The following is a 60,948-nucleotide window of genomic DNA, read 5'->3' as shown; positions in this document are numbered from 1 at the left end:
GGCTGGCCAGGGCGGCCCCGGCGCGAGAGCGCGCCGCGTCCTGAGTGCGCATGCCCGCCCCCGCTGCGGGCTGGCCTGCTGTGCTTTTTTTTTTTTTTTTTTTTCCCTCCTCTTTTTTTTTTTTTCCGGGCGGCCCCGGCGGCTGCGTACTGGCTGTGGGATGGGAAGTGAAGCCCCAGCGAGCGGCGGCGGCGGCGGCGGCGGCGGTGGCGGCGGCGGCGGCGGGGCGGTGAGTGGCAGCCCGGGGGAGGCGGCGGCCGCGGCGGCGAGTCGGTGAGCAGCTGGAGAGCGCGGAGCCCGGCGCAGCACCTGCAGGCACGGGCGGTGAGCCCCCCACCATGGCGATTCGCAAGAAGAGCAGCAAGAGCCCCCCGATCCTGAGCCATGAGTTCGTCCTGCAGAATCACGCGGACATCGTCTCCTGTGTGGCGATGGTCTTCCTGCTGGGGCTCATGTTCGAGGTGAGCCCGCCCCGCGCCCCAACCGCCCACTCGGCTCCAGCCCCACCGACCCCGGCCGGGCCCGGGTCTCTGGCTCGGTGGTCCCTCCCTGAGGCCGGGATCGCAGTTAGGGTGGAACACGGGGCGGGGTGGGGGGGGAGAGTGGATGCCGTGGGACCCCCCCACACACCCCGGGAGACGCGGCCCCAGCCCCGAGGTGCGGGCCTGCACCCCCTCGTCCCGTTCGCCCCGAGGCCATCCCGGAGATGCGGGGCTCCCGCGGGCCTCGCCGGCGCCCCGCGGACTTGGGGGGTGGGGGAGGCGCCGCGTCGGCCCCCCGGCCCCGGGCCCCGCCGCCCCCTCGGGCCGGCCGGCGGCGCCGCGCAGTTCCTGGTTCCCGCGAAGGGTTACGTGGCAGCCGGCGAGGGGCCGGCGGGCGGGGGCGGCCCAGCGCCGGGGAGCCGGGCGGGCGGGCGCGGTGGGCGGATTGGGGGGCGGCCCGCCTGGGCCGCGGCGTGGGGGGGGGAGTGGAGTGGAAGGGGAGGGACGGTTCAGGAGATCGGGGTGACGAAGGGGGGGTCCCCCCGCCTCCGGGGAGGATCAAGACTGGGGCGGAGGAGAAAGTGACGGAGCCCCGCGGCGGGGTGCTTGCTGCCTGCTGGGAGGGCGGTGGTCGCTGGACCCCGGGAGGGGGGGGACGCACCCCGATGCTGTTCGTTCTTGACTTACGGCCACTTCCCGAACTTTCTGGCCTGGCGCTGGCTTTTTGCCGTCCTAAAAATAAATTTTAAAAATTTAACCCCCCAAAAAAGGCGGGGGGAGGGACCTAAATGGAGGTTTCCAGCAGCCCGCGCCGGCACCGGGCCGGGGGAGGAGAACGTCGGGAGCGCGTAGATTCTCTTCCCACGCCCCTCGTGTTTGACGACTTACTTAACAGCTGTTGAATGTGGTTAATAAACTTTGTAAGGTGAACGTGTGGCCTCCCACGGGTTTTTAACTCGCTCCCCGAGACGCAAGCCCGTGGCTTTCCCCTTTTTACACGTTTGGCCCCGTGTCCCCGCAGATAGACTCAATGTTTTCTTTATGTACTGATGTGTCTCATTTTCTCATTTCTCTCCGTATGGAAGACAAAGATTATTGTTATTTTTTTTTTACTAGTCTATTACCAGTTCCAAGAATAGTGCTTTAAAAATACGAGTGAAATTAAGAATCTTGAGAAAAACTAATGGAATAAAAGGCTGCTGGGGAACCAAAAGATGAATGTTTGTTTGCATTTCTTTTTCTTTTTACATTGTTGTTAGGTAACTTTTTTTCTGAATCTAGCTAGAGATTTTATTCCTGATAGTTTCATGTATGGTAGAAACCACTATTTAAAGGGTAGCAGGTTTAGTTGACAGGAAACAGACTAGAACTAACATACGCCACAAGCTTACTATCCTGACCCAAAGCTGAGATTCCGTTTTCCGCCCTTTATAAGGATATAAAAATCACTTATCTTCATATAGCTATTGACACAGGATGGAGTAATGGGATGTTTAGGCGTGACAGTTTACAAACTATTATATGAATGTATAATACATTGATGAAAGAAGTTAAAAAAATGCGGGGTAGTGGGGACAGGGAAGTGAGAGGAAGTCGGGGTCAAGCTCATCATGCTGCTGGAAATACTTCAGCAAAACCTCTTTGAACAATGAACATACACGATGAATGAATGACAGGACCAAAAGCACAGGTCCTGTTCAGGTGTGGGTCCTAGTGGGAAGAGAAAGAACCTGGAGTGGTGAAAGAGGGTGACTGGGTCCTATGCTTTATGTATACATATGGAAATGGAACCGTGAGGCTTGTTGAGATTGGTTTGGTGAGGGAAGAAGAGGGAGAGATGGAGGTGAGTCTGATCAAGGTAGACTGCATTCATATATGAACAACTCAAAAGGAAACCCCTTTGTACAACTAATTAATGCTAATAAAAATGTGGAGATTAAAATGATAAGATCGAGTGTATAGTGCTTGCTTTATTTTTTTTTTTTTTGAGGGGGAGAGTGGAACTCTGACTCTAGCATGTTAAGCAAATGCTCTACTGCCTGCATTCCTTTCAGCTCCCAGTGCTTGCGTTGGCATGTGCCAGGAAGGCCCTGGGTTCAAATGACAGCACCACAAAATAAGGAGGATGAGGGAGGAAGGCATGAAAAGACCCAGGGAGGAGAAGAAAGGGGAAAGGGAAGGCATTTGTACTCCTTGAATTTGGTACTTATATATACTTTTTTCTCTGATACTAAAGTAATACTTGTGTATATGCAACATGTGGTAGAAGACTGCAGACATTCAGGAATATCATGACTTGTAAGGCAAATGATTTGAATGAATTAGAATGTAAATCAGAAATTCTGACACTTGGTATTGCTATAATTTTGCTTTTATCTAAACTAGTTCTCATTCTTTTACCACATTTTCAAGGAAGTTCACCACCCAAATTTTTCTGTGTTAGCAAATGAATAGATTTTCACTTTCATGTCAGCAGTAAAGTAGTTTTGTTTGTCTTTTGCTAGTCCTGGGGCTTGAACTCTGGGCCTGGGCACCATCCCTGATCTCTTTGCTCAAGGCTAGCACTCTGCCACTTGTAACCCAGCTCCACTGCTGGCTTTTTTGAGTAATGTATTGGAGGTAAGAGTCTCATGGACTTTCCTGCCTGGGCTGGCTTCAAACTGCAGTCCTCAGATCTCTGCCTCCTGAGTTGCTAGGATTACAGGCGTGAGCCACCAATGTGGGGCTAAGTAGGAGTTTTAAAAGTTATTTCCAAAGGAATGTTCAAATAAATGGTGCACCGAAGAGGGAAGTTTGTACAGACTGTTTGCTTTCCTTACCATATGTTAAGAATTTTAGGATAGTGAAAATATGTTATCTATTGATGAGATGAGTTTTGCATCTTAGTTAACAAAATTATAGAACTATAGTTTTGAAGTAGAGGTTTTTGCAGAACGGTTAATGCATTTGTGTAAGTATATTGAGGAAATGGCAGAGGATTTATGAGATAGGAAATAACGTACTATATTACAACCAAAATGAAGCTAAGTGAGTATACTATAAAACTAAAGGTTGTGAAGCTAAAGAGATCCATATTCAAGGAAGGGCCTATGTGGGCTTAAGCTTCAGCAGGCCTCATTGGCTTATTGAAAGAATCAGGTTTACTAACTTGTATTATGCCTCCATCAGTGTTCAGCTGAGAAGAACATAACTTACTCCTTGGAAATTCATCTAAGTTGTAAAATAGTTGACAACATTTTTATATGTGAAAGTGTCCAACAGTTAATACAGAAAAGATTAAATAGACTGAAGGAATAAGGAAGTAATCTGATTAGGAGAAATGTAAGAGGGGTTTCCAGTAACTTTATATTGTTGAAAAAAAGTTCTTGTAAGTGTTGCAATTGTAGTTTTGTAGGTTTTTTTTTTTTTTGTTTCTATTTGTTTTTGATTTTTCGTAGTCAGTAGCTGTCCACAGAACATAAGTGTAATTATGATTTCATCTTTGAATTAGGACAGTTTGAACAGTCAAAAAAATAACAGCACTTAAAGCTTTCTAAAAAGTAAGGATGCACAAGAGGAGTGCAGAGTTAGGGATTCACAGAGAAATACTTCCTTCTAGAAGAGAGTGACTGTCCACACAGAAGGTCAGAAATCTGGGGGTTGCTTGTGCCTTTCAGGTTTGGGGAATCTTTGCAGCTAAAACAATCTTGGAACTGTTTTGGAGGCTTGTTTCATTTTTAAGCATGGCTTGTTTTAATGATAATTTTAATGATAAAATTTGTTTTCTCTTGTTTTTAAAGTAATTTATGTATGGTGGTGAAGTGAAATTTGATATTAAGAAACTGGCTTCACTTTTTAGGAACCCAGTGTGTATAGCAACTTAATAGAGGTCTGAATAATTCATATTTTTTAATAGATGGAGACCAATAGTATTAATGTGAAGTATAAGAGGCCCTCTAATATCTAGGAGAATGACTTCTGATTTGATTCTTCTATTAGCCCTTTTGGGGTTTGTAATTTTTTTTCTTCTTATTCTGCTTAATGTCACATGTTAAACCAACTGGATGTCAGATTTTAATTTTATTTGGAAGCCTAACATAAAAGGATAATTGAATTTTTGTTGCTTTTAGAATTTCATGCTAAATTTTGAGGAATTTCATTTGTTTGTAAAAGACTCTGACACAAAGTTTTCTTAGCTGTGGTAATGGTAACCTCCTATCACAAACTAGAGACAGGATGTAGCGGCAGGAGAGAGGAGTCAGTGCGTGTGTATAAAGTCTAAAGAAAGAAAAGCTATGTGAAATTCAGTAATCAACGTGGTTAAAATGGTTACATGAAATTATGTTAACTTTGTTAACATAAACAAGCTTCTGTTCTTATTCTGTAATGAATCCTTGCCCAAATTTCGATATACGAGCTTTACTAGACTTTTCTATTCTTGTCATCTTCATCTCTGTCTCACTTTGGAACTCTCTTGAAGAGCCATATTGTAGACTTTTCTTTATTTTCTTTTTTTAAATCATGTAGATCTGATTTTTCTCCAGGTCTTGAATTCCAATGTAACAGAGGTCAGCCAAAAACTTACCTGCTATTCTGCTACTTGTATGCTGTGCTGATTCTCTCTCTCTCTCTCTTTTAGTCTAATTTACTTGCCCATTTATTCATTGGATTACTTGTTCTCTTTATGATTTTTTTTAGCTGATTGTATATTCTAGATATTAATCTTGCATCTGTTGAAAAGCTGGTGAAGATTTTTCTCCTGTTCCAGGGGTTGTCTCTTGGTTGTGGTAATTATTTCTTTTTTTTCCATATATAGATTTTTATTGTGAAAATACCGTACAGAGGGGTTACAGTTACATGAGTAGGGTAATGAATACATTTCCTGTCAAGCATTGTTACCTCCTCCTTTGTTTTTCCCCTACCATCCCTTCCCTCCCAACCTCCCCAACTCCTTCCTCCCCCTCCCCAAGTTGTAATGTTCGTTTTCAACATAGTGTCTTCTATATCTCACTATTACAATATGTCAACCTGTATCCTTATTTAAAAGCATTTTGCTATGTCCCTTCCCCTTCTCAAATTATAAATATATATATACAAGATGCAGATGCTCTATCTTTTTTCAGCCTTTTTTTTTTTTTTTTGGCCAGCCCTGAGGCTTGAACTCAGAGCCTGGGCACTGTCCCTGAGTTCTTCTTTTGCTCAAGTCTAGTACTCTACCACAGCACTACTTCTGGCTCTTTCTTTTAATGTGGTACTGAAGAATTGGACCTAGGGCTTCATGCATGTTAGGCAAGCACTCTACCGCCAAGCCATCTTCCCAGCCCTCTTTTCAGCCCTTTTCCTGCCCTCCAGTTAATCAGCCCCTCCCTGCTTTGCTTTTTTTTTGCCCCCTTGCATATGCTTCACTCTCCTTTATCTATAGGGATGCTCCTAAATCCTGAGTGGATGCCCCAAACCACATAAACTACCAAGCCCTATATGTTCTAATGTTTTTCCTATTCATACACACCTATAATAAAGTTTAATGAATTAGGTACATCAGGAGATTAATAATAAAGTAGAACAATTATAACAAAATACTATAGAGTATGTGAATGTGGTCTCCCTCAAAATAGGGTTATGCTTACTTGTCCTCCTTGTGATGAGAGGAGATGGTATACAATGAGATGAAGTAAGGCAAATGCAAGTGTTAATTAGTCTGCAAATAAAGGCTCCTGAACCAAGCCCTGCCTTGATGGTTAATCTGATAACCAATACTAACTACCAGGCTAGTAGCACATACAGCACAGATACATTGAACAAACATGACTTCTATCCTGGACTAGATGAAGTGAGACAGCACAAGATTGCATCATACTGCTTAAAAACAGCCCACAGCTTAAAACTTAATGTTTACTTTTGGAATTTTCCATTTAATATTTTCAGATTGCTGTTGACTATGAATAACTGAAATTGCAGGAAGTGAAACTGAGTAAAGGAGATGAATGTTTATGCCTTTTTTTTTTCCTTTTCATTTTCTTTGAGACAGGTTCTTAATACATAGCCCAGGCTGTCCTCAAAATTCTACATTCTCCTTGCCTCAGCCTTCTGAGTTCTGGGATTATAGGTGTGTGTCACCACATCTAGCTGTTTCTGACTTTGTGCCTCTCAATTCACAGATTGTTGAGGGATACTAGAAAAAGTTACATACTTGTCCAGCTAGATAATATTACAATCAAGATTTTTAGCTTCGGGCATTAGCAATATCCATGTTTTACTTTTCCTAGCTAACTTCTTTCCATGTAAGAATTATGTCCATACTTTTTAGTCAGGTCTTCATTATTGCTTAACGTGTGACATTGTACAACAAAAGAAAAAGCTTACCAGATACAGATTTCTTCAGTTTCCTGCCTTTTGAATTTCTGTATCTTATCTGACTTGTACATTACAGGTTGAGCAGCTTTCATACCAAAATCCAGATTGCTGTAAAAGATAAAACTTTTGAAGCACCAGTATAAAACCACAAGTAGACCTCACATGACAGATTGTGCTCAAAACACAGAGCCATTAAGTATGCTTTTAAATCACCTTCAGGGTAGGTATAGAAGTTGTATCTGAAGCATGAATGAATTCTATGATTAGAGTTGAGTCCCATTCCTAAGATTTCTCATGCATCTGCAGGTATTCCATAGTTGTAAGAAATTTGAAATGCAAAATTCTTCCGATTCCAAACATTTTGGAAAGGGGAGAGTCCACATATCTACCTTTGCTACCTCCTCCCCAGCCTAAGAGGGAACATTCAAGGAGACTTCGCCCCTTTTCACAGCCTGTGTGCTTAACTTCCCTCTTCTCCCTAGCACCTTTGCTGCTGCCCACACATGCAAGCTTTGTCTCCCAACTGAAAACACCAGTCTTCACTTGGCTTCTACTGAATTTCACGTTCTTCTCCTGTTATGTTCTTCAGTTCATTGCAGTTGGCTGCTTCTCAATGCTTGTTGAATCCACTCAAGCCTTGGCCAGTGCTGCTTACATTATCTGGTCTGTTGCACTCTCTCTGACAGCCACACCCCTCTTGGACATTTAACTTTGTTAACCTGCCCCCCCTTTGAAACATTTTCCTCAACTTTGGGGATGCCAGGCTCTCTTCAATTCTCTCCCTGCCCTCTGGGTATTTCTTCTTCATTGTGGGGACTATGGTTGCTTTCTGTTAACTAATTTTGGCTCACAGCTTTGGAGGTTTCAGTGTGTAGTTACTTGGTCCTATTGCTTTTGGGCTTGTGGCAAGACTATGTACGTAATGGTGGGTTACATCATTCACCTCAAAATGGGAAAGTCAAAGTAGAGAAAAGTAGAGAGGTGGTACGGGCGGGGGGGAGGGAGAGAGAGAGAGAGACCTCCAATCAATTTTGGAGGTCATACTTCCACTCACTGGAAGACCTCTTATGGGGCCTGAACTCTGGGTCTGGGCACTCCCTCAGCTCGTCAGCTCAAGGCTAGTGCTCTACCACTTGACCATAGCACTACTTCTGGCTTTTTCTGCTTATGTGGTGCTGAGGAATCGAACCCAGGGCCTCATGCATGCAAGGCAAGCACTCTACCACTAAGCCACCTTCCCAGCCCCCTCTTAAAGACTCTTAACATCTTATGCAGGAGAACAAGCCTTTGGAGACATTTATCCAAATTACAACAGGACTTCAGTGTTGGCTTTTTCTATGCCCTCTCCACAGATCTGATGTCTTTCCTATAAATACGACACACCTTCTATATAGGATTCCAGTACTCCACAGCTCAATCTCTGTGTAAATAGAAATCTGTAAGCTAGGCCCTCCCTGCTAAGATCTAGATTTAAGTTTTAGCTACCTGCTACTTTCTCTACTTGTTTATATCACAGAAATCTCAGGATGTCCAAACTCACTTTCTTCTTTTTCATCCCACATCTCTTCTTTTTGTCTTTCACTTTTATTAGTAGTAGTTATTTAAGCTGTAAATAAACATCAATAATCTTTGACTTTGTCTTTTATTTATTAAGCCCTATTCTATTTCCGGAGAATCTTCTCTGTCCACTCCCACTGCCTTCTTTCAGGCCTTACTTACCTTTCTGTAGGCTCTTGCAAAGCCTTCTACTTGACATGCTTACTTACTCTAAGTGGTATTTTATCTCTATCAGGTAAAAATATATGACTATTACTATTGACCAGTTGCCTAATATTTGCTAGGTCCCATAGTAGGCTCTGAGCATACTGTAACAGAGAAACAGGCATTGCCCTAGCACTTAGAGAGTCTTTATAAAGAATGAGACAGAAATTAGTATGATCATAGCAAAGTATGTGTTCTGAAGGAAGGTAAAACAGTTCTCATTAACCTGACAAAGAAAATGCCCTACTCTAGGAAGACAGCAAAGGCTTCCTTGAAAAATTGTGATTGAATTGAGATCTAAACAAGATTCTTAGAAATGCCAGGATCCTGTGGTGGAGGGACAGTGGAGACCAGGGAGCAAGAGGAAATGAAGATGAAGTTGAGGAGGCATTAAAGAGTCACATATGGAGTTGGTAATGGAGTATAGGCCACATAATCCTAGAAAGCCGGGAATCCAAAGAAAGATTTTTAGTGTAGGTGGAGAAAGGAACATAATGACACTACTAGATTATTGTAGTTTTGGGGTACAGAAGATCTGAGGGGGCTTGAGAGACCACTTAGTAGGCTATAGTCAGCAGCCTTCCTAAAAAGTATAAATAGACATCCATCACCTTAAAATCCTCCAGTTGTGTGAACTACTCAAGTCAACAAAATGCTTTCAAAGCACTCAGTAATTTCTGGACTTTTCTGCTGTCTTCCCTGAAGACGTTTATGCTATAGTTGACACTGTGTGTACTGCTGCTTTACCTTACCCTGTACTGCCCTCTTCAACCTCTGTCCCCTGTCCCCTCTCGCTGATGGGAAGACTTCTGTTTCCCAATGTCATGTTGGGAACAGCCCCCCCATCTTCTCTGAGAAGCATTTCCAGAACAGGCTTTGTTTCTTACCCCAGGAAACGAAATTCACTGTTTGTCTGTCTACTCATTGTGTGTATGTTGACACTGACTTGATGGTATTACAACAGTTTTATTTACCTGTCCTTTTGACACCGCTGAGCTTGTCATGGAGGCTGATTTGTTTTCTTCACTGGGTCTGTGTTTTTGTTTTTTGTGCTTATCCCCATGCTTGAATTCAGGCCCTAGGTGCTGTCCCTGAGCTTCTTTTTGCTCAAGGCTACCACTTGAGCCACAGCACCACTTCCGGCTTTTTTCTGAGTTGTTTGTTGGGGATAAGTGTCTCACATACTTTACTGCCTTAGCCGGCTTCCAACTTCAGTCCTCAGATCTCAGGCTTTAGAGTGGCAAGAATCATGGGCGTGAACCATCAGCGCCTGGCCTGATTTGATTTTGGGGTGCGTGCATGCATGTGAGTGTGTGAGTGTGTGTGTGAGTGTGTGTGTGTGTGTGTATGTGTGTGTGTGTGTGTGTGTGTGTACTGTGTACGTACCACTGTGCCTGCTATTTATCCAAGCTGAGTTATCATTCCACTTTCTGTTTGTTTGTTTGTTTGTTTTTAGGTCCGGTCATGGGGCCTGAACTCTGGGCCTGGGCACTGCCCCTCAGCTCTTCAGCTCAAGGCTAGCACTCTACCACTTGAGCCACAGCGCCACTTCTGGCTTTTTTCTTTTTTTGCTTATGTGGTTCTGAGGAATTGATCCCAGGGCTTCATGCATGCAAGGCAAGCGCTCTACCACTGAGCCACCTTCGCAGCCCCTTTACTTTACTAATAGTCAAGTCACTTAAACATTAGTTGTTTGGGAGATTAATACTTAGACACTACATTTGATATGGTTTTTTCAAATGCTATCTGTGCTTTTATTAAATTACATTCAAAAACTTTGTCGATGGGAGCTTTGTGTTCATTACATAGTTCTGTGGTAGAGAACCATTTGTGAAGTCGTTTACTGTAACTGCAAGAGGGTGTCACTTAAAGTTGGGGACAAATTACATAGTCTCATTTAAATTGCAGAATTTAAATTACAGAATTATCATAACTCCCACATTCAACCCAGGACATGAGGCACTCCCATTGAGCTGATAGGGGTGTGTCTAGGATACCTCAGTTCTTAGATTTGGGAGCCAAATCTATAATGTTTTTATACCTGGTTTATTTGAGGGTTATAAACTCTTTTTTTTTTTTCTTTCTAGATAACAGCAAAAGCATCTATCATTTTTGTTACTCTTCAGTATAATGTAACTCTCCCTGCAACAGGTAGGTAGTGTTCATTAAGAATTTCCTATTGTAGTAGTTCAGTTAAATAAACTGGGACATATTTACAAATACTTGATTCTGCATTCATCCTCATAGCCCATAATGAGACAGATATTGTTTTGATGGTTTTGTTATATAAGATCTGATTATTGATTTGGGTTGATTTTGTCCTACATATTGTATGAGAATCCATATTATATGTTTAATGTTTATCTTCTTTTTTGTGTGTGAGTAGCTATGAAATTCCATTGAAGAACTTTATGAGTTGCTTTTTCCAATCTATTAATAAGAAAAAAATTTTAAATCAATATATTAAATTTGTTCCGTGTCCTTTACTTAAGGCTTCTATGGGCACAATGTACTGTTTCAGTTTTTCTGACATATATGTTATATTTTGTATCTAAAATGGCCTTTATTATTACACATAATTATTTTGTTTGCTGTTTTTAAATTGTGTTCTACCTCTTAGCAATTATTTTGATTACAATGTCATTAAACTTTAGGAATTACCAGGTATTTGCCTCCAAACTATACTTTAGGTTTCTATTTCAAAATTTTTTATTTCTTTGCAGTGTGAGAATCAAGTTGTTATAGGAAGCTGGCTGTAGTTGAATATAGTAGTATAACTAGTGTGAGTGAGAGATTGATATATCTGGTTAATTAAGTGTGAATATATTCAAGCAGTTAATCTGAACTAATGTTTTTAATTTGAATGTGAAATCCAGGTACATGACATTGAGTGGGGTTTTGGTTCAGTTATATGTAATTGTATAAATACTTTATTTGATCACTTAGATATCAGATTATATAAACCTACCATGTTCTTTTAACATTTAATTATTCCAGAGAAGTTCATTTTACCTAAATAGACTCATACACATAAAACTTGAGAACAAGTATCAGCAAATCACAAGATTTGATTATTTGTTTTGAAAAAGTAAAGCAATTGTAAGCATTAAAAATTTTGAGTAGTCTTGGCCTCTGGTTTGGCTGCTAAATCAAAACTAAGTCAGCTAAAGATCAAGTCAGTGTTTCCACCAAAATGATAATGTAGTATTTCATTTGAAAGTAGGACTTTTCAAAAGTTCCTGAAAAGAGGCAAAGAGACCAAGTGTAACTCTTCTCAATTTGATCTATACCCTTGAGATAATCCCAGGTTAGGGAGTGGGGTCCCCGTCCCCCGTTTTTTGGTCTGTGATGGTGTTACTAACATTTGTCAAGTCTTTGTAAGTAATTTCTGAAGCTTTGGGTCTTTAGATAGCATTCTCCTCAGTTTTTATTGCCCCCTAAGACTTGAGAAGTCTAGGAACAAATTAGGATGTTTTTAGAGACCTTTTTTTAAAAAAACTGGGTTAGTCTTCTTTCGTTTGTTTCTATAACTGTGTTGTATTTAGTGCTGTTTTTATAATCTTATGTATATTTTTGTGTATGTGTGTCCTTTTTGGCCTTCAGAGGAACAAGCTACTGAATCAGCGTCCCTTTATTACTATGGTATCAAAGATTTGGCTACAGTTTTCTTCTACATGCTAGTGGCGATAATTATTCATGCCATAATTCAAGAGTATGTGTTGGATGTAAGTATTCATTCTTAGAAATCTACATTTTGTAAAGCACTAGCTGTCCATGCTATGATAGTCATATATTAAATACATTTTATAATTTACTCTTAATTACTAATAGCTGTTTTTATTTTTAGAAAATTAATAGACGAATGCACTTCTCCAAAACGAAGCACAGCAAATTCAACGAATCTGGTCAGCTTAGTGCATTCTACCTTTTTGCTTGTGTTTGGGGCACATTCATTTTAATCTCTGTAAGTATGTCATTCTTATTATTGTTCTCCATTCTCTTCTTGATTAGAAACTCTATTAAAGTGACAGTGTGAATTAAGCATGCTAGTGATCAATGTCTCTGTTAGTTTTTTGTGTTTTTTTTTTGGTTGGTCATGGGGCTTGAACTCTGGGCCTGAGCATTGTCCCTAAGCTCTTCAGCTCAAGTTGAACGCTCTACCACTTGAGCCACAGTGCCACTTCTAGTTTTCTGGTGGATTATTGAAGATAAGAGTCTCACAGTTTCCTGCCTGGGCTGGCTTTGAACTAAGATCCTCAGATCTCAGCATCCTGAGTAGCTAGGATTACAGGCATGAGCCACCGGCTTCCAGTTCTATTGGTTTTTTATACAGAAAAAATTCCCTTCACTGTTTCAGAAAGCCATCTGCATTTGTAATCATTCTAGGGATTTTTTTTATATCTTATGATCATTTTCAGATACCTGTATATTAGCAAAAATAAAATTAGAATCTTTACTAGGTCACATGAGCTACAATGTTTCTAGTCACTCCCTCCTTCGAAAACATTCCAGTCGTTTTCCAGACAACTTAAAATGTATAATTTTTCAGGGAAAACAATCAAAAGCTTGGGTTGTCTCACTCTAGTGAAGAGGGGGAAGGCAGTATCAACTTTAATCTCTGAAATAAGAATCCCCTACATTTTTATAATATTTCATGGTTTCCTCATTTTTTTAGTTTTGTTAGGCACATAATTTCTTTTTTTTGCGGGGCGGGGGGGGGGGAGGGAGGTCTGGTCATGGGGCCTGAACTCTGGGCCTGGGCGCTGTCCCTCAGCTTTTCAGCTCAAGGCTAGCGCTCTACCACCACTTAAGCCACAGCACCACTTCCAGCTTTTTTCTTTTTTGCTTATGTGGTGCTGAGGAATCAAACCCAGGGCCTCATGCATGCAAGGCAAGCACTCTACCACTGAGCCACCTTCTCAGCCCTGCACATAATTTTTTAAATCATCCTGTTAAAGATGAATAACAGGTAAACTGAATTTTCCACTTAATGTTGGAGATGAGATTAAAACTCAACTTTTCAGTCTCAATGTATACTTCATTTTGCTTTGCTGTTTTTATAATCCTCTTAGATGTATGTCAATTTCAATTTACAATCTGTTGTATACATTTTTTTTAAGTCATATAGTTCTTTAGGAAAATATCCTTGTTACAGATATGTCATTTAGTTGTGGGGGAAGTTTGTTTTTTTAAATACATAACCAATTCAAATAAGCAATTAAAATGGTAATAAAAATAATGAAAAAGTGGACTGTCAAGTGATGTTTGGTTCAATGTAATCTGAGGATCTAAATGTTTGCTTGATACTTACAGGTAAACTATGTCTTCTTTCTTAGGAAAATTACATCTCAGATCCAACTATATTGTGGAGGGCTTACCCACATAACCTGATGACGTAAGTCATTTTTAAGAGGCCTTTTCTTTATTAAAAACTAATCATATCACAAGCAGATTCATAATTACTATTCCCATTAGAAATTCAGGCAAATACATAAAATAAGTGAAACTGTCTTGGCAATTTCATTGCCTTTTGAAAAAGTCATTTTGGGCTTTTTAAAAATGATTATCTTTTCAGCATATTTATTAGCATAAGGCAAATGATTTTAACAATTACCTTAATTTGATACGCCTTGTTTTTTCTTTATTCACATTTATCTTTTCTCTTAATAGCTCCATCTTCTTCATGCTTTTCATTCTCCCCCACATCTCTCCTCAGTCCTTGTTTTTTAAGTGGTTCAACTGTTTCACTTCTTGCACTTAGGTATTATAAGGTTTCAGGTGCTTTCAGGAGCTCAGTGGTTATGAAGATATTTAGATAAGTTCGTCATTCTTCAGACCTTAATTTTCGTTGCTGATTTGTTTATACTGGTTTATGTTTTATGTGGATTCTGCTTAAGGTCCTGATTGTTTTATTCATCTAAGTCTTATATTGCCCATTTCTACCAAGACTTAATAGCAGTGAGAACTCTCCTTTTCATTTTATATCCTTTACTTTGTTAGGTAGATTGTAGGTGCTTGTCATCTACCATCTCACTAAATACCATCTTCAATCCACAGTAAATACATTGTGATATGAGAACTAGAGAAAAAGACTTGAAGAAGACAAGAATAATATGACTGTACATCTCTTTAAGTCCAGCAATAGTATCCACTCTAATGAATCATTTTCTGACTTTAAAAAATTACATTAATTCAGTGAGCTTTTACAAAATGGGGTTGTAAAAATTAGACTTTATGTAGAACTATTTTTCCCTCAGAAATGAGTTTATTCGATGGGCTTTATGTATTTTACTTTAGACTTCTGGGGAAGAGGGGAAGGAAGGGAGAAAAAGTGGGATCAGAAAGATCACTGGGAAATCATGTAAAGAGGAGACGATTGTTCTAGACTGATCTCATGGGAGATTCTCCTGTGCCTTATTCTTGTCTTATTTGAGTGTTTTTTCCATGTTCCAACCACATAGAATTGCAACAGAAGAAAACAGGATATTTGACTTTGGGATTGTCTCAGATTCCAGTGATAATTAATGTATGAGCCTTTGCTTTGTGCCAATCCTTTTCTTTCTGGCCTATATTAATTGTAAATAATGATTTTTATTGTGATATTTGTCCAGGTTTTTTATTCCCCCTTCTTGTTTGCTTTTTGATGAAACCTTACAAATCTGTGGGTTGATCAGTTCCTTGTATTTTTAGTCACTACCATGACTTATTAATCAGTATTAATTCACTTGTAAATAAAAGGCTCTGGCTCCTCTCAGACAGTGTGGGTATTAGCCACTGCCTTCAGATACTATCTGCCTGGTGTTTTGCTGAAGTGACTGATGGGCAGAGCTCTGCTAGGGCCCTAGAGGATCATGGCTGCTGAGGAGTTGTCTGAAATGATAACACAAAGATAATTGCTTGTGTCCTGATTTCCAGTGTATTTACTTTATTCTTTAAAAAAATATGTTTTAAGATACTTTTTGCTTTCTTGTGTTGTATAGATTTCAAATGAAGTTTTTCTACATCTCCCAGTTGGCTTACTGGCTACATGCGTTCCCTGAACTCTACTTCCAGAAAACCAAAAAAGTAAGTTGGGATTTTATATTTGTAAAAAATTTTTTTCTTAATTTTGTGAAGTCTTCTTAAAAGTTTCTTACCTTGGAAGTGGAGCTGTGACATAAGTGGTAGAGAGCTAGCCTTGAGCTGAAGAGCAAAGGGGCAGTGCCCAGGCCCAGAGTTCAAGCCTAAAAAGAAAAAAGTTTCTTACCTTTTTACTGTCAACTATTTTCTGTCATTCTCTCGCCTTCCCTATTTCTGAAAAGGGACTAAAATCCTTCAGTGGTGTGTGTGTGTGTGTGTGTGTGTGTGTGTGTGTGTGTGTGTGTGTGTGTGTGTGTGTGTGTGTGTGTGTGTGTGTGTGTGTGTGTGTGTGTGTGTGTGTGTGTGTGTGTGTGTGTGTGTGTTCCTTCAGTGGTGTGTGTGTGTTCCTTCAGTGGTGTGTGTGTGTTGTCAATTGTGGGGCTTGAACTTGGGGCCTAAGCACTGTCCGTGTGTGTGTGTGTGTGTGTGTGTGTGTGTGTGTGTGTGTGTGTGTGTGTGTGTGTGTGTTCCTTCAGTGGTGTGTGTGTGTTCCTTCAGTGGTGTGTGTGTGTGTGTGTGTGTGTGTGTGTGTGTGTGTGTTGTCAATTGTGGGGCTTGAACTTGGGGCCTAAGCACTGTCCGTGTGTGTGTGTGTGTGTGTGTGTGTGTGTGTGTGTGTGTGTGTATGTGTATGTTGTCAATTGTGGGGCTTGAACTTGGGGCCTAAGCACTGTCCCTGAGCTCTTTTGCTCAAGGCTAGCACTCTACTACTTTGAGCCATTTACCCTTACTTAGATCCATTTACCCTTCAGTATTTCTTGAGAAAAAAACCTTACCCATTATTAAACTAAGGGGAGGAACTTCCCATTGGACCTACTAATTGCTCATTTTTAATTTTTATTAGTGGTAATTTAAAGGAACTTATAATTTAATCAAAAATATTAAGTGTGAGTCATCATATTGATATTTCTAGCTATTTATTTCGCAAATGAGACCAAAAAATGATTTGTCAGATCACAGGTAGCAGTTGTGTAAGTCCCAAGGAAAAATTCAATGTTGACAACAAAAAGTAAACCATGGTTAAATATTCACCAGGGAAGCTTTTCCTGAAGTGGGTGGAGCATTCCCTTTTTAGCACTTGGGAAAGATGTTTGTTTAAACCAATATGTTAACTCCTGGAGTGCTGCAATATCCTCTTTCCTAGTTTTGCCCTCTTTCTGCAGTGGGCTTCTGTGGTATCACAAGTCAACTTCATTTTCTTTCACTTTTTTCCTCTGAAATCTGTAAGTCCTCCTTCCTACTTTTAATAATGTAAAGCTGCTTACCTTGTCTCCAAGGTTCTCTCTCTGTGTTGCCTCTTCTGTGGCCTCTGTTCCTTCCAGCTTTCCTCCTGCTTCTCCCACACTGGCATTCTCTAATGATAGAATCCAAACACATCAGTACTTTTTCCTTTAATAAGTTAGCCAAGAGCTTACATTCCTTCGATGGTGATGTCCAAATGTGATGGGCTGTGTGGGATTTACTTCGAAGTATATCAGTTGAAAGGAAGTGGGTAAGGCTACAGAAGAAAGTTTTGTTACTTATTAATAACTGTTATGGTTGAGTTATATATAGAGATAGGGATTCATTTGATTCCATATCAGATATATGTATATTTACATTTGCTTACTTTCAAAATGTTACCTTTCTTTAACCACCTTTCTTACTTTGAGAAGGCTTCTTAAGTAGAAGTGTGACAGCTGTTTAGTGACCAGATTGCTCTGCATTTCCAAGAGCCAAAGACACTTGTTTTTTACTGTTATGTTTTTATTCATATTACAAATAGGTAATTCATCTTATAGGCCCTTGATGTCTATTTTTGTGTTCTGAGTTTTTTTAAGCAATTTTTTCTGCTAGATTAGAAAAGAGGACAAAATTAGAAGCTAGTAGTTCTGTGTGTGTGTGTGTGTGTGTGCGTGCGCACACGCGTTGGTCTTGGGGCTTGAACTCTGGGCCTGGATGCTACCTCTCAACTTTTATGCTCAAGGCTGTTACTCTGCCCCTTGAGCCACAGCTCTACTTCCAGACTTTTGGTGGTTAACTAGAGATTTTAACTGTGGAGTCTCTTGGACTTTCCTATCCAGGTTGTCTTTAAATTGTGTTCAGATCTCAGCCTTTTTCCTGAGTAGCTAGGATTACAGGTGTGTAACACCACTACCTGACACACATTAGTTTATTGAATGTTGATATCTTTTAACTATATATTTTTTTGTCTTTTCTTTTTTGGTACTGAGGATTGAACCCAGGACATTGCACTTGCTAGGCAAGCGCTTTGCCACTGAGCTACATCCCAGCCTGATAACTTTTATTCAGTGTTTTTTCAGTGAAGTTGCTTGTAAGTACTAGAATGAATATTCTCATGCATGACTTGAACTATATTAAGATAAAATTACTAGGCTTACAGTTTCCAGTAGCCCTTCCATGTTTAGTGAGCTACCCATGTAGCTCATAGAAACTGTACTGTCCAAAATGGTAGCCACTAGCCACATGTAAACTAATTTTTATTAGATTAAGAGGGGGGGACACTTTCTTGGCCACATAAGCCATTTTAAATGCCCATTATCTACCAATTTGGATAAAAGTTTTTATTTGTTGACACGGTCTTCCTGTATAGCTCAGTCTGTCTTAGAACTTGCTATATAGCATAAGCTATCCTTGAACTCATGGTACTCCTGTCTCACCTCTAAATGTTGGGATTAGAGACATATGCCTAGACAGATTCATAGACTATATCTGTGGCTGTGCAAAGTTCAGTTACACAGTGTTACTGACAGTGTCAAAGTTTCTTGGTGTCTTAATACTATGGCTCAAATATTTTGAGTTTTCTTTAGTTATTTGTGTACCCATGGGCATTATACTTGTGGATTTCATTATTAATCCCCTTCTCTTGTCTTTTTTATTGATCCTAGTAAATAAAAAAGGAACATTTCAAAGTAATTGTTCATTTTAGTTCTTGAAGCTTTTTCTCTTATCAATTCCTGCCAGATGGCATTTCTCCAGAAATGCAATCTAATTTTTATAGAATAATTTGCATAACTTAGAACTTAACTGAAACTATTTTTAACATTTACATGTGACAGTTGAAAGTAACTGTTTCAAGTAATTAACATAATTTGCAAGTAACAGCTGCACATGTGTTAAGCTGTTTCTTAAAATTTACTCTATGAAAATTATTTTTGGAAGAACTCTTTGCTGGAAGAAACTAGTACAGTGATTGTTTTGAACCAGTCTACAGAAAAGAAAGGAAGGGAGGAAAGGAATGGAACACGCTTAGAAACAGTTCAAGAACTCTTACTCACAAATAACTTAGTTTCTTTTAAAGAGAAAATGTAAGCCACATATATTATAAACACTTCAGTCTAAAATAGTTTCCCATTTGCCCATGAGAAGATTCAAAATATCATTATGTTTAGCCAGGCACATAGCACACATCTTATGGTCCCAGTTACTCAGGAAGCTGAGCCCAGAGGATTGCTTGAGCCCAGAGTTTTGACACTCCCCTAAGCAGTTAGAGGAGGAGATACTGTCTTAAATAGTTATAATAATAGTAATAATAATTTCATAGCCAACCTAACTTATGTTTTATTTCTAATTCAAAATTTAAGTAGACGATTGCTCAGGTTAGGACTTGAAGGAAAATCTTAGTCTTCTATGTGAGCATATATGTGATAGTTTGGGCAAAGTTTGTTAGTGTAGGGCAGTCAGGAAATAGCTTTTCTTATAAAAATAGGTATTTACTAAAATTGCCCTTTTTAATGAAAAGGTGTTGAGATGGGTGAAAATGTCACTTAAAGTTATTTATAGTTTTAAATTTTACAATTTAAGTGTACTGTACTTACTCGATATCCCATGAAAAACAAAATTTTCTGAATTTTGAGTTATTTCATGATTTTATCCATGTATAAACTGTTAAACATTAAGAGTATGTAAGAACTTTAGGCAGGCACTAGTGGCTCTCCCTTTTAATCCTAGCTGCTCAGGAGGCTAAGACCCGAAGGATTGTCGTTTGAAGCCAGCTTGAGCACTAAAGTTCAGGAGACTGTATCTCCTATTAACCAGCAAAAATCCAGACTAAAGGCATGGCTGAAATGGTAGAGTCCCGGTCATGAACAAGAAAATGGAGAACTTTACACTCTGAATTTCAGACCCAGTGCCAGCACCAAAAAAAAAGAAGGGAGGAGAGAGGGAAGGAAGAAGGAAAGAAAGAAAGGAAGCAAGGAAGGGAAGGAAGGAAGGAAGGAAAGTAGGCAGGTAGGCAGGCAAGCAGGCAGGCTTTGGAAATGCTTTTCTAGTAACTTATATAAGTGTATATATGCACACACATATATATGTATATACATGTATCTCCCTTCAAGTATTTTTGAAATTACTAATCTTACATAATACATTTTGACTTCTGGGAGAACATGTTAATTCATACAACAAAATCATAGAATGCCATAGGAAATGTATTGAGAAGCCAAAGTGGCCTCTTTGTAGAGTACTGATGAGCTATCCTTGGACAGCTTCCTGACTCCTTGATTTCAATCTGTGGTGTGACTAATTAACTAATTTCATGAGCGCCCTCTTAGTTCACCCAGCCTCCTCAGTTCTCTCCTGGTTCTCACACCCTGCATGAAACTGTAAGCTCCAGAGACTGGTGCTAGACAAGGTTTTTGTTGTCGTCTCAATCATGTGACTACCAAGCCTGAATGGGTTTTAATGCAATGCTAAAAGCTGCTTTTTTAAAAAATAAAATTTCTTATTAAAAAAAAAAAACACCTCCACCACTGTTATATTTTCTTAATCAAATGAGAATGCCTTTATCTAGAGTATGTGTTCTCCTATTAACCACAATCCCACACTCCTGTGGTATTACTCATATCTGTCCCTCATTTTATTTGTTTTGGTATTATTGTTATTGTTACAGCTTTTTATCCCCATTGTGCAGAGAGATGAACTAATTGACCAGAAATGTAAGTTTCTTTAAAATAATTGGTTCAATCTTCCTAATAAGTTACATTTTTATAAAAGTTTTTCCAGTGGGTTAGTGTTTTGCTTTGACTTCTACAAGATTTTATGTAGTGAAAAAATGAGTTCAGTCAGCAGTTCAAAGACTAAAAAGCTATTGGGTGTTCGCAGCTCACACCTGTAATCCTAGCTATTCAAGAGGCTGAGATCTGAGGTCATGGTTTGAAGCCAGTCCTGATAGGAGAGTCTGTGAGACTCATGTCCAGTTAACCACCAGAAAACCATAAGTGGAGCCGAAGCTCTAATGGCAGAGTGCTAATCTGTAGCAAAAAAGCTCAGAGATAGCACCCAGGTCCCAAGTTCAAGCCCCTTGAACCCCCCCCACACACACACACATAACAATAATAACCTACTAAGCTGCTCTAATAAGAATCAAGTGTTTCCTTGGTCTTTCTTCTCACCAGAGACTAGGAGTATTGACTCACAGATCTTAAGGATCTGTGCAGCCATTCCCAGCCTCAGTCATTTGTATGACACTGTTCTGTTTGACCATCTTCGCATATTTCTAATGCATACTGTTCACTCTCTCCTTGTTCTATGTAATCATACTCAAGACATTTTAATTATTAAGATATATGAATATCTTACTAGTTTATATAAAATTATAAAGTTAAATACATGTTTTATTGTATATTATCTAAATGATTTTATGTAGTATCAAGGATGAACTATGCTTTGGAAAACCAGGCATATCATGCCCTTAGTGGCAGCTTTATATTCCTAGAATATCTGTTGCACAATATCACTACAAGGAGCTATTTTGAAATTATCATAAAAGAAGGAAAAACAGATTCCTCTGTTGATTGAACCTTAGCATAATGTCTCCACACGTTTGTCTCTCTTTCCTTTTATCAGGAGAATTGTTTCACTTATGTATGTAAATGGAAAGAGGATTTAGGTACTGTACAACTTATTTTCAGAAACAGAAGAACCTTTGTAAACTTGGTATTATGTCTTAGGGAATTCTCAGAGTCCCAAAATAAAATACTATATGTGAATCCACTCAGATCCTCTTATAGCTACTGTTATAACACTTGAACTTTACCCAAGAGTTCTCAGCTCAAAACTGTACTTATAAACCCACTGCTCTATCAGCAGATTTGATGAAGCAGCCTTCACTGAAATGCAAGGGGGGCCATGGTGGACCAGTATGGCCTGTGCCCAGCTACACTAGAGACTAGCGATGTCTTTATGAAGTAACATAGCCTACCATGCTGGTCATTTTAATCATTATCTATAGTACCTGAGTAGTGTTAACCAGGCCATTAATGTAAGGAAACCCTAAGAAGATTATCTATAATATATAATATGTATATTACATATTATATGATACATTAATCTATATTATATATCTAAACATAGAAGGTATGTGTATATATGGATATATCCAGAGAGAGAGAGAGAGAAAGAGAGAGAGGGAGGGAGAGCGCATTCTAATCCAAGGGGAACAGGAGCAAGTAGAGGCTTGTCATCAGTCAGTGGATGCTTATTTAATCACTACCTGTGTTGTGCAAGCCAAGGATGAAAACAAGAGTCTTCCTCATAATTCTACCCAATGTATACAATGTATACAATCTAGAATAAAATACTGTCATACAATGCATCACATTGACTTTTTTTTTGGGGGGGGGGGTCCGGTCGTGGGGCCTGAACTCTGGGCCTGGGCGCTGTCCCTCAGTTCTTCAGCTCAAGGCTAGCGCTCTACCACTTGAGCCACAACGCCACTTCCAGCTTTTTTCTTTTTGCTTATGTGGTGCTGAGGAATTGAACCCAGGGCCTCAGGCATGCAAGGCAAGCGCTCTACCACTGAGCCACCTTCCCAGCCCATCACATTGACTTTTGTGTTGTGTTTTATTGCATATTTTAAGAAATGCTGTGTGATTCCTAAATTGATGAGCTACTAGCGGGTTTTATTTACGTTACAAAAATACTTTTGTGATAGCTAGAAATAGTCGACTTGAGGGCTGTGGGAGAGAAAAAAAGGTATAGTTATTGAAGAATGGATGATCTATAATTAGGTGGTCTCATAATGAGAAGGTGAATTTTAGCTTTTTTAGTTACAACAGCTGACAGGGAACTAAAACTCAAATTTTAACAATGTGGCTATACTAGGTGAACAAAAGCACCTCACTGCTGCTAACCCAGCAGTTTTAATATTGGCCATCAAATCACTAGCATGTTGTGGCTCTTATTATTGTGTTTATATAGTAAATGTTTATTATTTAAAAAATTGAAACCAGCCGGGCACTGGTGGCTTACATCTATAATCCTATCGACTCAGGAGGTTTAGATCTGAGGATCCCAGTTCAAAGCCAGCTTGGGCAGGAAAGTCAGTGAGACTCTTACCTCCAATTAAAAGCTACTCAGAAAAAAAGCTAGAAGTGGCTTCGTGGCTCAAATGGTAAAGTACTAGCCTTGAGCCAGAGAGGGGCAGGGAGCATAGGGACAGAGGGCACAAGGACAGCCTGTGTTCAAGCCCCAGGACTGGCAAAAATAAAAATAACACTTTATAGCCCAGCACTGGTGGCTAATACCTGTAATCCTAGCTACTCAGGAGGCTGAGATCTAAGGATCACAGTTCAAACCCAGCCCAGGACTCTTATCCCCAACCAACAGAAAACTGGAAGCAGAGCTGTGGCTTAAAGTGGTAGAACACTAGTCTTGAGCAAAAAAGGTCAAGGACAGTCCCCAGGCCCTAAGTGCAAGCCTCACGACAGACATTAAAAAACAAAAACCTGGAATGGATTCTCAATTCATCTCAATGAAGCAAACTGAAGTTTTCACATTTTATAGGTGAGATAGCTGATAACACCCCAAAAAGACTTGATAAAGCCATGTAGCTAAGTGGAAATGAGAAGTAAGAATATACTCAGAGGTGAGCCTCCTGAGTTGCTAGTATTACAGGTGTGAGCCAACCACACCTGGCAGGTCTCTTTCTTCTTTACCATACATTCTACCTTATTGTACTGCTTTTGAACAGAAGTATGTAAGCACATTTTAACCTATAGCATATTTTCCTTTTCTGCAGGAAGATATTCCACGTCAGCTTGTCTACATTGGCCTTTACCTCTTTCACATTGCTGGAGCTTATCTTTTGAAGTGAGTTGGGATTGTGACTGGGTATGTAAGGAGATGGGGGCAGATAGTGTGTTAATATATCTTAATTGATTTTCTTTATATTTTAAATTTGCTCTTTCAACAGCTTGAATCATCTAGGACTTGTTCTTCTGGTGCTGCATTATTTTGTTGAATTTCTTTTCCACATTTCCCGCCTATTTTATTTCAGTGATGAAAAGTATCAGAAAGGGTAAGTTATTAACCATTCTTGTTACTGTGTAGCTGGTATTGGGAGTCATTTCCTAGACTGCCAAAGCCCATACCCTTGGCAACTATATTACTTTTTAAGATGTTAGTATAGCAGCTTTAAATAAAATGAAACTAGCAATGCTCAGATCTGCTATTTTAATTTCTTAAGTATAGTCTTTCTCAGCTAGAGAGACTGGCAGTTTTCAAGGCTTTGGGACTTACTTTTCTATCCACAACTTTTCCTGCTTTAACTTTTGCATGTTTTTCTTTTTTTTTATTGTGAAAATACTTTACAGAGGGGTTACAATTACATGGGCAAGATAATGAGTACATTTCTTATCAAGCATTGTCGCCTCCTCCTTTGTTTCCCCTTCCCATCCCATCCTTCCCCTGCCCCCTCACCCAGTCCTCCCACCCAACCCTCCCCGCCCAAAGTTGTAAAGTTCATTTTCGACATAGGACTTGTACATCTCATTGTTGCAATGGGTCTACCTGTATCCCTATTTAAACGGTTTGTTTTTTTCCCTTCCCCTCCATAATTTTTACATGTTTTTCTTTTTGAAAAAGAGGTGAAAGAGAAATCAACTTTCAGAAGCAAGGTGAAAGAATACATAATACAGCATTAAAGATCCTTAAAAAATTGATAGAAAAGTCTAGCTGAAAATAAACATGACAAAGCTCTAATTTGTATAGAATGTAGTCTTAACAACAACAACAAAAAGCTAGGACTGTCATGAGAATTAGACTTACAAAAAATATTATACAGCCTGACTTTTATTTTGTCCACATTTTTCAAAATTGTCCCAAGAAGCATTAGTAGAATCTTTCTTGTTTTGTGATTATATGAATTTGATTTACCACATTTTTCTTACAGATTTTCCCTCTGGGCAGTTCTTTTTGTTTTGGGAAGACTTCTGACCTTAATTCTTTCAGTACTCACCGTTGGGTTTGGCCTTGCAAGAGCAGAGAATCAGAAACTGGATTTCAGTACGGGAAACTTCAATGTGCTGGCTGTTAGGTATAGTCAGTTAACATATGGGCTTTGTGCTACTTGATATGTGACAGTAAATTACAGGCAACGTATAACATCAGTTACCTAAAAAGTAAGGAGATACATACAGGGTTTGGGAGTAAACACTCATTTGATATCCTTGCATGTATGCTGCATAGTTTCTGAATGGAAATACCAAGATATCTGTTTAACTTCTAGATTAAATTATTAGTGGAATTGTTGTTAACACCATCGTCACAAAGTAAAATTTGGGGTACTGGATTACTGCTATCAAAGCCGGATGTATTTGATGGCATTTTCTTGATTTTTTTTTTTTTTTTTTTTTTTTTTGCTTTATCTCTTGTGTTTCTCAGAATTGCTGTGTTGGCATCCATTTGTATTACTCAAGCATTCATGATGTGGAAGTTCATTAACTTTCAGCTTCGGAGGTGGAGAGAGCACTCGACTTTCCAGGCACCGCCTGTGAAGAAGAAACCAGCAGTAACCAAAGGCAGGTCTTCTAGAAAAGGAGCAGGTTGGTATCTGGTAGCCCACCACCTGTAGACGTGAAACAAAAGATTTAAATTGGTTATGGGGTCTTAATTATTTTCAAATCTTCCTCCTTCCCTCCCTCTCCCTCTATTTCCCCCCTTCTCTTCCTCCTTCCCTCCCTTTCTCCCCCCCCCCTTCTCTTCCTCCTTCCCTCCCTTTCTTCCTTGGCAATACTGGGAATGAACTCAGGACCTCCAGCTTGCTAGGCAAGCACTCTAGCACTTGAACCATATCTCCAGTCTTTCTGCTTTAGTTATTTTTCAACTAAAGTCTTGTGGTTTTGCCCAGGGCTAGCCTCTATCTAGCCTATCCTACAACAGGATCTTCTAGCCTATCCTGTCTGTCTACCTTCTAAGAAGCATGTACCACCAACCCAGCTTTATTTGGAGGGATAAGGTCTTGCTAAAGTTTTTTGCCTAGGATCCTCTTGTCTCAGTCTCCCAATTAGCAGGGATTACAGGTGTGCACCACCACATCCAGCCTTTATTTTCAGATCTTAGAAAGAAAACTTTATTTTACTCTTTATTAGAATTAAAGACAAAATTATCTTCTTCTGTTCCAAAGGGGATTCCTTGAGTGAGGGGAATCCATCTCTCAGAACCTGTCCACTGTGTTATGTACTCCACAAGTCTTCCATGATTAGTTACTTTGAGCCATTGTAGACCAGCGTATATGTACATTTTATTGAATAGCTAAGCTAGAATATGGTCTTAGATGTTGTTCACGCTCATATTTTTAGGATTTATTAGTAGTGCAAGAGTGCTTGTGTGAAATTTTCATTGATGTGTACAATTAGTTTTAAGCAAATTCACTTCTATTCTCTTATCCACCCAAATTTTTTAATGTTTTTTATTGTGAAAATACTGTACAGAGGGGTTACAGTTACATGAGCAAGGTAATGAGTACATTTTTTTATCTAGCATTGTTGCTGCCTCCTTTGTTTTTCCCCTACCATCCCTTCCCTCCCACCTCCTCAGTACCCCCCTTACCCCCTACCCCCACCTAAATTGTAAAGTTTGTTTTTCAACATAGTGTCTTGTATATCTCATTGTTACAATGGGTCAACCTGTATCCTTATTTAAACTTTTTTTTCCCTTCCCCTCCCCAAATTATACTAACATCAAATACAATGAAAACAGGGGTTATACTATGGGGGAGGAACATACAAAGCAACAAAAAAACCACATTAGAAACAATAGCAAGAAAGAATAAAATACTTGTGTTCCTATCTTGGGGTTCTTTTTGCTTCATCTTATCTGGTCGTATGTACAAAGCTTTTGACCTTTTCTACTTGTCCCAGACATATGACAGTTATTGCAAATAAGGGAAACCATGGGACCTATGTTTCTTTGGGCCTGGCTTACTTCCTTTAATATAAGTCTTTCCATTTCCTAACAAATGGGGTAGTGTCATTCTTTTTGGTTTTTGGTGGAGGCATAGAATTCCACTGTGTACACACACACACACACACACACACACACACACACACACACACACACACACACACACACACACACACACACACACACACACACACACACACACACACACACACACACACACACACACACACACACACACACACACACACACACACACACACACACACACACACACACTTTCTTGATCCATTCATCTACTGAGGGGCATCTGGGTTGGTTCCATATCTTAGCTATGGTAAATAATGCTGCAATAAACATAGTTGTGCTGGAAGCTTTAGTATAGTCTTGTTTGTGATCATTTGGGTAAATACCCCAAAGTGGATTGCTGGGTCATAGGGGAGCTCTATGTGGAGTCTGCTTTCCAAAGTGATTGAACAAGTTTACACTCCCACCAACAATGCAGTAGGATTCCTTTTGGCCACATCCCCTCCAGCATCTGTTACTGTTAGAGTTCTTGATTATAGCCATTCTAACTGGGGTAAGGAGGAATCTCAATACTGTTTTGATTTGCATTTCGTTTGTGGCTAGAAATATTGAGCATTTCTTCATGTGTCTATTGGCCGTTTTTATTTCCTCTTCAGAGAAGTTTCTAAGTCTTTAGCCCACTTATTTATCGGGCAGTTGTTTCTTTGAGGATTTGTTGTTGGGGGATTTAATATTTTGAGTTCCAAGTATATTTTAGAAATGAGACCCTTATCCATTGTATAGCTAGTGAAGATATTCTCCAAATCCATGGGCTTTCTATTGATCTTGCTAGCTATGTCCTTTGCCATGCAGAAGCTCTGCAGCTTCTTGCAATCCCATTTGTCCAACCTTTCTTTGATTTGTTATGTTTCTGCCCACCCAAAGTTTTAAAAACTCTTCAATTCCTTCTTTTCATCTTTTATTCCCAAACTTATGATCATTTAAGCTTTTGTCTTTCAGCCTCTTCTCTTTCTTGTGATTGAAAATGCATTCTGATGAATACTTTCAGTGTTGTACTTGGGATCCTAACACAGGCAGTTCCTGTTTTAAGAATGCATTATCTCTGATTTGCTGGCGTTCGTTCTCCAGTTTCATCCCCTTGATTCTTGGTCCTTTGCACCTGAGTCTGTCTCCACACACAAACTTAACAAAATTCTTCAAATCTCGAGATTATTATAGACATATAGTTGAGTACTTCAGTGTGGGAATAGGCTATATGACTCCATTCACTTTTTATTTTAGTTGTATTTTTAATAACTATATTGGAGTGTGATTCTCACATTCAAGTTACCATGATGCACCTGAAAAGTATGCATCTCAGTGGTTTTTTAATACATACTCACAAAATTGTGTGAGCCACTAATTCCAGAAAACTTTGTATCGCTTCCCAGAAAAATGCCACAACTCAGCAGTCCCTCTCCTTCTCTCCCCTTGCCCTCAGGCACCAATCTATTTTCTGTCTCTGGATTGGTTTTCCTCTGGACATTTTATATCAGTGGAACAATACAATATGCAGATTTTTGTGACTGACTTCCTTTATTTAACATAGTAGAGTTTCCCCAGTGTGACAAGATATATCACTACTTCATTCCTTTTTAGGACTAAATACTCCATTGTACACATATGTATATTTTGTTTATCAGTTGATAGAGACACTTTGTTTCCATTATTTGACAAGGAATAATACTAACTTTCATGAAGAAATTTTAGTTTGCACACCTGTTTAAATTCTTCTCCTCTTTTATTTCCAAACTTCTGATCATTTGAGCCTTTGTCTTTCAGTCTCTTCTCTGTCTTGTGATTGAAAATACAGTGACATTCTGATTAACACTTTCAATGTTGTACTTGGGTCTATACCTAGCAGTGCGATGGTTGAGTCGCTTAGGGGAACCTGCCACACTGTTTTCCAAAGAGTCTGTGCCATTTTGCATACATTGTTTTACAGGTTGACATCTGTCCCTGGACCATTTGGGCTTTTTTCTGTTGAATTATCTTGATGCCATTTTGTTTTGAAGAAGTGGAGCTGTGGTTCAAGTGGTAGAATGCCAACCTTGAGCAGAAAAAGCTAAAGGACAATGCCCCGTCCCTGAGTTCAAGCCCCAATAAAAATGTTAAAAAATAAAATAAATAAAATAAACTACATATGTATATATGTATGTATTATATAGAGAGTTTATTTCTGGACTCAAATTCTGCTGCATTGAATTTGAATATCTGTTGTTAGGAGTATCACAAAACCTTGGTTGCTGGTGGCCTAAATATTTAGCTCTTCAAAAAATTAACTTTTGAAGTCAGAAGATGTGAGCTTTCCAGTCTGTTCCTCTTTTTCATGATTTGTTTATTCTGAGTTCTCCTACAGTTCTGTATGAATTTTAGGATCAGCTTTTCATTTTCTTACCAAAAAGCCAGATGGAGTTTTGATAGGAATTACTTTTTATCTGTAGATTGTCTTGAGGAATAAAAACATGATTGTCTTTTTCTTCCTTAATCTGATGCTATTATAAAATAGAATCATCTTCTTGATTTCACTTTTAGGTTGTTCATTGCCAACGTATCAAAATACTTTAATGTTTGAGCATTGATATGTAATCTCCAACCTTGTTGGATTTATTCTAACAGTGTTTGGTGTGGATTCCTTTGTACTCCATGTCTACAAAAATCATCTGTAAATAAAAGTTGTTTTATTTCCCATGCAATCTGGATGCTTTCCAGTTTATTTTCAGATTATTCTAATTAGAGGCATCCTTGTCTTGTTCCTGATCTTGATCCTGATAAGCATCTGGTCTCACCATTAAGGATGATGTTAGGGTTTTATCAAAATGAGGACTTTTTCTTCTGTGCCCCGGTTGGGAGGGGGTGCATGCATATGCACACACATGCATATTGACAGTTTATACTTTGGTATTGTTTTTGTTTTCTGTTTTGTTTTTCTTAGACTCAGGGGGGGTCTCAGTCATGCTAAGCAAGATCTCTACCCAGCCCTGGTTGTGTTTTGGGTTATAAATCTATTCAATTTTGTCAAATGCTTTGGAGTTTTGGGTTATAAACCTATTCAGTTTTGTCAAATGCTTTGGATTTTTTTTCTTTTGTATATATTATAATAATGTGCTTTTTTATTGATATTATAGATTATATTTCTTGCTTTTCAGAGGTTAAGCCACATTACATTCCTGAGATAAATCCCACTTTGGTCATGGTTTGTAGCTCTTTCTATATGGTATCTTCATTTGGTTTGCTAAGAATTTGTAGAGGATTTTTGTGCCCTTATTTTTAAAGGATATTGGCAAATGCTTTCTTCTTGTTTAAAGAGGCTCTTTTGGTTTTTGTTTACTTGGATTTTTTTTTGGTACAGTGTCTTTGCAAGTCATTTGTCAGTGAATTGAAAAATGTTTCCTCCTTTTCTTTGAAAGTGTTCTTGAAAGCAGTATTTTGTTCTAAATAAGGATCTCATGTATTTTTCATTAGATTTATTCCCAAGTATTTTTTTTTGGGGGGGGGGTCCAGTTGTGGGGCCTGAACTCTGGGCCTGGTGCTGTCCCTCAGCTCTTCAGCTCAAGACTAGTACTCTACCACTTGAGCCACAGCGCCACTTCCGGCTTTTTTCTTTTTGCTTATGTGGTGCTGAGGGATCAAACCCAGGGCTTCATGCATGCAATGCAAGTGCTCTACCACTGAGCCACCTTCCCAGCCCCTCTCAGGTATTTTTTTAAACCACCGTGTGTGTGTGTGTGTGTGTGTGTGTGTGTGTGTGTGTGTGTGTGTGTGTGTGTGTGTGTGTGTGTGTGTGTGTGTGTGTGTGTGTGTGTGTGTGTGTGTGTGTGTGTGTGTGTGCAATAGCATGCGCGAGCACGCTATGGAAATTTGCATTTAGGGCTTCTCATTTGCTAGGCAGATAGCTTACCACTTGAGCCACATCTGCAACCTTGTTTCACTTTTGTTTTTACAATAGGTTTTACAGTAGGCTCCCACTTTTTACTCTAGCCCACTTAGATCACAGTTCCCATGATTATGCTTCTTGCATAGCTGAAGTACTGCCACTGTGCTTAGATTTTTTTTTCCCCTTTGTGGAAGTATAGGGGTTTGAACTTTGATCCTTGAGTTTGCTAAGCAAGTGCTCTACCACTTGAACCCATTCCTAATGCTCAGATTTATTTGTTTGTTTGTTTTGGTCGGTCATGGGCCTTGAACTCTCGGCCTGAGTGCTGTCCCTCAGTTCTTCAGCTCAGGGCTAGCACTCTACCAGTTGAGCTACAGCACCACTTTCCAATGCTCAGATTTTAATTGGTTGAGGTGGAGTCTCTCAAACTTTACCTGTCTGTCCTCAAAATGTAAACCTCTCTATCCCAGGATTTACAGGAGTGAGCCACCATGTCTGACTTACATATGCTATCTTTTGTAGTTTTAACTATTTGTTATATAGAAATGATGTTGTTGTTTGTTGTTGTTGTTGTTGTTGTTGTTGTTGTTGGTTGTACAGCTTGAACTCTGGGCTAGACGCAGTCCCTGAGCTCTTCAGCTCAAGGCTAGTGCTCTACCACTTGAGCCACAGCACCACTTCTGGCTTTTCTATTTATGTGGTGCTGAGGAATCAAACCCAGGGCCTCATGCATGCACTCTACTACTGAGCCACCTTTCCAGCCTGACATTACTCTTTTTTTGGGGGGGGGGGTGTTCCGGTTGTGGGGCCTGAACTCTGGGCATGGGCGCTGTCCCTCAGCTCTTCAGCTCAAGGTTAGTGCTCTACCACTTGAGCCACAGCGCCACTTCCGGCTTTTTTCTGTTTGCTTATGTGGTGCTGAGGAATGGAACCCAGGGCCTCAGGCATGTAAGGCAAGCGCTCTACCACTAAGCCACCTTCCCAGCCCCGACATTACTCTTCTTTAAGATACTATCCTTGTATTAAGGAACCTTCCTACTTTATTCTAAAATTTAAGTGAAATACATAATCATATACTTGGCAAATATTTAATCTTTCTTTTCCTTTGCTGTATTAGACTAGCTAGGACCACACTATAATATACTGGAAGAAATAGACCTTCTTGCCTCCATCATATGATGGGGTGAGCTTGTAAGGGTATTTGGGTCTGGGGATGTTGTTTATTGGTAGAATGCTAGCCTAGCATGCCCAAAATCCTAGGAGCAATTCCCAACACATTGAGAAATAAAGAATATTTTGTAGATGCTTTTTGGTTCTCTAATAAAAGTCTGTTCTGTGCTGTATTTATTACAAGTTATGACTTAATGTGGGATTTTACAAAATGTTTTTCTGTGTCTTATTTAGATGATTATATATACAGTTTCTCTTTATTCTCTTAATGTAAATCAAGTCTTACTCTGGCATACACCCAAGTTTATAATGTTAATATGTCACTTTTGCTGAGTAGGTTTTTAAGTATTTCGTAGGATTTTTCCATCTGTGCTTCTGTAAGAGAGTGGCCTATAATTAGCCTTTCTGTGTAATATCCTTGGCTGGTTTTGCTGTGAAAGTTACGCTAGTCTTATAAAAAGCATTGGGCACATTTGTCCTTGGTTCAGTATCAACAGATTCTAAGCGTTCAAAAGAATTGCCCAGTGAAGACAAGTGTATAGAGCAGTTAACTACAGATTTACATTCTTTAAAAAATGAGATTACCAGCCGGGCGCTGGTGGCTCACGCCTGTAATCCTAGCTACTCAGGAGGCTGAGATCTGAGGATCGCGGTTCAAAGCCAGCCCGGGCAGGAGAGACCGTGAGACTCCTATCTCAAATAAACCACCAGAAAACCGGAAGTGGCGCTGTAGCTCAAGTGGTAGAGCGCTCGCCTTGAGCTGAAGAGCTGAAGGACAGCGCCCAGGCCCAGAGTTCAAGCCCCACGACCGACAAAAAAAAAAAAAAAATGAGATTACCCAGGTTTTTGCCTTTCTTATTGTATCTCCTTTAATAAATTGTTTTTCAAGGAATTTTGTATAAATATACAAGTTTATTGACAAATTATTCATAACTTCTTTTGTTATCTTAATGCCAGTAGATCAGCAGTGATTTCACTTTTTGTTTCCTTGTGTTAGTAATTGACGTCTTTGGAAACCAGCATTTGAGGGCCGTGGTGTAGTTCTGCAGTGGTAGAGCACCTGCCTAGGCTATGTGAGGCCGTGGCTTCTATCCCAAGCACTACCAAAAACAACAACAAAACTTGGATTTTTTAGAAGTATCTTTCTGTATCATTGATTTCTGTTCTTATCTCCCTTTTGTTGGATTTTACTTGCTTTTTTGTTGAGATGGGTCTTCAGATCCCTGAAATCATTGATGTCCATCAACAACGACAAACTTGCTCTCTCAGCTCAGCTCTGGTTTACAGATTTTCATTGCCTCTAAGTTTATTCAGATGAAAATATTTTATAATCCCAAGTGTGATTTCTTCATTGAGCCAAAGCCTTTTTTAAAAATTAAGTTTCTGTTTAATTTACAAATATACGGTCATTTTCTGCTTCTCTTTTTGCTGTTAATTTCTAACTTAATTCCACTGTAATGGAAAAACATCTTGCAAATAATTCCCATCCCATTAGACATTGCTGAGGCTTTGATTGCTGTTCAGCCTGTGCCCAATTTGGGTGTTTTGTTTGTACATCAGGAGATGTGCATTCCCATTTTTCCTGAGTTCCAGATTACAGTTATTACTAGTATTCATTTTTTGTCTTTACTGACTTGGTCAGAACTTTGCTTGATCTGATCATGACTACAAATTTTATGTTAAAATCTCACATTGTGATTTCAAAGGGGATTATTTGTTTTTGGTTTTTTGTGAATTTTTACTTTACATTCTTTGAAGACATGTTATTAAGTACATCAAAATCTAGGAGTCTTCATATTAAAAAAGTGCTTTTGTCATGATCAGATATGGAGTTTGAATGTAGTGTAGCCACACCAGTTTTCTTTTGGTAAAATATTTTCATGGCATATCTTTTCTATAGCTTTCACTAGAAACCTTTCTTTTTATATAAAAATGATACTCTTATTAACATATAATTGGATTTCATTTTTTCATCTATTCTAATGACCATCTATACTTGTAGTGTAATGCATCATAGTATATCATTATTCTGTGACATGCCTGGCTGTGACTCTTTTGTATCTGTCCTGTTAGATGGAGTTTTCTGAGCCTCAGGTTCTTTTACTATTTTTATAAATTTTCTTGACTATCACTTCCAAACATTGCTTTAACTTACTTCTCCTGTCCTATCCTTGTATGACTCCGATTCTACATATGTGAGACCCCCTTACCCTGTTCCTTATAAGCATTTTTTTATTGTGTCAAGAATTTTAACCTCACTATTTTCTTCAGCTCATCTCTTCTGATATATAAATCTGCTTTTTTTATTAAAAATTAATCTGTTGTCCAGTTCTCATATTCAAGTGTTGTTTCTCTAGTAAAGTTCTCTCTTCTATTTGTTTCTTTGTATCTTTTATGCTTTAAATATCTCTCTTTGATAGTTTCAGTCTACAAATTCAGATTCCTTTACATCTTCAGGTGGTTCAGAATTCACATCTTTAATGTAGTCAGTCTCACTTCCTTTTTGTTCTTTCCAGAGCCTCGAAGCATCCATTCTTTAATCTTAAACTTTACAGATTTTTTTTGTTTTTGGAGGGGTTAATCAGACATCAGTTACTATTTATATATAACTTTTTATGGTCATTTGCAGGGTTTGAACTCAGGGCCTGGGCACTGTCCGTGAGCCTCTTTGTGCTCAAGGCTAGCATTTTATCACTTGAGCCACAGTGCCAATTCCAGTTTTTGAGTGGTTAATTGGAGATAAAAGTTTCACGGGGCCTTTTCTGCCCAGGCTGGCTTCAAACTGTGATCCTCAGATCTCAGCCTCCTGAGTAGCTAGGATTACAGGCATGAGCCTCCAGCACCCAGCTTACATAGAGTTTAAAGAAGGAGGTGGCAATTATACATTCTTAAACATAGCAGTTATCATCCTAAACAACTTTTTATATGTTGCAAAGAAATATATCAAAGTACCTACCTTGCTATGAGATGTGAAAAGGTTCTTTGTTTCCACCACAAGCACTACTTATGAGAATTATTTTTAAGCTGTTGTAACTGTTGTTTAGTTTCATTTGTTGTTCTGGAATTGAATTCAGGCCTCATTCTTGCTAGGAGGTGGTCTACAACTTGAGCGCCAGTTCCAGAGAGTTTTGAATCCTATCACTTTTTTCTGTTTCCAATAGTACTTACTTTTTATTTGCTGCTTTCAATTTACTGTGTTCAACATGATACCAGGTTTAGTTAAGATTTATCATTAGCTAGATATTTGGAATCCTAGCTACTCAGGAGGCTGAGACATGGAGGATCAAAGTTCAAAACTAGCCCAGGCAGAAAAAGTTCAAGAGACTAACTCTACTTAATCAGCAAAATGCCTGACTGGAGCATGTACTATGAGCACAAAAGCTGAGCGAATGCTGGGTACTCGTGTTCAAACCCTAATACCAACACATACACACATACATACACACATATAAGTACCCACAAATTAGTCACCAGTAAATAAGTTTGACCTGAGTATATATATTGTACTTTAAATTTTCTATCTAATTGTATCTTTGTATATTATTACATACATATAATATAAAGAAAGAGTTAACACTGATTTTTTTTCTCTTTTTAGAAAATGGTGTAAATGGAACAGTAACATCAAATGGAGCAGATTCTCCTCGTAATAGAAAAGAGAAGTCTTCATAATAAATTACAAGCTAACTGATTGATGTCCCCAAAGAAATCTGCTTTTTACTCTATATTTCAGCACTAGAGATTTTTTTCTGTTCTTCAAAATACAGTTTGTGCTCTTTGATTCTTGCTATTGTACTGTTTCATGCATTTGAGGGGAGGATGATTACTATGAGTGAAAAAATATTTTAGCTTAGACTAAGCTACCTGCCTTCAGAATAGTTTAGGGACCACCACATATTTTCTTTTTGTTTTTTATCTTTGAACATTTTTCTAATGTCTTGGGGAGACACCTATTTACAAAACCCCCACATACCAGTGATAAACTCTCCTCTCACCAGTTTTTAGTGTTTTTTTTTTTTTTTTTTTTTAACTAATTTTAGCAAGGTGACCTGTTCCAGCAGGGTCAGGTTTTTTAAGTTATCTTTCAGGGTAAAATGAAAATACTATAAAATCAGATGTCAAACTTTAATATGTTTTCAGTGTTCTCTAATTTTTAGGAATTTTTGTAGCCTTTGCACCTGGAAAAAAGGATTTATAAAATCACCAAAATAATTGTGTGCTTTATTTTGTATGTAGTGGTTGTGAGTGTTAGCTCCCCATCTAAAGAGAACATAGTAATGGTTACAGATGTGAAGATTTATTGCCATATGTATTGAATCAGAATATCTTATTAACATAAAAGTGCTTGTGAAGTAACTCTTTCTTGTGCATTTTCAACACTTGTAAATGGGCAATCAGAAAATGTTTACTATGAAGAGCCCTTTTTGATATGTTTATTAATAATGATTCTTAATGGGGCTTGTCATAAGTTTGATATGCATAGCATCTTAGAAAAATATTGTTTAGCCTGCAAACCCTTTTAAAAAATAATGCCTACTTGATTTATATCTATAAAAGATGTCAGGTAATTCTGTTTGGAAAACTAATGCACTAACTTTAAGGAAATTGCAAATTCAGGTGGAAAGTCTTACAAAAGACAGTGCTTTATGTCATACCTATAGCTTTGGTCCCATCTTTAATTGAGAAACATTTATCTGTATAAAACATATTTTTGGATAAATATATATATATTTGTATCTCTACAGAAAGGCTCTAAAAAGCATTTGAGTAAAATATTTGGTTCCCTTTTCTATAATTACCCTTTAAAACCCTCATAGATATATATCTGGTTTGTTTGTTGTCTTTCCATTAGTGCTCCCTTGGGTGTCCGCATCGTGTTCCCCTCTTCCCACTTTTGTCACCAGCTAATGAATGTCTGCGCCACTTTCCATGTAAGAGTTGCAGACCTGCAAGGTCTATGGTTTAAGTTGCAATGCTGCTAGAAAGTTGTGCTTTCTCTTTCCAGCTGTTTACCTACTCCCTGGGAAAAGTAGTAGCTCTCTGTAGCATTATGGACTTTCAGTGGAACCAAATTTTTGCCATTAAAAACTGGCATTATATTGAACTATACATTGAGAAATCAATCAGAAATAAAAATTTTTACTTTCACAAGCTGCTTCCTGGACAATTCCTTCATTTATTTATGTTGTAGTATTTATGTATTTATGTTGTTTTAGTATATAATCTCGTTAAAGTATACCATTAAGAAAAGATTTTTTTTTTAAAGGATTGATCATTCCATAGAATATTTATGAAGGGCAGGGGAAAAATAGCTCCTAACCAAAGAATAGAAGAGAATGTTGGTTAAGTCGGTCTTGGGCTGCCAGCAGTGTTGACAGTGGTACTGCAATAAATACATTTCATTAGACTTTTTGTTGTTATTTGCAGCACCTACCATACAAGAAAAGCCCTTCGTGTGTGATTTGAACTTTACAAAATACACCCATACACAGTGTAATTGTAAGTTCTAAGCCGTGGCTACTGCTCCCAAAGGCCTAAGGAAAGTCTGCTTACTGGCTTCCGTATCAGGCTGGGCCATCGCTGTTAGCTGAACTCAGGTTGAACTTTGATACCTGATGGGCAACAGGATGATGAACCAGGATGCTGCTGTTTCCTCTCCGACTCAGAGACTGTGAACTAGGTGTGTTGCCGTTCTGGGGTTTACTCTTTCTCTTTAAAATGCTTTTGTACCTCCGTTTTCGAATGTGACTGAGCAGTCCAAGTGACTATTCTGAAAAAAAGTAGTAAGTATCTTCTAAAAGAATCAGTCTTACAAAGTAAGTTCAGAACTAATCCTGGAGCCAAGATAAGATTGTTTATGTAAGGAATACAGGATTTTTTTTTTAATTGTTAAGATGTGATTAGTAAATAACACCTTATATCTTCATGGTGTTGCCAAATGTTTAAACAAGCTCAGCAATGAAAATGGATTTTAAAAAGAAAAATAATGCTGGGCACCAGTGCCTGAAAATCTACTCAGCAGAAAAGTTTGTGAGACTATCTCCAATGAAGCACACCAAAAAAAGGCCAGTAGTAGAGCTGTGTTTAAACTAGTAAAGTGCTAGTCATGAGCAAAATAAGGTCGAGGGATAGCACCAAGGCTCCAAGTTTAAGAGCCAGGATACGCACACACACAGAGGTAACCCTGGCTAGGCACCAGTGTGCTCACAGCAATAATCCTCACTGGTCAGGAAGCTGACATGAGGATAAAGTAGTTTTGGAGCCAAACCAGGCAGGCAAGTCCATGAGGCTTTTCAATTAACCACCAAAAAGCCAGAAGGGAAGCCATGACTCAAGTGGTTGAGTGCCAATCTTGAGTGAAAAAGCTCAGGAACAGTGGCCAGGCCCTGAGTTCAAGGTCGAGGACCCAAACTCTTCCCCCCAAAAAAGTAATCTTAGGGAATATTCTATATATGCTTATGCAGATTTCTTAAAGATAAAACTATGCTGAGATCAAAATTATTAAGAATTATGTGCTATAAGATTTCCATAGCATCAGTTTGGAAATTTCAAAGCAGTCAGCTTTTGCTGGAACAATTCAGACTAGAAATCCAGGGACCTGAGAGATTGCAGTCTCCAGGTGCGTTAGAAGAGCCCTGGGGATAAAACCAGTCCACTGCCATAAAAGGAAAGGCCAGAAGACAGAGCTTCATTGGTCGTTACTGAACACTTCTTAAGGCTATGAGCCGTTTACTGAAGACAGCAACACACCCGCTTGGCTCACTTCCATTTTGTGCAGACCATAGAGAATAGTATTTCCAAAGACAAACCAGTTCTGTGTCTTATGAGCATAAATTGCTTTCAAAGATTGTGTTATGACCGGATGTGACTCAAGTGCTCCAGCACTTAATGAGCAAGCAAGAGGTCTTGAGTTTAATCTCCAGTAACACACACACACACACACACACACACACACACACACACACAAAGTTGTAGTAGATACCAAGAGACATGCATGAACCCACTATGTTCAGTATTTGGGAAAGATAAACCAGTTTGTCTAGCTTAACCATCTTTTGTGAAAACATGTATTTCTTCAAAGCTAGAATCAAATATAGGGAGTTTCCTGAAAATAAATAAAAGATTTAAGAGGTCTACATCTGTGACATGGTCTCATAGATAATTATTAGCAACCCTGCTTTCTAGTTTTAAGTTGGCTTAAAAGCTATGGAGAAAGCAAGGAAGAAGTGACATTGTCCAAAAAGTAATGTACTCATTACCTGACTTACATAAGTGTAACCCCTCTCTATATCACTCTTACAATAATGACCCAAAAAATAAAAAATAAGGAATAAAGTTCCTTCCTGGTAAAGACAAGGCCGTAAGTTCAAACCTAAGTACATCAAAGAAAAATAATTCTCATATTTTGAAGATTAAAGTTCCACTAATTTAAGTGATAAATCACTTCCTTGGTTTTAGCTGTAATTGATAGTTACACGTGGGTCTTGGGCACTGAAGCAGCTCTGAGACGGGCAATTGGAGTCCATCCTAAGGACCACTCAGCCAATCTGAGGTTCTCCCTCCAGAAGTCTGGTGTTCAGTTCCCAGAGAATTTCAGGTGAACCAACACAGTGAAGAACCTTTACCTGGTCTCTACAATTTCCCCCAGTCTTGACTAGAAAGCCTATGTGCATAGCTCTTAATCCCTTAGACTGCAGGGCTTACACAGAGAGGGGGGTTGAGAGAAAAAGACAGAGACAGAAAGAATACAGTAGCTTTGTTTTCCAGACTGACATGGTCTAGGGGCAGTTCAGGTCTTTTTGTCTCTGCCCTTTCAAGAATAACAATGCAGGAAATGTAAGAAAGTGACTAATGTAGACAGAGAAAGTTTACTTGAAGATGAAAGCAAGCCATGAAAGGGAAAAGAATCAGCAGACTCTCCAAGTGGGAAGGGAATCGCCTAGTCACTCCATGAGAGAAATTTGAAACGTCTTAGTTCCTGCTAGATAGTTGGTCCTTTGTTCCCTCCCACTTGAGGATGTACCTTTGGCTTGATCTGTTAAAGCAGTGGTTGCTCAGCATGGCGGGCCTCTCTGATTGGATGCAAGTTTCTGTCTGATTGGACCCCTCCCATTCTGGGTGAAAGTGGGAGGGCTAGCTTCTGATCTAAGCTCTTATGCCCAACATGGAACCTATCACCTTGGACAGGAACAGAAAATGTGATTTATGTCCTTTCTTTGTTTCCTGTCATAAAGGACCCAGTCACTTTCCATTCCTAACTGCCTAACTAGGGTCAAATAACTGTCCCTCAAGACCAGCACATTTGGAAGCTGTGTTCTCACTTAAACCAAGGAGGCAGTACTGAAGGCAAAAAAAATCCAGATGCAGTACAACCTGTGACAGAAATCTCAAATGATTTTCATCTTTGTAATTTGTCTGGCTTTCTACAGAAAGGAACCCTACCATTGTTTAAGAGGACCCCAAGGAATGCCAGACTTTTAGTACCAACCTGGGAACCTGAAAAGTTGTACTTTCTCTTTCAGAGTCCTCAATAATTTAAGCAGCTTCTCATGGTTAGGTTAGACAGATATTTTCAAGTTGTCCAGTATTACCACGATGAAGGTTCAAGACCAAATGGATAAACTGACTTTACACAGATTGACATAGACATAAAATGTCTTCCGTAGACTAGACAGGGATCTGAGAGTTTGCTCCACTATTCCTGGGCCTATGATAAACATACTGTTGTGATTCCTTTTCCTTCCCTGCCATTTGCTGCGTCAGTGATAAATCACACATTCATTTTGGGATGAAGATTGTAGATGTAAAGCACATTTCTTCAAGATGCATTTACTAAGCCCTGAAACCATAGGTGACTGAAAGGAGCAAAGTACTTACGGAGGAAGGATGTTGGATCTATTAGGCAATTTGCAGCTGCCCATTTGAATCAGAAAGTCCTATTTTTAAAGCCAAGAGAAACTGGAATTCATCAGTGAAATACATAGTGGAGAAGCAAAGGTTGGAATTAGGCCAAATGGAGATCCAAGAGGGACATTTGGCCCTACTAACTGCCAGATAGCACAAGAAAGTATGCTCTTTCTTTGTGGGGAAAATTATGAGCAGACTGTGCTGAGCTTATGGAAATAAGCGGAGTGGTTTTGTTCTTCTCTTTGGGTGGTGGACTTCCCATTTTTGCTTCCTAAGGAGGAAAGTCCCATGGAAACCCAGTCAGCCCCCTCACCCCCAATGACATTCTCCTCCAGTGCACTGAACCAGAAAAGGTTTGTGCCATCACTGCAACTTGTTTTCAAAAGGCAGAGAAAGTATTCTATCTGAATTCACCACAGTGATACATCCTGAAACATTACAAAAGGCAAATGTGAAATCACTCTCCATCTCTCCAGGCTATAGATGATGGGGTACCACCTGGTGGAGGAAATGTGACTCAGTCTGTGAAGCTGCCCAAAACCCTTCCAGAGAAATTACCTCATGAGCAATGCCCCAACATTGCCCTGCAAAGAATTAAAGCCGGATCACATGGGGGTCTCTTGGCCAACAGACTCAGAAACAGAAAAGAGCTTGTTGAATCAGTCACACTTCATAGAAACATTGAACTTTTCCGTGTGTCCTCTTTGCCTTGCCATGGCTAAAATCAAATCCAGACCTGCCACATGTATAATAATCAGGTCTCTAGGCAGAGGTATTCCATACAACGTTCTTCACAATAAGAAACAGAAAACTCCTGGTGGTACATACCTGTAATCTCCATACTTGGGAGGCTGAGGCAAGAAGACTGTGAGTTCATGGCAAGCCTGGACAATGTAGCAAGACTCTGCTTCAAAAAGGGAAAAAAAAGGAAGGACAAAGAAAGAAAGAGAGAGAGGAAGGGAGGAAGGAAGGAAGGGAGGGAGGAAGGAAGGAAGGAAGGGAGGAAGGAAGGAAGGAAGGAAGGAACGAAGGAAGGAAGGAACGAAGGAAGGAACGAAGGAACGAAGGGAGGGAGGGAGGGAGGGAAGGAAGGAAAAGAAAGAGAAAGAATCAGAAAATACCCAATTTTGATATGATAATATGTACCATTAAGGCTTTCCTTGATTGAGATTTTTTTTTGGGGGGGTCCGGTCGTGGGGTCTGAACTCTGGGCCTGGGCGCTGTCCCTCAGCTCTTCAGCTCAAGGCTAGTGCTCTACCACTTGAGCCACAGTGCCACTCCCGGCTTTTTTCTTTTTGCTTATGTGGTGCTGAGGAATTGAACCCACGGCCTCATGCATGCAAGGCAAGCACTCTACCACTGAGCCACCTTCCCAGCCCTTGATTGAGATTTTTTGTGAACTCTGGTCCTTGTGCTTTCTGAGAAGGTGCTCTTAACACTGAGGCACATCTCCAGCTCTGATCTCTTATTATTTTGCAATAGGGTCTCTAACCACCATCCTAGTAATCTTAGCTTCCAAATAGCTAAGATTACAGGCATAAGCCACAAGTGCCTGGTTGGTTGAAACTTTAATGGTAGTTTGTTTTTACTTGGAGAATTGTAAAAGATAGCTCTCTGCTGAAGTAATGAATCAGCTTAGTATCTTCTAATCATGTTTTTTATACCCAAATAGTCAATTATTTACTTAGGACACAGGAAATAAAGTTACACAGGAAAATACTTGTCCCTGTAGACTGACCAGTGAGTTCAATTCATGTAGCCTCAGCAAGAGAGCCATATGAATTAAGCTTCATTGTGACATTTCAGGTGACAACATAATCAGATAAGGAGGTAGAGTGTAAAAAAAATTCATTGAATGAGTTATAAAATCCCAATCAGTAGTTGAATTACATATACTTAGTTGAATTACATATACTTAGTTGTCCCTACTTTTTTTTTTTATCTTCTTTGCACTTTGCAAACGGTGCTGTGGCCCAAGTGGTAGGATGCCAGCCTTGAGCAAAAAAGCTAAGGGACATCACTCAGGCCCTGAGTTCAAGCCCCAGAACTAGCAACACACACACACACACACACACACACACACACACACACACACACACACACACACACACACACTGCATTGTTGAGTTCTTTTTGAGTTGGTGTCCTTATTCCCACACGGCATTGCAATATTCTGCAGCATTTCCAACTGAACAATTTGAATTTAATTCCTCAAAAATACAACTTAACTAAATTTAGATCATTAGTGAGCTCATGATCTAGTAGAGAAGTCTTTAGTCCTCTTCTTAGTTCTTGTTGATTTGATTTACAACAAAAAGAATGAGATTTTTTTTTATGTTACTGAGGTCAGAAGGCAAAAAGTCTATGTTATATACTAAATACAAGAAAAAAAATCAATTGTTGTTCTTACAAGAGTGAACTCAATTCTGCATGATCAAAGCTTAGACAACAACTAGGAACTGGTTAGAATTATATACATTCCAGAAGCTTTATACAATTCCAAAAGAACTATGTAAGGCTGGGTTAATCTTTAAAGTGAATATCCATAAGAGAGCAACCTCTTCAGCTTTTCAGTTTTTTTTTATTTTATGTTTTCTATTTCATATTTTATTTTTACTAACAGTTCCAGTACAAGACTAGTGGAAAACTGGAAGAAGGAATGGAGGAAACCAGGGCAATCGCATGGAGAAGCATTTATTACAAGCACAGATTAAAACCTGGTGGAGTCCCCCTAGGCTTATAATGTAAAACGAAAGAGTCTCATTGCCAAGCTCCATAGTATACAGACCCGAGTTACATAACACTGTGGTCATAAACCAGGGTCAGGGACTCAGGGTTTTTCTGTGATGTACATAAGCAACTTCCAAAGCGCACGTGCAACCTTCTCACATTGATGCGCAAGCATGGCTTTTACATTGGCTCCTTCAACAATGGGCTGAAACTCAGTGTTTCAAAGAGCAGACCTATGTGGTATGATTCAAGGCTTTCCACCCTGGAAACCAAGTTTGTTAGTTGTATCCCCGCCTTTAGCCCTCGGCTCCACCCATACCTGAGCTCCTCCCACACAGCTGGCCACTCCCAGACCCACCTGAGCTCCCACCTACCTCTCACTTCCTCCCCCAGTCCCTCCTGCTACCTGGAGAGGGTCGGCTGCCTTGTGCTTCCTCTTGGGGGGAAATAGGGCTCCTCTAATAAACCTTATAAAAAATCTTTCTCCTGTGCCTGCCTGCCTCCACGTGGTCCCCTGGGATGGACTTGAAACATTCTTTTCAAAGTTCAGACCTCTACAGTCGGTGAAGCTACAGCTCAAATCGAGAAGGAACCTCATTGTGGATGTTGTGGTCCACGCGGTCACACTGCAGGAACACAGAAGATAGAAGAAGATAGAAGACAGCCACTACGCAAAAGAAAATCTTTCTCAAGGAAGAAATATTCCCGAGTGATTTTCAAGGCATTTATAGAACACATCTCCAGTTCATCTGATCTTATTCTTCTCTTTTATAGCATCTGTATTTTGCATGGCCTGTGGATTTTTTTTTTTAATGAGTTTTAGCACAGAACAAAAGGCATTTAAGAAGCAATTCCATCTTGGGGAATGTGGCTTCAGGTTGAAGTAATCACTACACTCCTTGTTTTGCTGTGTTTTGATGAGCACCAGCATTCTAATTACAGTCCAGCATCTCTCCTTCAGCAGGCGATGCCAATCATCCTCCATTATACATGGCTGTGGAGGAAATGGCCATGGGGGGAGGGGCGCTGCCATCACTGCTCGCGTGTCTGCGCTCTGCTCTTCTGAGGTAAGAGCAGCTGGACTCCCTGTACTTTTAAACCCAGCCATCCTTGACATTTGTTCCTCTCTCCCCCTCCCCCCCCCCCGCAAAAAATGTTATAAATTCTCTACTTTAGGCCTGTAATTTGAAGAAAAAAAAAAAAAGATTACTTCAGCTGTTTCTCATGTAGAATCTGCACTTCCATCTCAAATCCTGCTTTTATGCTTCATACTGAGGCTCAGAATTGCGAAGACTCTAGGCCACATAGAAAGACCAATGGGAGGGCCAAGTTAAAAGTAGGTCTAGAACTTCACTCAGTGATCTGAAAGTGCAACTTCAAAAGTTTTCAAAATTCGTTTCTTCCTGATATTTCCAATTGCTTAAAAAAAAAAACTACACCGACTGCCTAGGAAATTTGGGCACAGGGTCTTACTATGGAGACCAAGCTGACTCTGAACTCATGATTTTTCTGCCTAAGCCTGGCTTGGGATTACAAGCATACACAGCCATACTCAGCTAGGAAATTTTCTACTTAGTGATTCTGCTTTGTTTCATTGCTGGTTTTGTGTTTGTGCCAGTACTTGGGCTTGAACTCAGGGCCTTGCACTGTTCCTTGGCTTTTTAGAGCTCAAGGCTAGCACTCTACCACTTATGCCATAGCTTCACTTCAGGCTTTTTTTTTTTTTTTTTTGCCAGTCTTGGGGCTTGAACTCAGGGCCTGTCACTGTCCCTGAGCTTCTTTTGCTCAAGGCTAGCACTCTACCACTTGAGTCACTTCTGGCTTTTTCTGTTTATGTGGTACCTCCTCGGTACCAGGGCTTCATGCATGATAGACAAGCACTGTCCCATCAGGTCACATTCCCAGCCTCCACTTCAGGCTTTTTGCTGCCTAATTGGAGGTAAGAGTCTCACATACTTTTCTGCCCAGGTTTCTTTAACCCACCACCCTCAGATCTCAGACTCCTGAGTAGCTAGGATTACAAGCATGAGTTGCTACTCTCCTGCTACTTAGTGATTCTTATTTCAGAAAAACTGCTACAATGAGGTGATGTATTTTGGAATGCTCTCATTTCCTTTTAACTGCAAAATACCCTTTCTTGACATTATTGTTTACATTCATCCATTCTTGTCTCTATCTTTCCTGGCATGAAATAGGGAAAGAACATTTGCATTTCGCATCCAGGTATATACACTGGACCTGAGCGTCATCCAAACAACCTCCACAGCCCAACTTTTCCACTCCACACTCTCTTCCTTTAAAAAAAAAGGCACAACTATATTAATCTTGGGCTGATTTATCCAAGTACATCAACTGGGTACCTTATACTTCAGAAATATACTTCTGGCACTTTTGGAGAGTGAGAAATTCAAGATGGAGGTACTGGCAGATCGGGCATCTGGAAAGGATCTGCTTCTTTATAGACAGTGCCTTCTTGCTTTGTCCTCACATGGTGTAAGAAGCAAACAGCTCCCTTGTGCTTCTTGAGAAGAGACATGAATCCACTCATGTACCCTCATAACGCAACCACCTCCCCAAGTTCCCACCTCATTCCTCCATCATCCTGAGGGAACTGAACCTATGAAATGGGGGAGGGGTACATACACACATTCAGACCATGACAACAAGAACGCTGTCCTTTACTGATTCTAAAATATGTTCGTCTTATACTTCAGCAGTTCTGAAATTAAGTTCAGGTCTTCCAATCAATGGCATTTTTTTTAGTGATACACAAAGTAAGAACCTTTGTAAAATCTGATTGCTGTGGTTTCTGTATCGATCCCCTCCCAAATGAGGTCATAAGGAGACTTTGCCTTGTGAATGGATTGTTGATTTTGAGGAAAGGGGAAAGGAGGCATTCCAGTCTCAAGCCCTTTCTTCTCCCTCCCCCTCCCCCTCCCTTCCCATCCTGGGATGTCACAGCAAGAAAACCTTTTCGATGATGCTGTCCCTTGGTCTTTCACATCCCAACCTCCAGAATCATAACTCAATATACTCTATTTATAAATTCCTCCGTTTTGCTGGGGGGGGGGGAGGAGAGAATTGGGTGGGGGGGTGGAGTGAGGATGGGAAGGGATGGGAAGGGGAAACAAAGGAGGAGGCTACAATGCTTGATAAGAAATGTACTCACTATCTTGCCCATGTAATTGTAACTCCTCTGTACAGTATTTTCACAATAAAAAAAAATTCCTCCATTTGGTATTCTGTTACTGTACACACAACAGACCAAAAACATTGATGATTGCTCATGTTTATTGAGAGTGATTAAGCCTCCATTAGTATTTCAAGGGCTTAACATCCTCCCCCCCAACACACACACACACATACACACACACACACACACACACACACACACACACACACACACACACACACACACACACACACACACACTACCCTCCACAGGATCCCTGTGGCTATGTAGAGACCATTCTTAGCCACAAGTTACTAAGACTGTATCTCAGTGGTGCTGCAAAGCCAGGTTTCAAGCACAGGAGTGTTTAATGAAATCGCCACTCCTCACCAGATTTCACTTCACAAATTCCAAGACTCTAGGCAGAAAGGCAAGGGCACCCAGGAGACAGAAAGATGAGAACAGAAGGAAAAAAGGGAGACCTCTCTGAGGAGGGGTCTATGAGGGAGAAGACCAGGAAGTGTGACGTGGGCAGCTGTGAAGAGCAACCGTTGAGGAGTGTGATTAGACAGAGGCAGGCAGGATGAGATCCCAGGGAAACGCTCAGAGCCAAGAATGGAGCCAAACCTGGTGACTGCAGGCCCAGAATTCCTTCTGTTCTCCTGGGGAAGCTTGGAGGTTCTTCTCTTCAATCCCTGTTCCCACCAGGAAACGTGATCCATAGGTGTGTACATGCTCAGCCTAGGGAAAGAGTACATTCCCCTTCCCCTCCTCTCCATTCCATGAGGATGAAACTTCTTGGGACCCTCCCATATCTAAGCACCAGCTCGTGGCATGATTGAATGAGCTATCACTTCATTTCTTCTCCTCACGTCTTGAGCAATATTGAAAGAGACTTGCACGTCAGTAAAGGGGAGAAAACAACACAAAACTACAGAGAGTGGACAAGAGGGGGGTGTACCAAGAGGAATGGCAACTGGTTCCTAGAGAGAGAGAGAAGAAAATCAGTGATTCAAATTTGCCAAGCCCTGGTTGAAGTCACAGCATATACCTTCATAGAAGCTTCTGGGGAATATCAGCTGCTGTCTGATTTCCTAGTGGCTGATAGGCTCCTACCTTGGAAATAAAGCACAGCTCCATCACCAGCCAAAGCCAGGCTACTCAAAATGCAGCTAGGGACTCATTCTCATACTATCCTGTAAACCACTAGAAGTCTATCTGCAGGCATAAAGCCCAGAGTTGACATTTATAATACTTTTTCACTAGAACAGTGTAGTTTCATTTTTGCTTTGTTTTGTTCCTGTGTGCCAGGACTAAGCTTGAACTCAGGGCTTAGGTGCTGTCCTTAACTTCTTTGCTCAAGGCTGGTACTCTACCACTTGAGCTACAACTCCACTTCTGGCTTTTTGGTAGTTAATTAGAGGTAAGACTCTCACAGAATTTTCTCCCCTGGCTGTCTTAGAAACATAATTCTCAGATCTCAGCCTTCTGAGTAGTACAGGCATGAGATACCAGCACCCAAGCAGAACTTGAAAGGGAGACACCAGTGGCTCATACCTATAATCCTAGCTGCTCAGGAGACTGAGACCTGAGGTTCAGAGGCAACCCAGGCAGGCAAATCTGTGAGACCCTGACCTCCAATTATCTCACAAAAACTGGAAAGTGAAAGAGTGGCTTGAGTGGTAGTGTACCACCTATGAGAAGACCCCAAGTTTAAGATCTAGTACTGACACAAAAATAAAAAATAATGGGCATAGCAAGCAAGATCAACAGAAAGTCCACGGATTGGGAGATCTTCACTAGCCATAAAATGGACAAGGGTCTCATATCTAAAATATGCTTAGAACTAAAAAAATTAAATCTCCCAACAACAAATCCTCCAAGAAACAACTGCCCAATAAATAAGCAGGCTAAAGACTTAAAGAGAGACTTCTCTGAAGAGGAAATAAGAATGGCCAATAGACACATGAAGAAATACTCAACTTCTCTAGCCATAAAAGAAATGCAATGGGCTGGGAAGGTGGCTCAGTGGTAGAGTGCTTGCCTTGCATGCCTGAGGACCTGGGTTCGATTCCTCAGCACCACATAAGCAAAAAGAAAAAAGCCAGAAGTGGTGCTGTGGCTCAAGTGGTAGAGCGCTAGCCTTGAGCTGAAGAGCTGAGGGACAGCGCCCAAGCCCAGAGTTCAGGCCCCACGACCAGGCCCCCCCCACAAAAAGAGAAAAATGCAAATCAAAACAACACCGAGATTCCACCTCACCCCAGTTAGAATGGCTATAATTAAGAAATCTATAACAACAGATGCTGGAGGGGATGTGGACAGAAGGAAACCCTACTGCATTGTTGCTGGGAGTGTAAACTTTTTCAGCAGTATGGAGGTTCCTCAAAAGACTCCACATAGAGCTCCCCTATGACCCAGCAATCCCACTTTTGGGCATTTACCCAAACAATCACAAACAAGGCTATACTAAAGCTACCAGCACAACTATTTTTATTGCAGCACTATTCACCATAGCTAAGATATGGAACTAACCCAGATGCCCCTCAGTAGATGAATGGATCAAGAAAATGTGGTATATATAGTGGAATTCTATGCCTCCATCAAAAAGAATGATATCGCCCCATTTGTTAGGAAATGGAAAGACTTGTAAAAAATTGTATTAACTGAAGTAAGCCAGACTCAAAAAAAACATAGATCCCATGGTTTCCCTTATCTGCAATAACTAGTATATGTCTAGGACAAGCAGAAGAGGTCAAAACTATGTACATATGACCATATAACCTGATGCTAAGCGAAATGAACCCCAGGATAGGGACACAAGAGATTTTATCTTTCTTGTTGTTCTTTTTACTTTACTTATAATGTACTATGTGATTTTTTTTGTTTCTTTGTATGTTCTTGCCCCATGGTATAACCCCTGTTGTCACTGTATTTGATTCCGGTGCCCTGCATCTTGTATATACATTTTTCTAATTTGGGGAGAGGAAGGAAAATAACAAAATGCTGAAATAAGGATGCAGGATGACTCATTGTAACAATGAGATGTACTTTTGAAAACCAACTTTATATCTTTGTGGGGTGGGAGGAAAGTGGTGTTGGGGAGGAGGGAGGAGAGGGATGGTAGGGGAAAAACAAAGGAGGTGGTAACATGCTTGATAGGAAATGGACTCATTATCTTGCTTGTGTAACTGTAACCCCTCTGTAAAGTATTTTTACAATAAAAAATATATTTAAAAGAAAAAAATAACTATCTTGTTTTTCATGTCCTTTATTTATTTTTACAGCAAAAGTGAAACTTTGATGGTTTTATAGTGGTCTTACAAGATTGGTGTCTAGTGAATAGGCACACCCAAAGCAGTTGAAACAGGTATTTTATCTTCTTACTGCACACGTCCCTCCCCCTGGGTCCTCAGTGTCTGAGTACTATGGGGTGTACAACATTGTACATATCCTTTTACAATTTCATTTTTCTGGTAGTTTATTATACTTTTTTTTCTATTTTAAAAATATTGATCCATGAAAAATGATCCTGCCTATCTGAGACTCATGTTTATGTCTCAGCACCTGGGTTTCTGAGTGCTTTACTCAAGTTCTGGCACTCAGACCCAGCAGCTTCCAGAAGTACTCACCCCCCAAATCAAACATGAATCTGGTGCTCACTCTGCAGACTTTCTCCCTACAATCATCCTTTTTGCCCAACTTTTGGCATCCTTTCCAACTCCTGCCAGCAAGAAACACAAATAAGGAGGTTGTAGAAAGTCACTCACTCCCTGTGAAAGTCAGGTGATAAACCCTGTGATTTCCTTTGCCCAGGGGCAGAGCTGGGTTTCACATGAACTCTGAAAAATGATTTGCTAGCCAAAGGAGGCACAGAGGGCCTGAGTGATTCCTGCCTGTCTGCAGAGCCAAGTGTTGGGTCTGCCTTTAAGGGAGATTAAGGGAGTCCAAGGTGACAGGATGATACATCATGATGCACAGATCATGGTGAGGAAGGAATCTTCAATTAACTGAAATCGTGTGTTTCTGATAGGAAACCAGGTCTTCAAGCTCTTCAAGCTTCTCTGGCTCTGTAACTCCTGCAAAGAATGTTGTTGGTGTGGGCCTTCCACAAGTGGAATTCAGCAGGTCGGATTCTCGATGGTACCCTGGCGACTGCTGAGATTGGAGGGAGCAGTGATTGAGCCCACCCTCTCCTCCCACAGTTGATGGAATCATGTGCTTCACCTGCTCTGACAGCCTTCGCCGTGCTTCTGTCATCTGTACACTCAGCTCTTCTCGGGTGTCTTCATCAGGTGTCTTCCAGTAGACTAAACTAGATGGATTTTTTTTTTTTGCAGGTGAATAAAAAAGCATTCCTATACCTTTTATAGTTTCCCCACATCTATTATATTTTGTATGCGTAAGCATTATGCCCACCTTTGGTCCTCAGCTTTACCCAGACCTGATCCCCTCCCTGCCCTGGAGTTCCCACCATACAGCTGGCCCCTCCCTCTCTCCGCCTAAACCCACCTGAACTCCATCTACTGCACTTCCTACCCCCCCCCCCATGTTACCTAGGTAGCGGAGGCTGCCATGTGCTCTCTCTCCGGGACAAATATGGCTCCTCTAATAAACCTTGTAATACTCTTTCTCCTGTGCCTGCCTGCCTCTGCGTGGTCCCCTGGCATGGGTGTGATGGATCCTTTCATTGGTGGTTCTATGGGGATATGTTCCTTGGTGGATTTGCTTCCCTGCCTCCACTTCCCCAGGTCCTAGCCTGAGATCCTATATGCCTATTGCCAGAGGACCAACAAGGTCACTTTCTCCTAACCGTGCGCTCTACCTGCTGCCCAACACCGGCTAATTAAGTCTTACCCCAGGTCAGTGACCAGTTGACCGGAGTTCCGGGTTTCTGATTTCTGTACTCCTACTGTCTGACCGAATTCTTGGCCAGGTGCCCAGTAAAGAGGTAGCCGAGTAAGAACAGCACCATGCATGTGGTATTCAGGTAAGGGGTAGGTTTATTCATCGTTCTGGCTCGCACCAGGCCATCTTGGCCCTCCACATGGGAGGACTGGGGGGGGGGGGGAGCCTGGGAAAGAGCTAGAAAAGAGCTAGAAAAAGAGAGCGTCTGGGCCTGGGCTAGGCCTTATCTAGGGTATGGGCGGAGAAAGGTGTGGCCACATCAAATTCAGATGTGACCTCATTGGATGCAGATGTGACCTCTTCCAGGTGTGCCAGTTGCCTAGGTAACGCAGGTACTGTGAGGAGGGTGGAGTCTGCTGGCCATCCAGGAGGGGACCTTACACCCAGATCTCACACCCGCGGCCTTCTGTGGCTGGGGACCATCATGGAAAGGGGTGATGATCCTTCCCACTGGTAGGTTCTTGTTCGAGCTGCATTGCACTACAGAGGATGCTTTGCAGCTAGCTTTTGGCTCCGATCACTTACCATGGAAAAGGACACAACTAAATTTCCTTACAATCAAGTTTGGCCCCAAATTTAAAACTACACTTATGTAAGCACTTGGGCAGGTAGAACACACACACACTCTCTCTCTCTACCTCTCCCTTCCAACTGAAGGTAAAAGCATGGATGAGTTTAAGTTTAAACTCCTCCTGTGCAGCCTCCCCTGTGAGGTACACCCCCCTTTTTTGGCCTCACCAGTGTTTCAATGAAAAAGGGATTAAAAATGGCGTCCCCTTCGTGCAGATTTGGGAAGGTGTGGGGAGTGGCTGGCCTCCCAGACAAAAAAGTTTAAAAGATAAATTTGTCCTAAAGGTTTATTTCAAGGTTAAAAAATAAAAGATAAATTAGGATTACCAGAGACCTGAGATTGTGTCCCTAAATCAGGTTCCTCACCCAGCCAGAAAAATGCTTTTATAAACCAGAGTGTTAAACAGGCTACCCTGCTATAACCCAAGATATAAGCCACTTTAAACAGGCTGCCCAGAGGCAATGGGTGGTATTTAGAGTGCCAATCAGGGCCAGTTTAAAAACATCTACTGGGTTTTATTAAAAAACTGACAAGTAATTGTTAGTCAATTGTTAACAACTTATAGGTAACCTCCATCTCATTGATCTCCTTGTTGCTTTAATTGGAAATAAAAAGGGCCTTTGTAACAAAGACTCTTTTGCTACAGTTCAAAGCCATTCTAGGCACAAAGAATCCCTCTAAAATTCCATCTCCTAGCTAATCAACACAGAGCCAAGCTGGAGGCATGGCTTGAGACTCACCTCTAAGTAACCAGCCGAAGGCTGAAAGTGGCATTGTAATGGTAGAGCACTAGCCTCGAACAGAAGTGCTCAGGGACAGTGCCCAGACCTTGAGTCCAAACCGCAAATGCCAACTGGGACAAGCTATCCCAGCAATGGACGCTGAGACACCTGCCAGGACACAGTCAGGCCTGACAATGGAAAACCATGGAGAGGAGTCAGAGGATTGGATTATGGTTTAAAGGCATCCCAGGCAGGAAAGTCTATGAGACTCGTAGCTCCAATGAGTCATCAAAAAAGCCCGAAGTGGAGCTGTGGCTCAAGTGGAAGAGTGCTAACCTTGAGGAAAAAAATTCAAGGATAGCTTCCAGGACCTGAGTCCAAACCCCAGGATTGGAAAAAAAAAAAAAAAAAAAAAGGAAGGATGGAAGGAAGGAAGAAAGAAGAAAAGAAAAGAAAAAATGATTCACACTTGTAATACCAGCTATGCTAGAAGCATGGATAGCAGAATCATGGTTCCTGGGCAAAAAACCATAAGACTATCTGAAAAATAACTAAAGCAAAAAGGGCTAGGGGTTACAGGCCAAGTGGTTTAGTGCCTGCCGAACAAGAGGGAAGACCTGAGTTCAAGTCAAAGGAAGGAAAGAAGGAAGGGAGGGAAGGAGAGAGGGAAAGAAGAGAAGCAACAGTTAGATCTCATGGGCTCAGGTATAGTTCCTCTTCCCACTCCAGATCTTGGCACATTTGTATCAATACTTAATTTGTTCAGGCAAAACCAAGGTATTCATCATTTAGTAGCCTCAAATGATTAAATTTCAGTAAGGGGTATTAAGAAACTGAGATATAGCTAGGCACTGGGGGCCCATGCCTATAATCCTAGCTACTCATGAGGCTGAGATCTGAGAACTGCAGTTCAAAGCCAGCCCAGACAGGAAAGTCCGTGGGCAGGGAAGTCTCTCTCTCTCAGTGAGACTCTTATCTCCAAATTAGCCACCAGAAAACTGGGTAGAACTGTGGCTCCAAGTAGTAGAGTGCTAGACTTGAGCAAAAGAGCTCAGGGACAACACCCAGGCCCTGAGTTTCAGGCCCCATGATTGACAGAAGGAAGGAGGGAAGGAAGGAAGGAAGGAAGGAAAGGAGGGAGAGAAAGAAAGGAAAAGAAACTGAGATTTAAGGGCTGGGAAGGTGGCTCAGTGGTAGAGCGCTTGCCTTGCATGCATGAGGCCCTGGGTTCGATTCCTCAGCCCCACATAAGCAAAAAGAAAAAAGCCGGAAGTGGCGCTGTGGCTCAAGTGGTAGAGCGCTAGCCTTGAGCTGAAGAGCTGAGGGACAGCGCCCAGGCCCAGAATTCAGGCCCCTCGACTGGACCCCCCCCCCCCCAAAAAAAAAAGAAACAGATTTAAGCACTGGTTCTTCTGTATTACTTTTATTTTCCTTTTTCTTCTCTGGAACTTGCTGAGAGCTGTCCAAAGGGCTGAAAGGGAAACTGAATGTGTTCTTTCCTGTGATAGTAAAACTCAGTTTCAACACCCAGGAAGCAAAGGACTCTCCTCTGAGGGTATGTAGAGGGACTGAAGTTGGTACAAACAGACCAGTGGGGACAAACAAGGGAAAGCTAGTCCGTGAGAGCGAACCACACACCACCATTGTTGACTTGCATCCATCTTCTGGTAACTTGGCAGAACTTAGGACCCAGAAATTTCATCCTACCTTTTCCTTTTCTCTTCCTTCCACCTGTTCAACTCCACCTTTACTTAGCCAAACTCACTTCCTTTCTGTATAAATCTGTTTTGTATTGCTGTAACAAAATGCCTGAAGCAGGGTATTTTATAAAGAAAAGAGATTTATTTAGCTCACAGTGCTGTCATCTGCTCAGCCCTAGTAAGGTCCCCTTTGGCTGTGTTATAATACAGTAGATGGCATCACGGCAGGAATGTGTGGAAGGAGACATCACATGACAAGATGGGAGCCCACAGAGATTTGAATGCCAGACTTATTCCTTTTATAACAACTCCCTCTTGCAGGAATTAACCAGAAGCCCATGAAAACTGAGGGTGTGTCCCCATGACCTAACTGTCTTGTATGAGGTCTCACCTCTCAAAGTTTCTGCCATCACCCCACATGGCCACACTGGGGAACAAGTCTGTAACACACATACCACAAAGGCTCCAATTGTGTGTGAATGTGTGTGTGTGTGTGGTGTGTGTGTGTGTGTGTGTGTGTGCTGGTATAGAGCTAAACTCAGGGTCATATACTTTCACTTGGTTTCCTGGCTCATGGCTGGTGCTCTACCATTGAACCATACATCCAACCTAGCCTTTTTGCTGGTTATTTTAGAGATAGAGTCTCAAAGACTTTTCTGCCCTTTCTGGCTACAAACTATAATCCTCCGGTTCCTAAGTAGCAAGGAGCCTGGAAATAGTTCTGTTTTTATGCTCTGCATTATCTTCGTGACTCCTGCAGCAAACCTGGTGAGTAAAGTCCAATGTTTTTTTTAAGAAAGACCAAAACTCTTCAAATACAGATTGTAATATCACCAGGTCACTCTGTGGATGCTAATTAAATCCTTTGAGAATTATAATAGTGTTTTAGAACATTGTCATCTGGCCCAGAAAAGACAACTTACATATTTGGTGCTGCCTCTACAATGCCATTTGGCAACATTACTATTTATCTAACAACAAGCATGAATCACATTAGAGAAGGACATGTGGGAAGAGCACACACACACACACACACACACACACACACACACACACACGAGATAATCAAATAAGGGAAAACTCAACCCCAGAATCTTTCCCTTCCTCAAATGATCTTGTGAAAACAGAATGGAAAAGAGGGGAGAAGAAAAAATAAAAGAGGGGAAAGAAGAAAAGAAGAGGAAGGGAGGGGAAGAAGAGAGGAGAGGGGGGAGAGAAGAGAAGGAAGGGAAGGGAAGGGAAAAAAAGGGAAAGGAAGGGACAAAAGTGACTCATTTGCTTGTTCCTTCCTATTTCTCTTGTTTGGTTTTCTGAAAAGGAATTTTGGTGTGTGACTATGGTATATTTTCCACCAGCAGAAATCTGTGGATAATTCTTTTATTAGTGTAAAGTATTTGAGGGCTGGGAAGGTGGCTCAGTGGTAGAGTGCTTGCCGTGCATGCCAGAGGCCCTGGGTTCGATTCCTCAGCACCACATAAGCAAAAAGAAAAAAGCCGGAAGTGGCGCTGTGGCTCAAGTGGTAGAGCGCTGGCCTTGAGCTGAAGAGCTGAGGGACAGCACCCAGGCCCAGAGTTCAGGCCCCACGACCAGACCCCCCCAAAAAAAGGATTTGATTTGCCAGCTTGTTTTGAAGTCAGAACTTCATTACCTGTGGTGTCATGATACAGACGATTAGGATATTTTGGTGGATAAATGAACAAAGGATTTCAGTTCAAAAACATTAACAGAAAGGGATGGACACACAATTTTAGAAAAGAGCTTTAAAAATGAATAACCAATTCAAATCAGGCTAAAGAGGATCCACTGCTTGTGCAATGCTACGTTCTCAGTAAGATTAAGATGTCTGAGGCAGACATGATGCTTCCCTTAGTCTCTCATCATTTTCTCTGTTTGCCTCTTGGAACAACCCGCCACTCTTATTTGACCATGTGTAGCAAGAAGTGGAGAATTAAGGCAGTCCACAACCTAGGTTCATGACATGCCAGATGGTACCTGTGTTTAACCTGCTCTTCGGGAAGAAGCAGTCATCTGACTCCATCCTATGACAAGGCCACAGCTCCCAACATTTTCCTGGACAAAGACTATTCTTACTTTATTCCCAGTTGGAAATGTGGAAGCAGAACTAGAGTAAAAGAGGTTGTAACAAGATTCCAAAAATACATACTTATTTCTAATTGGCAAAGACAAATATGGGGGCAAGATATGAGGTTGAAAGAGAGAAGTGCCATGCCAGAGAGTCTTTGTCTTTAAGATTCTGTTGAAGCTGGGCTCAGGTGGCTCACGCCTGTAATCCTAGCTACTTAGGAGGCTGAGATCTGAGGATCAGAGTTCAAAGCCAGTCCAGGCAGGAAAATCTGTGAGACTCTTATCTCCAATTAACCACCTAAAAACCAGAAGTGGAGTTGTGGCTCAAAGTGGAAGAACACTAGCCTTGACAAAAAAGCTCAGGGACAGCACCTGGCCCTGAGTTCAAGCCCTACAACCAAAAAAAAAAAAAAAAAAGATCCTGTTGAGTTCCACTCACTGGGTTGTTCTGTTCCACTCATTTGTGGTCACAGAATGAGTAAAAAAGAAACTGTTGTGAAATTCAATGCAGTTTCTAAACACGCACGCGCACACACTCACATGCACACACACACACACACACACACATACACACACACACACACACACACACACACACACACACACACACACACACACAGCCCAATAATCTCAGACAAACCTAGCCCAACTTTACTTTTGACCTTGAAATGCCATTGCTCTTCACAACCAAATCATGAGTCAGAGCTGAGGAAGAGAACTCTCTCACTGCTCTGTGGGCTCAAATGAAGTTCTGTGCACAGAACCCAATAGCTGAGCTTCCCATCAGACTATGAGAATATGTTACCGGAAGTGGAGGGGTGGCTCAAGCAGCATGAGTATGTGACCACTCATCCATTATTCCATGAAACTAGTAGTAGAACACTTAGCCCACCCTAGTGAACTTCAGGATCCCAGACCACAGCCACAGACCAAAGTCCCTGTTCTCAGAGAGATTAGATATCTGAAATCTCCATAAATCATTTCATAGAAAAAAAAGATATGAACATGAACACCCCAACTACTGAAAAAATAATTCCATGTCTGCTGAGACCTGTGAGCCCTCTCTCTCTCTCTCTCTCTCTCTCTCTCTCTCTCTCTCTCTCTCTCTCTCTCTCTCTCTCCCTCTCCCTTTCCCTCTCCCTCTCCCTCTCTCTCTCTCTGCTGATTCATTTGTGCCATCCATCCTTCACACGGAACTCAGGCTCAAGATCTGTGGCCTCAGAACACACAAAAGAGTTCCATTCCATGTGTTTGTAAAATAACTGGCCTTTGGAACTAAATGTCCTCTTTACAAATTAGAATAATGTACAAATGGGCCGAGAGCAGTTCTAATGTTATTGTTAGCCAGAGACCTCACACCTCACAAGGACAACAGGAAGAGCAAGTAGGAGCTTGAGGTTAGTGGAGATGAGGACTGCCCTTTTGTGACTTAGACCGGTGGGTTCTCAGTCTTGGATGGGTAGAAAAGGAGTCACAGACCTCTGAGAGAAGGGACAAAGACAAGGCCTGAGGTGAGTCAGTAGAGAGGCAGTATACACTTGAAGCCACTGGAGCCTCCTTTATTTCCTGTGTCTTCCACAAGAAAGTGGGCCTTGATGTGCGTATTTGCCGTCACTCATTGACTCAACAATTATTGTGCACCTACTACATGCCATGAAATCTTCTAGGCTCAGAGAACATACACCAGTACTCACTGAAGGCCAGCATCTCTGTCATCACAGAGCCTGCATTACAGGAGGAAAACAATAAATAGAATTCATCCCACCAGGCCCATGTGAATGCAACCAATCCTGGATGGGGAACATCCAAGGGGAAAAAAATGGTATCTGAACCGAATGTGTACAGATTTTTTTCCTGTCATAATTCTCTAGACATCACACTGGCATTATACTAGATATTATGGGTAATATGGAGATAATTTAAGGAGTATGGGAGGATGTGGGTAGGTTATATGAAAACACTATGCCATTTAGATGAGAGATTTGTGCACAACCAGGCACTCTGGCATCCGTAGAAAGTTTTGGAACCAATTCCTATGGATAACAAGGACGGAATTTATGCATCAATGTATTGTCTGTCAGAAAATAATCAGAACTGTGGGCAATGTCAAGGAGGGAGCAGGGAGCAGGAAGGTCATATGGGGTGTATATCTTAAAAGCAAAAAGCAGGGCTAGGACATAGCTCAGTGGCAAAGCACTTGCCTAGCAAGTGCAATGTCCTGGGTTCGGTCCCCAGCATCAAAACAGAAAAGACAAAAAAATGCAGCTAAAAGAAAAGGTGCAGTCAAGGAAGTAGAACTAGGCTAGACATCACAAAAATCAAAAAGAATATGAAAAATACCCAGTGACTTGGAAGGTAACTCTGAGATTTTAATTAACTTGAGAATCTAACAAGAAATGACTAGCGGACCAGAAAATATTTTGAACTGTGACATGGCTGCACGTCTGCAGCCCCATTTTTGCCATTCCCATTCTCTCCATACCACCCCACCATTTGTAGGATCTTGGTTCTGTGGACAGAGGGCACCTATTCATAAGGCTTTCCTGTGCCTCCCTGGGCTGCAGCAGCTTTGGCCTGGTTTCATTTTCCACACTGCTTCAGCTTCTTCCTGGAATTTCTGGCTTTATCCAAAATTTGTTTTCTAGAAGATTGTCCTCCCCTTTGATTGACCGAGTCACTACACGAGTACACTTGTAGGTCCCCAGACTATGTGTCTAAACACTTTAAAGTAGTAACAACCTAATTAACTGTTAAACAAAACATGTTCTTTCTTACTAGATTGACTTGCATGCTTGGATGGCAACCTGAAAGACCAGTTTTGCATTTGAATCCCTGAGTCCTTGGCATTTAACACTTGAAGGAGGTGGAGTGGAAAGTTAACTCCAGCATCACAGCAACTCACTTCTCTCCCAGCTCCTGGCCCTGCCCTGTAACCATCACTGGCACTATCTGCATCAACACCTTTGCCCTCCTTCCAAGGTCCAACCAAACCACTCAATACAGCCTCCTCCCAGCCAGACCTTCATGCTAAGGCATAGAGCAACAGCCCAATCCACCTCTGGGACAACATATCAAATGTAGATAGGCTCATCTACTCCCACAAATGATCTTAGAACCATTGAGGCAGGAAATCAAAAGCCCTAGATGCCTGAAATAGGGGAGAGGGTAAAAAGTTCAGGCTTTCTGGGACACCAGTGGCTCATACTTGTAATCCTAGCTACACAGGAGGCTGAGGTCTGAGGGTTGTGGTTAGAAGCCAGCTCAGGCAAGGAAATTCATGAGATTCTCTCCCCCAATTAACTACCAAAAAAGCTAGAAGTAAAACTGTAGCTGAAGTGGTAGAGCACTAGCTTTGTGCAAAACAGCTCAGGGACAGCATTCAGGCCCTCAGCTCAAGCCTAGGACTGGCATAAAACAACAACAACAAGGAGTTTAGGCTCTGGGTGAGCATTTTTTTGGCTAGATGGATTCTTTCTGTAATCAGGAGGGACATGACCAAAAAAAGGTGTGAGTAGGACACAGGAAAGAATCTCTGTATTTTGCAGAGCTGCATCAAAAGTGACTAACTCGTATTTAAAAGGCCTGTGGTTCTGGCTACTCAGGAGACTGTAATCTCAAGACCATGGTTCAAAGCCAGTCTGATCAGAAAAGTCCATGAGAATCTTACCTCTAATTAACCACCAAAAAGCCAGAAGTAGAGCTGTGGCTCAAATAGCAGAGCATTTGCCTTGAGTACAAAAAGTTCAAGGACAGGCCCTAAGCCCCAAGTTCAGGCCCCAGAATGTCCACATAAAAACAAAACAATAAAAACCAAACAAAAAATATTTATCCAAAAGTGTAACACTAGCCAGATACTGGTGACTCACACCTGTAATCCTAGCAACTCAGGAGGCTGAGATCTGGGGATCGTGGTTCAAAGCCAGCCTGGGCAGGAAAGTCCGTGAGACTCTTATCTCCATTAAGCTACCAGAAAACTGTAAGTGGTGCTGTGGCTCAAGTGGTAGAGCACTAACCTTGAGCTGAAGAGCTGAGGGACAGCACCCAGGCTCAGAGTTCAAGTCCCACAATCGAAAAAAAAAAAAAAAAAAGCGTAACACTACAAAACTACAGTTACTTGCCCTGTTGCTGAAGTAAGTGCTTGAGAAAAACTACTCAAAAGGAGGAATTATT

General features: G+C 40.7%; 1 protein-coding gene and 1 pseudogene across 1 annotated transcript; both read left to right on the top strand.

Moving 5' to 3' along the window:
- Positions 1 to 217: 217 nt before the first annotated feature.
- Tram1 (translocation associated membrane protein 1) lies at positions 218 to 37,137 on the top strand. Its single transcript, XM_069990909.1, has 11 exons — positions 218 to 461; positions 10,664 to 10,727; positions 12,180 to 12,301; positions 12,424 to 12,540; positions 13,913 to 13,971; positions 15,557 to 15,641; positions 23,713 to 23,783; positions 23,887 to 23,991; positions 24,865 to 25,008; positions 25,356 to 25,516; positions 35,585 to 37,137. The coding sequence occupies exons 1-11, from the start codon at positions 339 to 341 to the stop codon at positions 35,656 to 35,658; spliced, it is 1,125 nt and encodes a 374-aa protein (XP_069847010.1). The 5' UTR covers positions 218 to 338; the 3' UTR covers positions 35,659 to 37,137.
- Positions 37,138 to 40,347: 3,210 nt separating this feature from the next.
- LOC138806138 (aspartate--tRNA ligase, mitochondrial pseudogene) lies at positions 40,348 to 41,301 on the top strand (annotated as a pseudogene).
- Positions 41,302 to 60,948: the final 19,647 nt, after the last annotated feature.

This window comes from Dipodomys merriami, unplaced genomic scaffold (assembly GCF_024711535.1).
Source record: "Dipodomys merriami isolate MVZ:Mamm:240054 unplaced genomic scaffold, mDipMer1.0.p SCAF_4, whole genome shotgun sequence".
Lineage (NCBI taxonomy): Eukaryota > Metazoa > Chordata > Mammalia > Rodentia > Heteromyidae > Dipodomys > Dipodomys merriami.
The sequence above is the reverse complement of the archived record's forward strand: the minus strand, read 5'-3'. Positions and strand labels throughout refer to the sequence as shown.

Coding starts and splice junctions, on each gene's coding strand:
- Tram1 (XM_069990909.1), top strand. CDS start 339: ATGGCGATTCGCAAGAAGAGCAGCAAGAGCCCCCCGATCCTGAGCCAT. Junction 12,541..13,912: donor GCACATTCATTTTAATCTCT/GTAAGTATGTCA, acceptor CTTCTTTCTTAG/GAAAATTACATCTCAGATCC. Junction 25,009..25,355: donor TTCAATGTGCTGGCTGTTAG/GTATAGTCAGTT, acceptor TGTGTTTCTCAG/AATTGCTGTGTTGGCATCCA.